Genomic DNA, 72,089 nt, shown 5'->3' with positions numbered 1-72,089 from the left:
GTGTGTGCCTCACTGTGTGCATTTAAGCTCACAGGCAGATGGATAGGCAGGGACATCGCAGTATGGGGCCCCTGTGTGCATATGCATGCTAGGGAGCCATGGCGTGTGCATGCATACCATTCCTATGCCTCCATGCATGCATTCTCTTGGTCCAATTGGGGAATTGTATGCAGATCTTGGACTCTTTGTGACTACCTCTAACTGCACTGCCCGGAACATGGTTTCCTGGGTGACCGTTTCACTCTCCACACTTAAAGACCTCCGTCCCAGAGGTTGTCCTGGTTTTGCAGGGTGTAGAGGGTGAAGCTGTTTTGAGTTTGGGCGCATGAATATGACTAACCGGTTCCCAGGACGTTTCCACTTGCCCAAAACCTTTCCAGTTTACCAGATTATAAACGGTTCTTTGCACAATTTTGGAATCCAACAGCTGCTTGTCCTTATACTCTAATTCTCCATCCACCTCAATGGGAACTCAGGTGTGTTCCAAATGCACCTCTGGATGGCAGGGCTTGAGTAATGAGACATGGAACACCAGGTGTATCCATAAGTGGGGCGGTAGTTCCAAGGCTACTGCTACTGGGTTGATTACTTTAGTTATTGGGTAGGTTCCAATATATTTTGGGTTTAACTTTCGGTTTCATTTGAATGATAAGTACTTTGTGGACAATCAGACTCAGTTGCCTATGTGATAGGGGGTTTCTTGTGATCTCTTTTGGTCTTCATAGTACTTGGATTTTGCTTTGGCCATTTCTGGTTGTTTCGTAACTTGCTGGAGAATCATTCATAGGTTATGATGGTGTTCTTGTACTGACAGGTTTGAAGACAATACCAGCCATTCTAATGGCAGTATATTTGGGTGGTAACAATACGTGACAAAGAATCAGGAATGTCTTAAAATGGAGTGTTCTGAGTTGCTGCAAAGAAACTCTGCCATCCAGAGGTGTGTGCTCCACTCATCCTTCTGTTGAACAGCCAGACATCTCAAATATTGCTCTACGGTTTGATTGAGACGCTCCATTATGCCATCTGTTTCTGGATGATAGCTGGTGGACATGCGGGCGTCTGTCTTCAGTGCTTTACATAGCTGCTGCCAAAAGTGTGCAGTGAATTGTGTGCTTTGGTCTGTGATCAGGATGCTTGGAGTTGGTCTCGAAGCCAGACAGGAATTCTTTGTCTGTAGAAACGAAATCTATGTGAGGTTCATGTTTCATCTGTGATCCGGTGGGTAAGATGAGTGGAATTTCTTCAGTGTGTGCTAAGACCTCCTCCAGTTGCCCGTGTGATCATGATAAGGCATCCACCTCACCATTCTATGGCCCTGGATGGTACCTGATTATAAAGTCAAAATCAGAGAAGAAAAGATACCATCGAAGTTGTTGTGGTGTGAGATCATTTGCTGATTTTAAAAATTTCAAGTTTTTAGTGATCATTGTATATTTCTACTGTATGACCGACTCCTATGAAAGAATGGTGCCGTACCTCGAATGCCCCTTTAATTGCAAGTAATTCCTCGTCTGTGATTTTATAATTCAGTTCTCAAGGATAGTGTTTTTTCGAATAGAAGGCCACCGGGTGCAACTGCCCTGTGTCTCTGTGCCTTTGGAAGAGTACTCCGCCCACTGCATAGTGAGCTCTAGACTGGTGCCATGTAATCTGATAATATCCTTTGTATAATGGCTGTCCATGGCTACAAAATCTTCTCAGAAACTCTGCTGGCTTTACCAGCATCCTGGATGGCATGGGCCTACACTTATTAGGCCACTTGTGCCTTCTTACTTGTCCTTATGGAACACAGAGGGGCCTTTGTTATCACCACATGGGCTACATGGGAATAGCCGCCTTGCCTCCAGGCCTTCAAAGACATCCAGCACACTTAAACAATATGGCAGATCGACTCACTGATAGTGCTTGCATTGAGGCCTCCAGGTGGCAGGACAAAATGAATGGGAGTGCTGTTGAACCGTCATTAGTGATTTCTGCTTGGACACTGCAGCAGGCCTTGCCACTATGAGGTGAGGAGTGGGAGGCTGTGCCATGGATAGATGTGACACGTATGCTCCTGCATCCAATTTGTCGTGGACCTACCACACCTCTGTGTGCTTGAAGCATGACAGGATCCTTGGTAGCTGGACTAGCAAGGGGGCGACAGACTGAGGATTTTTTTTATAGTTGGCTCGCTGGACTGTGGGTGTTGGGGCTGTCTATTGAGTGGCTCTATGAAGTACAGGGTAAGGCTGAAGGAATCCTAGGCCTGTGGAACTTGATATGCAGACACCCACATTTCACAGTGAAGGATGAGTATGGGACGTTAGTGGAGCGGTGCCCCCTGTATAGGAGAGTCAGACTGGAGATTCTGCCCAGCCTTTACCCCACTCTTAAACACTGGCCTTCAAAGGATATTTGGGCCCCCTCCCTGCCCCCAACTCTCTGAACTATGACGAGGCAAGAAGATACGGACATAGATACCTGGGAGTTGGCAATAGCCTGTATCGACTAGGTTATGACTACTGTCGCAGTTGGTGTGGCTGGCGGTTATAGGAACTTCATGGTGGGTAAGCACTGGCAAATGTCAATGGAATGTACAACATACTTATGGTCAAAGAAAAGGGCAGTTGGACCTCACACAGGGAAATATAGATAAATATGCTATTCCTGCACCTGAATATCCACACAACTGCCCCTCGCATGTCATGAATGCTGGATGAGTGACAGATGACGTGTCTGCAGCATTTATCCTTTAGCTAATCCAAGACAAGCACACCTCATTGAAAGGCAAGCTGAATGAAGCGAGTCTTGATGTTTCCTCCTCCACAAGAACTTGAGATCAGTGGTCACTTGACAGCAGCCAAGGACAAAATCTCGGGACTGAAGATACAATCCAATCTATTCATTTTTTTAAAATTTGTTATTATTTATTTTTTATTTTTTATTTTATGCTTTGCCAAAAAGTTACAAAGTCGAATAATTCATCATCAAACATCGTCCCCCCCGGCCCCCACCCCGGGTCCAAAGAGATTATGTTTACAAGCAGTGAGGCACAATCATTAAATATTGGTAAAGATTTCAGCATTATTTAAACAACAGTGAAAAGAGGAAAAAAAAGATAAAAGATACCTTATTTTTAACAGAAGAACGGAAGCATAGGAGCATCAAGGAGGAGAGGGGGAAGGAGTGGGCGAGGGGGAGCCAGAGGCAGGGAGGGGGGGCGGGTGGGAGGCGGGTTTTGAGGAGGGAGACCGGGTAAGGGAGTCACACAACAGAGAACAACATAGTACGTTCATTGTACTTGCTGAGTATTTAAGGTATTAGCCGTCTGGTCAGAGGATCCCAGACCTCCAAGCCCGTTTTTTTTGCTTGTCTGCTCTTTTTAGCATCGATTGCCTTCTCTAATCTGTAAGTAGCAAGCAATCTAGCTTGCCATTGACCAAAAGAGGGGGGATTCGGATCTTTCCAATACGTAGTGATACATATCCGCAGTATGGTCATTGCAACAAACAGTAGTGCGCCCCCTTCCTTGAGGTCAATCTGATTATATAGCCCTAGCATAATAGTAGTTGGCGTAAGTTGGATATCTAAAAAAAGAACTCTACTTAAAAAACGTTGTGTCCCTTTCAATAATGGCTCCAGCCTTGGGCATGTAGCAAACATATGCACGGAGTCTGCACTATATTCTGTGCAGCGCGGACATGTAGTTCCATGTCCAGTAACCCATTTAGCAATCCTATTAGGAGTTATATACATAAAATAGCCCGTCTTGTAGAATTGCGCTTGCAATTTAGGTGATAACAAATATGTTTGCGCCAGGCCCAGAGCCGAATAGAAGGCATTAGGTGGGGTGTTTAGTTTCAACTACCATTTCAAGTCTATTTTATTTAAATCATCAGGTAGTTGTTCATTCATTAAGTAATATACTTTTCCTATCCTGGGTAAATCAGAACCGAGCAAGTTATCTATGAGATCAACCCTTACAAACCCTGCTGATCCCCCATTTTTCTTTGTTAGAAATCTTGTGACAGCGTGGTACTGAAATATCTGATTATTGTTCAATTTATAACAGGTTTTTAGATCTTCAAATGGCCGAATTCGGCCAGAGCTAATTAGATTTCCTACTCTACAAATACCTACCAGATGCCACTGTTGGAGATATGTGCTTTTAAATATTAATCGCAGATTGTCATTGTTCCTGATAGGGATATAATAATTCAGTTTAGCTAATCCAAATGTTTTACAAATATAGCGGAAGACCCGATAAACCCTGATCATCGTTTTAAATCTGACTCGCTTGTAATAACTGAATTCCCATTGGGAATTCAGTTATTACAAGCGAGCCAATCTATTCAAAATAGTCATCCACCTGCAGAAAGTCATCAAGTATGTGGAGGACAGGGCCGAGGACACTGAGGGACAGTCCTTGTACAATAACATCAGAATAGTGGGAATTGTCAAGGGCACAAAGGGACCTTGCTCACAGCAGTTTGCACTCTCCTGGCTCTGTATTTGGTGCTCAGAGGTGGGTACCCAACAACAGAGAGAAATAACACTTCCAGTGTCGATGTATTATGCCTTAATCATGCAGCTTCTTTTGTCTACACTCCCTAAAACTGTTCCCACTATGGCTCCCTATGGCTGTTCCTGCTAGTTGGCTGCCTTTCTCCTATATAACACATGACTCGAAAACGTTCTGATATTTGCTAATGGAGTTATGACATCTCACATATTAACACCTTTAAATTGTCTTTTGTTTTTTATTCATGCTTACCCAATAGGCTAAGATATAAATATTTATCCCCTCCTTGACGGCCAAGTAGCTGTACAGATTTAAGTTATAGTCTGTTGTTTCAATATGGGTTTTAGTACGGGTGGCAGTCACTTCCAGGGTAGAGGTGTAGGGAGAGGGGGCATGGCAATTTAATTGTAAAATGTGTTCCGATGTTTTGTTATAGTAGTGGGTGTGCTTCAGGGTACTTTTTGTTCCTTCTCCTGGCATGGCCATGAATTCCATAATGCCACTACCACTTACAAAGTTCTTCCATGGCATATCAGTTGCTTGAATAATAAGATTCAGTGAAGGGTTGTCCTACAGTTGGCGAGGTACCAAAGCCCCGGCATTCTCTTCCTACAAGAAGCATGCCTTTGGGCCCCCATATGCAGGTTTGTGGGTCAATATGGGTACTCCAATCTTCATTCCTCAAAAGGGTAGCAATACTCTTGCACAAATATTTCCCCTATACAGTCACAACAGTCGAAACAGACCACATGGAATTATATGTCCTAACATCAGGGTTTCTACAGTCAGAACTGGTTATTCCTCACTGTCTTTATTTTCTCCCCACTTGAGTACAAAATACCCTACAGGTCCTTATAATCCTCTTGACAGATACCCACCTGTGAAAACTCACAATGGGGTGACTTCAATGACACCATGAACAAAACAATCGGACATATGAAGAACAAATATATCCAGCATGTATTGGGTGACTGAACTCTTGACATGGGCAAAATCCCATAGCCTAATCTGTGGATCATTTGGCACTAAGCAGAATGGGCCTTTGCCTTCTACTCCAGTACCTCAGATGTCTTTTTACCACCTTAACAGCTTCTTTCTCCCAGCGGTAGGTGTCTCAGTGGTGGGAGGTGTATGTTTTCTCTCACTGGGCTTATCTTAACATACACTAGTCAAACTGTGACAACTCCAGTAGCTGCGGGCCAGACTAAGTGACATGTGACACCTGAATGCCTCCTAGCTCACCAACAACCACTTTGTAGCATTCTTCTAGGAAGAACTCATCGCATATTTGCATTTAAATGTGGGATTAGTCTCACCCGCAGCTTCACTTTGGGAGGTGCTCAGCGCGGTCATTTGTAGATGAGCCATGGCCTATGTCAGTCAGTAAGAAATAGAATGAGAATTGGAAACTGCTAACCTCGAACCTGAGGTACTTGGACTAGAACCACAACGGTAGTGGTTGCCGGCTCACCAGTTCCCTATAAAGCGGAAAGCCACCAAGTCAAACCTGAAGGTGAGGTCTTTCTACAGAGCCAGATTGGCTTTGATGACTTTGCAATGCAAGCAATATGAAGCAGAATACAAAGTGGGTAAGTTGCTTTTTTGGTTGGCTACTCATAACGCAGCCACCAATACAAGTCACGAAAGGGCGATCTGTCTCTGACTCATTATTTGCAGACTATTACTGATCAGTGTGTGCAGCTCATTCTCAGCTGAGGTAGAGGATACCACCTGGGTGTGCACATGTTGCAGGACCCCAACTAGTGCTGGAACCTTAATATGAGGACTTTTAATCTCCTGAGGCGGAAGCCGGGAGAAACGCTTGCTAGCTTTTAAACATTTGGGTGTAATATTGTGTGTTTTAACTTACCATTCATTCTCCCTGGGCATCCCCGCGCAGCGGACTCTAGCGCTGCCGCGGGTTACTATTTTGCTTGCCGCCATTTCCCCGGAGCACACAGGCCACGCCCACTACCGTCAGGCCACGCCCCCCGTACTAAGGTACTTAAGGCGCGCTGAGTACGAGCGCGATCAGAGGACTTTTAATCCCCTGAGGCGGAAGCCGGGAGAAACGCTTGCTAGCTTTTAAACATTTGGGTGTAATATTGTGTGTTTTAACTTACCATTCATTCTCCCTGGGCATCCCCACGCAGCGGACTCTAGCGCTGCCGCGTGTTACTATTTTGCTTGCCGCCATTTCCCCGGAGCACACAGGCCACACCCACTACCGTCAGGCCCCTCCCCCGCACCAAGGAACTTAAGGCGCACTGAGTACGAGCGCGATCAGAGGACTTTTAATCTCCTGAGGCGGAAGCCGGGAGAAACGCTTGCTAGCTTTTAAACATTTGGGTGTAATATTGTGTGTTTTAACTTACCATTCATTCTCCCTGGGCATCCCCGCACAGCGGACTCTAGCGCTGCCGCGGGTTACTATTTTGCTTGCCGCTATTTCCCCGGAGCACACAGGCCACGCCCACTACCATCAGGCCACGCCCCCCCGCACTAAGGTACTTAAGGCGCGCTGAGTACGAGCGCGCTCAGAGGACTTTTAATCTCCTGAGGCGGAAGCCGGGAGAAACGCTTGCTAGCTTTTAAACATTTGGGTGTAATATTGTGTGTTTTAACTTACCATTCATTCTCCCTGGGCATCCCCGCGCAGCGGACTCTAGCGCTGCCGCGGGTTACTATTTTGCTTGCCGCCATTTCCCCGGAGCACACAGGCCACGCCCACTACCGTCAGGCCACGCCCCCCGCTTATTATAAAGTATGTGCATTTCCCGGACGCGCAGCGGATGAGCGCAGCGGGCGCGCCGTCTGCACGCCAAAGGCGCGCCTAAGGCAAGCCCGTCTGCGCCCGTCCGCGCCTGGACAGGGCCGAGGGCCATGCCCCCTACATCTCAGCCACAATATGTCAGGCATTATAGCGCGGAAGCTCTGCTTTGTATGAGGTCTTTGGGAACTGATTGTTGCTCGCACCTCTATCATGCTACGTAGCTTCCAGTGATCTGTCCGAGGTGCAAACAAATCCTCAAACCTACTCAGGTTCGGGATGTGAAACAGGATTACTGTATGTTTTTGCTAAATTGCAGGTCCCTGCCAAAACATAGGGTGGAAATTGCCCTTTCGTTAGAGGAACGCATGCCAGATGCAGTTTTTCTCACTGAAACGTGGCTTGCGTCGGACTCTGATCCTGTCTTAGTGACAGTCCTCCCTCCAGGCTTCCAAATTACTCGGCTAGATCGTCCTGAAGGGAGAGGAGGAGGCCTAGCCATTATATATAAAGAGCAATTCCACTGTCGAGTAATTTCTGAAGTAATTCCAGAATGCGAGAGCTTAGCATTCAGTCTGGAATTCTCCCCTAACAACTGCTTCTCAGGTACGGTCATATATCGCCCCCCAGGACCCCCCAAACAGTTTCACAATCTTCTTCCGTCGATTGTTCCTGAACGGGTTAGCACTGCCTCTAATTATACTCTGCTAGGGGACCTTAATTTTCATTTTGATACTACTCTGGACCGCACTGCTATGACACTTGTAGATGATCTAGCTGCACTACAATTAGTTCAACGAGTGAAAGCACGTACTCACCTTAAGGGCCACTTACTGGACCCTGTGTTCAGTAACTGTACAGACCTTGTGGCCGGGCTGCCTATTTCCCTCCCTTGGACTGACCATCTACTTGTGCCTTTCACCTGGACCACACTCAAGCCACTCCCCCCTAGACCCACTGTAAGGAATGCCAGATCTTGGGCGCGGCTACCTGTCGATGCCTGGGCAAGTAGACTAGCGATTGACCAGCCCTCCTGCAATGAGGACCCATGTTTGGCCAATCAGGAATATGAAGACTGGATCGCACAATACCTTGAAGCCACTCTCCCCTTGGGTAAAATCATGTTGAAACGTTCTCATAAAACGGCCCCCTGGTATTCAGAGGCGCTTAGGGAAAAGAAACGCCACTGCAGGAAAATAGAAAGACGGTGGCGTTTAGACTACTCTTTGGAGGAAAAAGCCCGATATAGAGAGGCAATTAAAATCTATAAAACCGAGGTTAAATTTGCCCAATCTGTATACTTTTCTGATAAAATCATACAAGCCAAGTCCAAGCCTAAGGAAATTTTTCAAATATTGAAAAATCTTACTAAACTTCCCTATTCTAGCATGCATCAGGACATAACAACAGCCCACTGCAATGACTTGGCAGAATTTTTCCACCAGAAAGTTAATAAAATCTATTCATCTTTCCCCTCTATAGCAATGGTTCCCATAGCTCAGGGTCAGACAAATTTGGGGGATACTCCATCTCAATCCTTGATAACATTGAATCACTTTCCTCCACTAGACCCTGAATCTTTGGATTCTATAGCCCGCAAGGTAAAATCTGGGTCTCCGTGTGATCCAGCACCTCCAGAAGTCATGATGTTGGCATCTCAGGTTATCCTACCGACCATCATGGGCCCACTGATACTGTTCCTCCTGCCTGGAAGCGGGCCATGGTTCGGGCTCTGCTAAAAAAAACTAATCTGGACCCCACTGATTTCAGTAACTACCGGCCGATTTCTCTACTTCCATGGGTGAGCAAAATTCTCGAGAGATACATCAACCTCCATCTGGTGAATTTTCTCGAGAACAACCAGCTGTTAGACGCCACCCAGACGGGTTTCAGACCCAGACATGGAACAGAGACTGCCCTACTGGCAGTCACTGAGGAAACCAGAAAAATCTTAGATCAAGGGGGATCAGTGGCAGTGATCCTCCTTGATCTAAATGCGGCATTCGATACGGTCAGCCACGACACCCTGCTGAGCCGCCTCTCGAGTGTCGGACTAGTTGATGGAGCATGGCTATGGCTCAAATCCTTTTTGAGTGACAGATCCTTCCAAGTTTTTGATGGAGATACAGTATCCACGAGCAGACCTTTGAGGTGTGGAGTCCCACAGGGCTCCTCCTTAAGCCCCGCGCTTTTTAACCTCTATATGAGACCACTGGCTGAGGTTGTCAGCCCGTTTGAGGCAAAGCAGTTGGCCATTCAAGGCTTGATTCAGTCCCGTTTAGACTTCAACAATGTCCTTTATCTCGGTGCCCCGGAATACACCTTGCGCAAACTACAGATAGTTCAGAATTGTGCGGCTCGCACACTGCTCCAGCTGCCGCGCAGACAGTCAGCCAAACCTGAACTGAGCAGGCTGCATTGGCTACCAGTGCGACAAAGAATCACCTTTAAGGCCATGTGTATTTCTCACCAGGCCTTTTGGGACACAGGACCGATGATTGTCCGGGACCTAGTAAAACAGTACCAACCCAGCAGAAACCTCCGCTCTAGCCAGGCATGTATGGCCATAGTCCCCAGAATAAAAAAGGTAAGAGCTGGCGGCAGGACGTTCGCCTACAATGCCGCCAAGACATGGAATTCACTTCCTCTTCATCTTCGGTCCAACTCCAACCTCCCCTCTTTTCGAAAACAGCTGTAGACTTTTTTGTTTAATGCCCCTCATTAACTTCCCGCTATTTTTTCCTCTGGCAAGCAACTCACTCTGGCCTCTAGCGCTTGGACGCCTCTGGGCAGCAACCGCGCTATATAAATTTACTTTTCATTTCATTTCATTTCAATATGCGCCCCCTGCTACAGAGGCTATGAAGTGACCCTTTGCTTGTCAATCTTGAGCATAAGAGCACTAGTTAAGATGATACCCAGGATGCTTTACACACTTTGCACACTGGTTCAAATTTATTAAGGCAGGCAAACAGCTATGGGTATCCTCCGCATTGTGCATGCAGCAAATGGTCAATAAAGGTGGGCTTGACGCCCCCCACAGAAAGGGGAGGATATCCCAGACTTACCGCTTCTTAATAATTAACATTAACGGCACTCCACTACGGGTGAGAGAGTGCCATTAGAATTACAGACACCACTGACTGGAGAGAGACAAGAATGAACTGAATGCACCTCATACAATCCAAATATCTCCATACAACAAATGACAGCCCAGACAGACTGTGCAGAATAGACCCATATTAGAGGTATATCTCTAAACTGAACTGGTGCCATGCTGTCACTGCCACATTTATGCATATGGCAAAGCATAGGAACATCTGATAATCCTTCAGTTACCCTTATTCCCAAGGTAGGACTGTTAGGCATATGGGAGGAGGTGGGTGGTCCAAGATACACCCATACTTTGATTAGTATGGGATGCCTAGTAGACAAACTAGATAGCAAAATACTGAGAGGCAGGTGCTGCCCTAGAGAACATAGGAAAATATGGGGCCCTGGTGGGAAATGTTGGTGATATCACACCCCAGGTCATCTCTCCCATGTTTCCCCATCCAAACAGCCACCAGGCACTCGATAAAGCAAACAGTCCAAGTGACCTTCATCCCAGATGTCCAGGCAGCTACGTGATTGGGCAATTATGCTTAGTTATGGAATATGTCACGTTAGTTTGCATGCGTTTACAACGCATGCCATTACAACGCAAGTCAGAACAACGACTTGCTGTAGGAGGGGCACTGGATTTTGGAATAGTATAATTTACTATTCCAACTCCAGTCTGTGCAACAGTAGGGAAGGTGTTGGATTTTAAATCCAACACCTTCTGCCCTCTACAGCAAGTTGTTGTTCCGACTTGCGTTGTAATGGTATGCGATGTAACAACGCGGTCATTGTAACGTCCGTGTTGTAATGGCATGCGTTGTTCGCATGTGTAGTAAACGATTTTTACCGTAGTTATGCATTAATACATTGTCTACGAACTACGGGAAGGCATTCTTTATGCTTAACTTGGATTCAGTGAGAGTCAGTTAGCGTAGTAGGGCATACCACCCTGTTTTTTTTCATCATGTGGCCATATTATATGATCTGTCTAATTATTGCTGTACTGTTATTCACATTCTGAGCTTTCAATGTAAAAACTCAATGAAAAGATTTTTGTTTTTGAAAAAGGGTCTGTTTGTCAACTTCTCTTTTTAGCCATTGGTTATATTTAAGATAAAGGAAAGAGTCGAGAAGCTAAAAAAACTCTATTTTAGCATTTTTTGCAAGATTCTTTTTATTAGGTTTTAGATGCCTTTTTCATCAAACCCATTATTATTATTAAAAATAAAAAAAAGCTACGGAAAAACCTCAATATTTCTTGGGCTTTTCACAATATCGATTAAACTAATAGAATATGACTTTCAAAATAAGTATACATGATGAGATTAAGAAAGCCCTGATCATTAAAACTACTTATATAGCTATCATACTATTACAAAGAAGTTATCATCAAAATTAGTTTCTTAATTAATAATCAATATTTAAATTTTTCTTACAATCACTAACAAGCTAAAAATAACTTGCTAACATATCATTAGGTTCCCGTGTTTCCGCAGTGAACGGGAGCTGTGCAGAGCTCGTTAGCTTTCAAATATGGGACCTGATGTTTAAACTTCTCTGAATTGCAAATCAGTCTTAAACTGCAGGCAGCAATGTACGATACGCTGCGATCCATGAAACGACCAAAATTGCAAAGCTTAATGAATTAATAAGAAAATCTCAAAATGTGAAGGGGAATTGCGGTCACCAAATAATAATTCTCAGTTTGCTGGAATCAATTTCAAATAGTGAACATTGTCACAAAACCAGCACATAGAACACACAAAATCCAGTTGAGGGGAAGCAGGTGGTATCCAGTTGCATACTATAAAAGAAGAAACAAAATGGAGTACAGATTTAAAACATGGCAGCTTGCTATGTCATGATGAGACACATGCAAATTCTGGGAGCCCGGCAGAGAAGGATGAGGTGAGAGAGAATTTTCAGCAGTGACACACTGTTTGGCCATCTGGAAGAGAAATGTAATGACAGGTACAGGCTTAGAAGGCAAATCATCTTCGATTAAATAGAAGAACAGCCTTTGATAGATGGTGTGTACACTTGTTAGCCCATCACCACTCATGTACAGGTAAAGTGTGCACTACACCTGCTTGCGTCAGAAAGCAACATTGCTCTGACTTGTGGCATCTTCCACAGGGTCCTAATATATTTGATAGAGCGCCACGTTATTCTGGAATTTGTAGGGGTGCATCATGTTTACTGTTAGTCCACACCCACATATTTCTCGAATTAATTTAGGTGTGATATAGAAATTGTATTACTAGAATCGTTTAACATAGAGGTGATTAGAAATGTAACCATGATTATTCATAAAGAATAATGTCGTAGATCATTGCAAATGTATTTTAGTAAATGCATAATGTTTGATTTTATGTAATGCAACGTGTTAGGTTAAATGCGTGTCATGCTGACGTTGCACGTGTAGTCTGCTTACTCACGTTTAAAGGAGTAATGAACTAATGCTCAAAGTGTGATTTAGGAGTGTGTTTAACAGTGTAAAGGCCTGATCGCATATAAGTTTAAAGAGAAAGGCCTGTTCATTTCTTATGTTAGGTAACGTTGTAGGCCGAAAATGATTTCCCTTGGTAAAGGCTTTGGGTTTAAGGAGAATGGAAAATCTTAGAGAAGTGAAAAGTTTTTTCGTTCCCATGTTTCTCTTGCAGGTGCAAGGACATTTAGCTCGTTAGAGAGACTAGGTCTTTGTTTTAGGAGTTAGGATGGTACGAGAAGCCAACTTCAGCGGAGAAGGTGCCTAGGATCCAAGGTCAAGCTAACCGTCGTTGGATGGAGTACAAGTTTCACTGGAAAAGTACTGGGAGAAGACCTGACTGAAGAGGTGTACCGAAGGGCGTGTTCTACATTTTTGGGATTTTGTATTAGGGACAGTGCCCCGAGGATTGAGGAGTTGAGGTTTAGATGGGAAGCTAGAAGGAGCATCTTAGAACGAGCTCTGACTAAGTGAAGGTACTTCTAAGGAAATCTTCACTTCTGACACCTTTTTACTCTCTTGCCTGGGAGGGAAATGCTAAGTAGGGACGTCACCTTAGAGCTAGAGTAGGGATAGACTAACTGTTTTTCCTTTTAGCTTAATGATTCCTAATGTAGATATTGGACTAACCATTGCATTTCTTATGCTCCTGAAACTTGTTATTCTTTTTGTTCTGAGTCATATGAGACTCTTACGTAGACATGCATTTGTTCTAGTGCCCATTTATCTTCTTCACCTTGTGCTAAGGTGTCTGTATGTGCAGTTAGTTTTGGTTGTAATAAAATCCTACACATTTTAGATTCGGGGTCAGTGGTCCTTTTGAAATGAGATTTGATTCTGGTGATTATGTATTAAGAATTCGTTTTTCTCCCCTCTACACTATTTAGCAGATAAAAAGATCCTGGCGACCTGAGAGGATTCTTGGAGAGAACCAGGTAGGCAAGAATCCGGTCCTATCATATTTAAGAAATACTTTGATATTATGTTGTCCAAAGTCTTCATGCACATAACATGTCTAAGTAGCCCATGAAAATTGCCGGACACCAAGTTGCCATCTTAAAGGATCGTACACTTGCAAAACGTCATAGCATGTGTGGATAGCAAGAATATCTTGGTTTGTCGCCTCTGAGAGAGGGAGCATATCTGGAAAAAAGAAAAATCCTAGCACTTCCTTAAAATAAATGGTGTACAGTTACGAGTACCTCATTACTGACATTGTGGTGCATTACTCATGGAGATCATGTAAATATTATGTAACTGTGCCCTACTGGCTTGTGAGAAAAGAGCTCAGCTATGGTTGGTTGGTAGGTAAGTTATTACAACTGTACAGCTCAATCCATAGGCACAAAGGGAACTGAGTACATGCAGACCAGATCTATTGTGGAGCGTGTAAGAAAGTGCCCTCTTTTTGCATGGTTGCCCCCACTTTTTGCCAAACTGTTGGTGTACTTTGACTGAGAGTGCCCTGGGTTCCTGCCAACCAGGTTCCCCAGGGCCTATGTTCTTTCCCTAAACTGCATTGAGACAAAAACCAATTGGCACTCTTTGGCCACATGTCAGTCCCTTGTAAATGGTACCACAGGTACCAAGGGCACTATGGCCAGGGAGGCCAGGGATAGCCTCTAAGGGCTGCAGCACTTATTGTGCCACCCTTAGAGGCCCTGTACCTTTATAAACACACACACAGCCATTTCAGGTTGCGTGTTTTGGTGCAAAACAAAGTGAAGAGTCGACATGGCACACATCTCTGTGTGCCATGCCTACAATCCACTGCCGTGGCATAGGTCAGCCACCCCTCTAGCTGGGTGCACTATACCAGTAGTGAGGGTACAGGTTCATGAGCCTTGTACCCCTACATTGTCTAATCCAATTCTTAGACATTGAAAGTGTAGTAATGCGATTAAGAGTATATGGTGCTGGGAGTTTGTCATTACGAACTCCACAGCACCATAATAGCATTACTGAAAACTGTGAATCAAACTTCACAGCACATTAAACCCACACTGATGCCAGTGTGGGAGTTAATGAAAAATGCACTCAGAGTGCATCTTAGAGATGCCCCCTGAAAAACGACCTACGTCTAGTGTCCTGGCTGAGTAGCTGCTCGCCAGCTGCCACCACAAAACATGTTTCTGGACCCCTGGGTCGAGAGCCTGCTGCTCTTGGGGGTCTGAAACACTGCAGATCCTGGGATGAAGTGCCAAGCCTCCTCCCTCAGGAGGGGCAGGGTCCATGAAGGGGGAGCTACCCCAGCCCTTTGCTGCTTCCAGCAACTGGCTCCACCGATTCTAACCCCCACTTTAGATAGGAGAATATGTGGGAAAACCAAACCAAGTGAGGAAGAGAGTTGTGCCCACCATTGCCAACCCCACCTCTCAGGTGGGGGCGGTGAGGTGAAGCACAACTCTCAGTCTCCCCCATCTTGCAGATGGGGAGTACCCAGCCAATCAGAGAGAGGCATATGCCCCACTCCCACTGGAGAGTGGCATACTAGATGGTGTACCCACCCCAAGGAAGGGACCCATTGGTTTCAACCTTTACTTACCTGTAACGCCCCTAAATCTAGCATTTAGGGGCAACCCTGAACCTTTCCTCCTCAGACAAGAACCGACCAGAAGAATAGAAGAAGAAGGACCGAACAAGCTGTGCTGAACTAAGGAGAGGCGGATGCCCACTGATTTGACCCCAGCCCTACCGGCCTGTCCCCACCTCGAACCTGCTCCAGCAAAATCCCAGTGTGTCCTGCAGCCAGCAGCCTCAAGAACCTGAAGGACCTGCCCTGCCCTGCCTTCCAAAACTAAGACTTTGTCTCCCGTGAGCACTGGATTTGCTCACCCACAGATTCTGGCTCTGACCAAATCCGCAAGTCTGCACCACTCTGCACCCGACGCCCACGGCCCAACACCACGAGTAGGTCTCCCTGGCAATCCTGACCTAAGATCTGGTGATCTCTGACCTGCCTCGAATCTCCAAACGACACCTGCAGCCCCTTTTTGGAGGATCCCCCCGACCGCAACCGAAGCTGGTAAGGAAAATCTGATGCCTAAAGACACCCTTGCACCCGACGTCCCACGGCCTTGGGTGACCCAACTGACAGTGTCTCTGCATCCCCAGGCATCCCAACTTACCTCTCATACCGGTGGTCACACTCCAGAAGCTTTTCATCCCTGAGCCTGCAGTCTTTGTTGCAACTGGAGAATCCCTATTGAAATCAACAGGGCAACCAATGCCAAAACAGCACCAGTGACTGCTTTTCTTGAAAATTGTTCTAAGTGTGGAGTTGGTTTGTATGAAACACTGAAAAACAGCTTATGTACAAAAAGTGAATTACTTTACTTGTGTCTAGGAGATGTCTCAGTGTGATATCTAGGCATAGCACACTAATTAGCAAAAGTAATCTGAAAAGTAATCCAAAAAGTAACGTACATAGTAATCTGTAAAGTAACTGAAAAGTAATTCTGAACTTTTGACTTACCTGTAATTCAACCTACTGCATTTGAACCTGCATTTAACTGTAAAACACTGCATACGATTTTGCAAAGTATTATTCCACTTACCTGCATTAGGCTTGGCTTGGTTTTAGAAATAAAATAACTAAATAATATTTTTTTATACAAACAAATTGGTCTGAGTTCATTCTTTGAGTGTGTGACATCATTTATTGCCTGAGTGTGTGCAACAAATGCTTAACACTACCCTCTGATAAAGCCTTACTGCTCACCCACACTACCACAAATAGAGAGTAAGGTGCTATTTACTTTTAACTCTGCCTACCTTTGGGGTTCCACTGGACTCTGTGCACACTATACCTCATTTTGGTATAGTGTATACAGAGCAAGCTTCCTACAGAGCGTGCTTTTGGTATAATGAAATCGTGTCAGGGAAAAAAGGTGAGGCTGAAGAGGATAACGGGTGGGGGCTGACGGGGAACAATGGAGAAAAAAAAATACCTGCCGCCCTCCAGCATTGCGCTCTTCTGCTCCACTGCAGGCATGCACAAGCTCCCAAACTGCCCTGTGGCTAATCCTGAAGCTGCTCTCATGCATTAGAGCAGCTTCACGATTGGCCTGAGCGCCGTGAATTTGCGCTCCCAGACAGACTGGAAGCCTGTGCCTTCTCTCTCCAATCCAGCAATGCAGCTCAGGTTGGAGAGAGCTTCACTACGCATGATAGTTTGACCGGCCTGAGACAACTGGCCAGACCGTCATGTGCACTGAAAATAGTGCCCACACACTCCCTCCAGCATGGTCACCCCCTGGGCCCACCCTCAAGACTCAGAACACTGTCATGTAGAAGAAAAATAAAATGATAATAAAACAGGTTTTAAAACCGTTTTATTATTGTTTGATTTTTCACTTTTTTAAGGGTGCTGGTGGGGTGAGGGGTACGATGCTCCTCTGCCGTAGTGGCGGAATCTCCGCTGTTCCCTATAACACATATAACACAGCAATGAGGCGGAACTAGCGTAAAGGTACGCCCTTCTTTAATCAGCCCAGTGCCTGACAAGATTCCGATTCAGTGAACATTGCTTGCGCTAATCTGGCATGAGGCTAATCAACAAAGAAGAATTACAGATACAGGGACAGTACAAAACATCTCCCTTCTGAAGTAAGAAACCATAAAGAAAAGAGTGATTCGACATTAATAAAATAAAAGAATACAAGAAAAAACATCCATCTTGAAGAAAACAAAACAGAAAAATAATTGTCTTGAAATTCAAATGCAACAATATGGTCAATACCAACTGAGTGATATAGAAGACATTTTTACCCGGCCGTGCTTAACTCTGCTGGCAATAGTATCCTCATCTGGAAGAAGAATGTTCCTTTGAGTACTGGTATATTCATTACAGAAACTGGTTCAATTGCAGAAGCACAATTTAAGCTCCACCCTTACACATCACAGAAGTGCTATTTTAGGCATACTTGACCATATACACTGTGTGCCTAACTTTAGTAATGTGAAGTAAAGCGGTTTACATACTGTTAGACCTGTCAGCCCTTTGGGTGGCCCCTCCTCATCATTATTTATTTTGTCCCACTTCTGCCTCAAACCCTGTTATAATTTTTCCTTTTTGGGAACCACCAGACTTTTTAGTGTTGATGCAGGGTCAGGGAGCCATTTTCCCTACCCCTGGAACTTCTGTCTGAGGGCCTGAGACACAAAATGGTGGCCACCCATTGTCACCTGTGACATAACTAGAACCTCCTGGAACATTCTAGAATCCTGTGATAGTGGGAGGCAGTTTAGAATGTTGGGAGGCCATCTCAGAGTGGCAGTTGGCAACTGACTGGAGAGGAGAGAGGACAGAGATAGAAGGAGGTTGGAGTAAGGCAGCAGAGGTGGAAACCAGTACTTGGAGTGGGGTCCAGAAACCCACCCTTGATGCTAGTCCCTACTGACCAAGCCCAGCCTAAAGCCCTGTGTGGGACCAAGACCAGAAGAACCATCTTAAGGAACTGAACATTTGGAACAGGCCTTAAAGAGGAAGAACAGCAAGCTCCTGACCTGTTCAGCAGTGTCCTCCTGGAGTCCTGACGTCGAGAAGCCTGGAGACCTGGGGCCTGAGGTAGAGAAGCGGCGCAGACAGAAAGCAGACGTCGTACCCGGAGCCGCCAGAGGTCGAGGGAGGGCGCCGACGGAGGTCGTGGAGAGGCACCGGAGGTCGAGTAAGGAGTCACCCGAGGTCGAGGGAGGGCGCCGACGGAGGTCGTGGAGAGGCGCCGGAGGTCGAGTCGGGAGTCACCTGAGGTCGAGGTGAGGCGTCGACGGGGGAGTGAAGTCCGCCCACCGGAGACGCCGGAAACGAAGGTGAAGCGCGCCGGAGGTCGGGAGTGGAGATCGCACTCCGGAGACACCCAGAAGCGGGGAGACCGAGTCCCTGCGACGCCGGAAGGCGACATCGAGTCGAGGCCGCCCAGCGACATCGAGCCGAGACCGCCCAGCGACATCGAGTCGAGGCCGCCCAGTGACATCGAGTCGAGACCGCCCAGCGACATCGAGTTGAGACCGCCCAGCGACATCGAGTTGAGGCCGCCCAACGACATCGATCCGGAGCCGCCTCACGGCGTCGACACGGCGCCGAGCGGAGCCGATCATCGTGAAAAGGACAGTAAGTGGTAGAGGGGGCGTCTGAGGCCCCGTGGAGCCCTAAAAGACCATCCTAGGGGTTAAAGGGGTGTTAGGACCAACCTGGGAGTGCCAGGGGTGAACTGAGACTGGTACAGTGACCTCTGTAAAGAGCTGTGTAGTTTGGAGGGCCAGATCTTTAGGTTACCCTTGTTCTGCCTCAGCTTAGGCCCCAGCCTTGACCAATCTAGGTGGGACACCCCCCATGCCATCCAACTGACCATAAGCTGTGTATGGGCAAAGTAAGACCAGGTGACCTCATGAAAATGATCTGAACTGTAATTGTCATTGATTGCCTTACCTTATTTATTGAAGGTGCTTTATTTATTGTCTTCCACTAATTTATTCTTGCACTGTATCTATTGTCTGACAGTATTTATTTGCCGTCTGTATTTATTGCACATCTATTTATTCTTTGCTTAATGATGACCTGAACCTATTTGTTGAAATTCCGAAGTAGCATTGTTTATTTGACCTGCTCTTTTGAAGGAAAATCCTATTGTATTGTATTTATGATGTGAGGCCTGCAACTAAGAGAAAATAAGATAAAGACATATATATTTTCATCTTGACTTCCATAATTTTTACGGTGTAGTGTCGTTTTTGGAACGGATGAACGCATGGTTATTGTGAGGGTGTGACGTACGCTTAACACGGTGCCTGACCCCCAACCGCTCGAGCCAAGCTACCACTGTGCTGGAAACCTGGTGACTGCTAACCCGGTTGCCCGGTTTCCAACATAAAATTGGTGTTCAGTGGTGGGATAGAGCTGTGCTTGCGTCTACTCGACAATAACTTTGGGTAGTCCATAGGCCTACACCGGGAGTTTTCTCCAAGCGGACTTCCTAATTTCGAGTTTTGTTTTTTCCAAATTTACTTCTGGTGGTGGGAGGAGGTATTACAAAAGGTACCCCCCTGCATAGCTTCTGTAAGCAACTGTCTTCTATCCTGAGTGGGCAAAATGGAGTTTGTGTTGGAGGATGTGGAAACTTACACTGTGACCCAACTCAGAGAGTTTTGTCAGCGAGAGGGGGTGTTTTGTCCCCAAGGTGCAAAGAAGGGTGAGCTCCAGACCAGCTTGAGGGCTTGGGGGGAGGCACGACGAGAAAGTAAGGTTGAGAAGGAGGATAGGGATGGAGAGCCTGACAGCGAGGGGGCTGGGTTGTACCAACCTGAGGTGGGGAACCTAGTAGCGGGGCCCAGAACACTTTCAAGGAAGGGCAGCAGTGTCTCTAGCAACGGCTTATCAGAAGCAGAATTAACTGACCGGAGGGAGAAAAGACAGCCTACATGGGAATTGGCGAAGCTGGAGAAAGAAAAGGAGGAACGGAGGATGGCTCACGAGTTGAGGCTCAGGGAGATAGATCTCCAGATCCTACGGGTCGGGGCACACACTGTTCCTAATGGTGGCAGCGAAGAAAGAGAAATCACCAGGGAACCCAAACCCTATCTGCCAAAAGACATAGTAGCCAGCTATAGTGCGGGGGGTGATATCGCCAAGTGGCTAGCAGCCTATGAGGTCTCTTTAAGAGCCCATGGGGTTCCAGAGAAATATTGGGGAGGGGGATTGTATAAATACATGCCTCCAGCTGGCAGGGATACATTATTGGCCCTGGAGCAGGATGAGCAGACCCACTACCCCACCATGAAAGTGGCGCTCGTGAGGAAGTTTGGACTAACACCCGAGAAGTACAGACAGAAGTTCCGGGGTAGCCACAAACTGGGCACACAGAATTGGGTGGATTTCCTGGACTATGCAAAGAAGGCATTAGAGGGTTGGATACAGGGCAGCGAGGTGAGGGACTACGAAGGGTTGTTTGATTTGATGTTGAAGGAACACCTGCTCGAAAAATGTTTCCCCGAACTGCGTCAACACCTGGTGGATAGCAAGCTGACCAATCCCCGGAAGCTTGCTGAGAAGGCGGACATTTGGGCTAGTACCCGGGTGTCCACAAGGGGGACTGGAGGGCACTCTCAAAAGACCGGACAGGGCGCCCCCCAGAAGAAAGAGGGAGGGGAGAAGAAAACGGAGTTCTCTAAAGGCCCCCAAAATAGTTTCCAAGGAAAGGGAATGGGATTCACCCCTAGGGCTAACCCACCCAGAAACCCTAATCCTGGCCAGAGTCAGCAGCCAAGGGTTGTCCATTGCTTCGAGTGCGGTGGTGTCGGACACTATAAGGGAGATGTGAAGTGCCCGAAAAGACTACCCCCTCCCATCGGAGGAAAGGCCCCCGGAGTAGCTAGTGTAGTGCTCGGGGAGGAGATGCCTTTAGATAAGGGAAGGGAGTGGGTGGGTGTCACTTTAGTGTCCCTGGGAGAACGGGAGATGGTTCCTAAGATCCAGGTGCCCGCAAATACCACAAAGTATGGGCAGTGGATCACCATCAACGGCCAAAGAGGGGAGGCTCTGAGAGACACAGGAGCCAGTATGACTATGGTACGTAGCCAACTGGTGTCTCCAGAGCAGGTGATTCCCCATGTACTCCACCCTGCCGCGATGGCTGACGGCAGAATGGGCCACTATCCGGTGGCCGAGGTTCCATTTGAATGGGAAGGGGTTGCAGGGTTGCTTCGAGTTGCCGTAAGCCCTGCCGTGCCAGTCGATTGTCTGCTGGGGAATGACATGGAGCATAATGCTTGGAAGGAGGTGGAATACCGGACTCATGCTGAGATGCTGGGTACACCTGACTGGGCCTGTGTCAGCACAGGGTCTGCGACTACCCGGAGGGGGAGTTCGTTTAGGCGGGAGCCTGGAACAAAGGCACAGTCGGCTGCCGACCAAGGGAAGAACCGAGGGCAGGAGGAGCCTGCCTCGGCATCCGCGCCCCGTGTGACGGATAGGCCACCGGAGGTGGTGGACCAGGAGTCCGCAGAGGGGGATGTTACCGAACTGGAGAACCTACCCATCCCGGCCGAGTGGCACGTGGAGGGAGGGCCGACCAGGGAGGAATTCTGCAAGGGCCAGAAGGAGTGTCCTACCCTTGAGGGACTGAGGCGACAGGCCGAAGCCCAGGCAGCAGGGAACGTTGAGGGGAACTACAACATTTACTGGGAGGATGGCCTCCTCTACAGTGAACCCAAGGCACCCATGCACGGAACGTCACGGGCCTTGGTTGTCCCTCAACGTTATCAAGCCTTTCTCCTGGAATTGGCTCATGAGATCCCCTTGGCAGGACACCTGGGGCAAGACAAGACCTTTGCCCGGCTTGTCCCGCACTTTTATTGGCCTCAAATGAAAGTGTCGTCCGACACCTACTGCCGGACGTGTGTGTCTTGTCAAGCCAGTGGGAAAACAGGGGTGAAGCTGAAAGCTCCCCTGGAACCACTTCCTGTCGTTAGCACCCCCTTTGAAAGGGTGGGCATCGACATTGTGGGTCTGTTAGATCCGCCTACTACAGCTGGTCACAGGTTTATCCTGGTTCTGGTGGATCATGCCACACGGTACCCAGAGGCTATACCTCTGAGGACCATTACTACACCTGTTGTGGCTAGGGCCCTGATGGGAATCTTTACCCGAGTGGGTTTTCCCAAGGAAGTTGTGTCTGACAGGGGGACCAACTTCATGTCAGCATACATGCGGGCCATGTGGAAGGAGTGTGGAGTGACCTACCGGTTCACCACTCCTTACCACCCCCAGACCAATGGTCTGGTGGAAAGGTTCAATAAAACCTTGAAAGGCATGATCAGAAGTCTGCCTGAAAGCCTGCGGAGGAAATGGGACGTCCTCCTACCCTGTCTATTGTTTTCTTACAGGGAAGTGCCACAGAAGGGAGTGGGCTTCAGCCCCTTCGAGCTTTTGTATGGGCACCCTGTGCGTGGACCTCTCGGCCTGGTGAGAGACGGATGGGAAAGAACTCCCAGAAAGCTTCCCCAGGACGTGGTGAGCTACATGCTGGCCTTCCGGAGCCAAATGGCTAAGTTGTGGAAGCAAGCTTCTGACAACTTGGAAGCCAGCCAAGCAGTGATGAAGGCGTGGTATGACCCCAATGCTCACCCGGTGGAATTGGAGCCTGGCCAGAAGGTGTGGGTGATCGAACCAGGAGAGCTTAGCGCCCTCCAGGATCGCTGGTCAGGACCCTTTGAGGTATTGGAGAAGAAGGGTAAGGCTACCTACTTGGTGGATCTGAAGACCCCTCGCCAGCCCCTACGGGTGCTGCATGCCAACCGCCTCAAACCCCACCACGAGAGGCCCGAAGTCATATTGCTGATGGTGACTGACGGAGCAGAGGACGTGGAAAGCGAGCCTCTCCCCGACTTATTTGCGTCTCAAGAGAAGGATGGGTTGGTGGAGGGAGTGATTCTCTCTCCGTCCCTAACTCCTGAACAGCGGGAGGACTGCCGCCAGGTCCTGGGGCAGTATTCTTCGTTGTTCTCCCTTGTTCCGGGTAGGACTCACCTGTGCGTCCATGATGTGGACACAGGACACAGCCCACCTGTGAAGTCAAAGATCTACCGGATGACAGACAAGGTGAAGGCCAGCATCCACAGTGAAGTCACTAAGATGCTGGAGCTCGGAGTGATTGAACCTTCCAGCAGCCCCTGGTCCAGTCCGGTGGTACTAGTACCAAAAGCTGCACCACCGGGGGCCCAACCGGAACTGAGGTTCTGTGTGGAATACCGGGGACTGAACTCAGTAACCAAGACTGATGCTCATCCGATTCCGAGGGCGGATGAACTGATTGACCGGCTGGGAGCTGCCCAATATCTGAGTACCTTTGACCTTACTTCCGGGTACTGGCAGATCTCTCTGACTGATGGAGCTAAGGAAAGGTCAGCCTTCTCCACGCCCAAGGGCCACTACCAGTTCTGCGTGATGCCCTTTGGGCTCAAGAACGCACCTGCCACGTTTCAGCGTCTGGTGAACCAGATCCTCACTGGAATGGAGAGTTTCTCTGCTGCTTATCTGGACGACATTGCCGTCTTCAGTAACAGCTGGGAGGATCACTTGTGTCACCTGCAAGCTGTTCTCCAGGCCCTGAAGCAAGCTGGTTTAACGATCAAGGCCAGTAAATGCCAGATCGGGCAGGGGTCGGTAGTGTACCTTGGACACTTGATGGGTAGGGGAGCGGTGCAACCCCTCCAGGCGAAAATCAAGGCCATCATGGCCTGGGAACCCCCCAAGACTCAGACTGAGGTCCGAGCTTTTCTGGGCCTCACCGGATATTACCGCCGCTTCGTGAAGGGGTATGGTACCATTGTGGCCCCCCTCACGGAGCTTACGTCCAAGAAGCAACCTCGACGGGTAGTCTGGATGGAGGCTTGTCAGCAGGCCTTTGTGAAACTGAAGCAAGCCATGTGCGAGGCCCCGGTCTTAAGGGCCCCAGACTTTTCCAAGGAGTTCATTGTCCAGACGGATGCATCGGAACATGGCATTGGGGCAGTGTTATCGCAACTCAATGAAGAGGGTCTGGATCAACCCGTGGTCTTCCTATCCCGGAGACTACTTCCCAGGGAACAGAAGTGGAGTGCAATAGAGCGTGAAGCCTTTGCCGTGGTATGGGCTCTGAAGAAGTTGCGGCCATACCTGTTTGGCTCGCACTTCCTAGTTCAGACCGACCACAGACCCCTTCGGTGGCTGATGCAGATGAAGGGGGAGAATCCCAAGTTGCTAAGGTGGTCTATCTCCCTACAGGGAATGGACTTCCAGGTGGAACATCGGCCTGGAGTGGACCACGCCAATGCAGACGGTCTCTCAAGGTATTTCCGCCTTAGTGATGAGAACTCCCAAGGGGTTGGGTAGCTCTCCCCACTTTCAGCTGGGGGGGACGCGTGTTAGACCTGTCAGCCCTTTGGGTGGCCCCTCCTCATCATTATTTATTTTGTCCCACTTCTGCCTCAAACCCTGTTATAATTTTTCCTTTTTGGGAACCACCAGACTTTTTAGTGTTGATGCAGGGTCAGGGAGCCATTTTCCCTACCCCTGGAACTTCTGTCTGAGGGCCTGAGACACAAAATGGTGGCCACCCATTGTCACCTGTGACATAACTAGAACCTCCTGGAACATTCTAGAATCCTGTGATAGTGGGAGGCAGTTTAGAATGTTGGGAGGCCATCTCAGAGTGGCAGTTGGCAACTGACTGGAGAGGAGAGAGGACAGAGATAGAAGGAGGTCGGAGTAAGGCAGCAGAGGTGGAAACCAGTGCTTGGAGTGGGGTCCAGAAACCCACCCTTGATGCTAGTCCCTACTGACCAAGCCCAGCCTAAAGCCCTGTGTGGGACCAAGACCAGAAGAACCATCTTAAGGAACTGAACATTTGGAACAGGCCTTAAAGAGGAAGAACAGCAAGCTCCTGACCTGTTCAGCAGTGTCCTCCTGGAGTCCTGACGTAGAGAAGCCTGGAGACCTGGGGCCTGAGGTAGAGAAGCGGCGCTGACAGAAAGCAGACGTCGTACCCGGAGCCGCCAGAGGTCGAGGGAGGGTGCCGACGGAGGTCGTGGAGAGGCACCGGAGGTCGAGTAAGGAGTCACCCGAGGTCGAGGGAGGGCGCCGACGGAGGTCGTGGAGAGGCGCCGGAGGTCGAGTCGGGAGTCACCTGAGGTCGAGGTGAGGCGTCGACGGGGGAGTGAAGTCCGCCCACCGGAGACGCCGGAAACAAAGGTGAAGCGTGCCGGAGGTCGGGAGTGGAGATCGCACTCCGGAGACACCCAGAAGCGGGGAGACCGAGTCATTGCGACGCCGGAAGGAGACATCGAGCCGAGACCGCCCAGCGACATCGAGTCGAGGGCGCCCAGCGACATCGAGCCAAGGCCGCCCAGCGACATCGAGCCGAGGCCGCCCAGCGACATCGAGTCGAGACCACCCAGCGACATCGAGTCGAGACCGCCCAGCGACATCGAGTCGAGGCCGCCCAGCGACATCGATCCGGAGCCGCCTCACGGCGTCGACATGGCGCCGAGCGGAGCCGATCATCGTGAAAAGGACAATAAGTGGTAGAGGGGGCGTCTGAGGCCCCGTGGAGCCCTAAAAGACCATCCTAGGGGTTAAAGGGGTGTTAGGACCAACCTGGGAGTGCCAGGGGTGAACTGAGACTGGTACAGTGACCTCCGTAAAGAGCTGTGTAGTTTGGAGGGCCAGATCTTTAGGTTACCCTTGTTCTGCCTCAGCTTAGGCCCCAGCCTTGACCAATCTAGGTGGGACACCCCCCATGCCATCCAACTGACCATAAGCTGTGTATGGGCAAAGTAAGACCAGGTGACCTCATGAAAATGATCTGAACTGTAATTGTCATTGATTGCCTTACCATATTTATTGAAGGTGCTTTATTTATTGTCTTCCACTAATTTATTCTTGCACTGTATTTATTGTCTGACAGTATTTATTTGCCGTCTGTATTTATTGCACATCTATTTATTCTTTGCTTAATGATGACCTGAACCTATTTGTTGAAATTCCGAAGTAGCATTGTTTATTTGACCTGCTCTTTTGAAGGAAAATCCTATTGTATTGTATTTATGATGTGAGGCCTGCAACTAAGAGAAAATAAGATAAAGACATATATATTTTCATCTTGACTTCCATAATTTTTACGGTGTAGTGTCGTTTTTGAAACGGATGAACGCATGTTTATTGTGAGGGTGTGACGTACGCTTAACACGGTGCCTGACCCCCAACCGCTCGAGCCAAGCTACCACTGTGCTGGGAACCTGGTGACTGCTAACCCGGTTGCCCGGTTTCCAACACATACTATTGAAGTTAATTCTCTGTTTAAAACTAAAGACCCATAAACGTGTGCACATTAATGTTTAGCTTATCCATGAAGACACATAGGGGCATATATACAAAGAGTTTGCGCCGCTGCTGTATAATTTTTTGGATGCAGAGGCGGCGCTTTCTTTGCTCCATATTTACAAGGTGTCGCATCTAGGCAGATGTGTCAATTTACTTCGGCCTACGATGGTTTTCCCCGTCGTCAGAATTGGCTGCCTAACGTTAGTTTTAATATGCTCGAGGTAGGTGTTTCTCACCTAAAATCTCCCTGACGCAGTGGTCTTAATGACATTTTGCAAAAGTGATGCTTCTTCGGGAAGCGGCACGCTGAGCTTGAGATGCGTCACAATTCCTACACCTCTAAAACCCAAGCATAGGAATGACGCATTGCCTGTAGCATAGGTATGTGACCAGCTGAAGTGACTTGAAACAGTGTAATCTGCAATCAAATAACACCCCCTCAACAGGTATCTGCACACATAAGGTAGGTAACACAGCAAATTATCACATCATACTCCATCCCAGACTTGTATGCACTCACATTGCCCTTTCACATAATATATCACACATACGTAGGAATAGTGGGACACATAAGTACACAATGCCCACTTGTATGCATGACATCCAGGACCAATGTAATAGAGTGCCAGGTGAGTTGTTCACCTTTTCACACTTTATTACATTGGTCCCCACATATGAGGCTATTTGTGTCAGTCAAAACTGAAGCATCTCCTCTGATTTCTGACATATTGCTGTAGATGCGTCAGTCTTCTGACCAACTAGAGCAATGCACAACTTGTGGGCCAGATGCCTTGCCGAATCATACCCACGGATGAGTCAGAATTTCTGACGCATGATTGGGACCTTGCGCCATGGAGCTCTATACTGTAAATCCTGCCATCAATGTTGTCATAAGGTTTTTTAAAGCAGGTAAAAGAAATTATGACACATGGGTCATTTCTTGTAAATAAGGCCTGCAGTTTTCAATTATATGTTCACTTATGTCTAAAGTCATATTGCATTTTTTTGAAAGCACATTACCTATGTAACCATAAACTCATTTTTTCACATTTGAAGTTATGTATTCGAAGTCCACATTGAAATGCTTGACTAAAGTTAGCGTGACCAGGGTACTTTTATTTTGAAATGCATTTTCCTTACTCTGTGTGTTTCTTCTTTCCCAGGTGAGTTCCCATGATTCCATAGCTAGAGAAAGGAGTATTGTTGTTTTATTGACAGTGAGGCCTGAGAGGGAACATCTTGGCAAGAGTGTGATGAGCTAAGAACTGAAGAAGCCTCCTATTCATTGCATATCATGAAGTAAGAGATGCTCAAGGTTACAGTGACTGTGCAAGTTCTGTGAGATGGAAAAGTCTGGTGATGTTGCCATTGCACAATGTGGAGTTTAACACCATTTGTCCCTGGAGGGGTGGGGAGAGATACGGCTGATGTTGGAGTATCTGTGTGTTTTAATTAATGTATACACTGTAAGAGTTTAGAGCAGATCCCTTTGGATTTCCAGCGAAGCAGACCATGTTGCTTCTGCTTCGGCTTTATGCTAAACACATGTTCCCTTTCTATGGTAATCTTCACTATGCTCATACCTTCCCACTCTCCTGAATTTCTTTGAGACCTTTCCTGATGATCTGATCACAATTTAGATTTAGAAATCCATTCATGTTTAGAAAGTTGGAGCGTTGTTTCTAGAAGGAACACCCATTCCTATTTCTTATTATCTGTATTGTTCTGAATGCATTTATTGTATGCTTCATGTTATTGAGTCAGAATCTGCTTCAACACCTTAATAATGCGTAATTCTTGGCTTTTATAATATGGTCCTGATTTGTGTATTTACTGGAATTATTATTAACTTGTAATAAACCCACTTAACTTTAGTTATCGATTCCTGGTCCTTCTTGTGTGACCAAATTGGCTACATGAACTTTAAATTGTTCTATTAATTGTGGACTCCCTTCTGCCTCTCAGTAAACCAAAAAGATTCATCAGAAAATAAATGGTAACTACTTTACAGTGCACTCCCAGATGGTTGTACATCAGAAGGTAGGTTAATGAAGCAAAGGGAGTTATTGCATTTTATTCTAGACCCGTCCAAACCATAGCCAGAGTTCTTGTTTACGTTGAAGAATCAGTTGAGTTACAGCAGTTCAGGAGACACTTATTACAGCAGAGGAGTGAGTATCAATAGGATTGAGTGCTGCAATTGCTTATGTTTAGATTGTGCTATTTTGCAGGGATTGCGTGGTGTGATGCGGTAATGTGTTAAGTTGTTGTTTGAGTGTGGCGCTTAATGTAAAGAAGTTGAAGTTGTTATCGGATTTAACGCAGCCTAAGACCACGGAATGTTATGAGTTAATAGTTTAGAAAACACTGTGTTGTAATTGTCTGCTGAGTTTTGTGGTGCTAGGCGTGAGATACCATCAACTGCACCAGGACCGGTTTCTCCAGGGGAGCGGATGAATGTCGCCCCCACACTGCTGGACAGAAACCATCAAAAATGAAATGATAATAAAATAATGTTATTACCATTTTATTTTTGACACTTTCTGCCAGCAAATGGAGTGCAATGGCATGGCCGGGCCAGCGTGTCACTGAAGCCAATGATTGGCAGCAGTGAGGAGTGGACACTTAAGTTTGCTTTGCGCATGTTGGTTTGGCTGGCTACCTTGCTTCGGCCAAACCAACATGCGCAATACAAACATCTCCAACCCAGCTGTCTTAGACAGCTGGGTTGGAGTCAGAGCAGGCACAGGTCTACAGTGCCTTTTGGAGCATGGAGCCAGCCTGCTCCAGCCAATCAAAATGCTTTACAACAGCGTCTTGACTGGATGAGAGGGTTGGCTGTGCGCTTTGCGCTTTGAGGACATGCTGCAGAACAACAAGGATGTACTCTAGAACATCAGGCGGCAGAATATGGTAAGAGATTTTTTTAATGTGTATATTTATGTTAATGTGTATATTATTGTGCATTTGTTGTGTGTGTTATGTGTATGTGTTATGTGTATATGTATATATGTGTATGTGTATATATATGTATATGTATGTGTATATGTTATGTGTATTATGTGTATTATTGTATGTGTTTAGTTTTTGCGCCTCCCCCAATATGATTTGCCACCAACCACCACTACTCTGCACAATTGAGATAGGGACATATACTTTGTGTGGGAGTAAGGTGTGGTTAGTGTAGTGGATCCTGTTGTGCAAGGGAGGAGCTGCACTAATCTTGCTGATTCCCACTCGTCGAGGTTTCACTCGAGCATGAATCAAAGTAGGTCGGAAAAGGTTGCTCCAAACCATTTCTTGTGTGATTGAATACTTTGATTTCTATAGTGAAGTTGTTTTAGGTGCTAGGTGTTGATAGACGAGTGCCTTTGTGAAATTTGTAAAAGAGGGTCAGCTGCTGCGAGGAATGAGAACTACGTCACAGTGTGTCACGCTGAGATTAGTCGGTTGGTGTTGAATCACACTGTTATTGGTTGACCATATCATAGAGTGCTGCGCTATTATTGGTTGTTGACACTGAACGAGAATTCTGGGTAGAGAATTATTTCCTGATTTGAATCGAAAAGTCTTTGTGTGATTGTCGACATTATCATTGAAAAATGACTTTCTGTAAGGCTATACGAGATCTTATTGGGGAAGATGTGAAAATACCTGTTCTGTAGGGAAAAGAGGCACCACCTGAAGATATGCCAAGTCATTATATGACCATAAACATGGGCCTTCACACATGTATTTGGCTGAATCAATGGCATACGATCACAGAGAAAGAAGGTGCATTGATGTTTCCACATTATGGCACATTTAATTTGAGAATAAATGAGAATTTGAGAAGAGTACTGCACGTAATGAAGCCACCTCCTAGACCCACACAGTATGGGAGCATGCAGCTCCTGTTAGGCAAAAGGAAAAGTATCAGGGAAGAGCCCGAAAGGCAGTGCATGCTTGTGCCGATGCTAGGTGAGATGCAGAACAAAAGAAGCGGATAACTGATATGATAGAGGGAGTTTGACTGTACTCTGCATTGGCAAGTAAAGAAACATAGAATGGATAGGAAGAGAAGAAGAAGAAAAAGGGAGAAAAGATATAAACACAAAGAGTGAAGGTGAAGTCAGTGATAGTGATTCTAGTGAAGGTTTTTGGATGTGTTGTTGTCAGCGTGTCCATCGATGTACAATGAGGCCCAATTGGAGAGAATAAGTGGTAAAGGAGCCAGTGGAAACTCTGGAGTAGCTACTACAGTAGTGAATGCAAATTCTAACCTCATGGGAGAGAGTATAGGGATTAGTTCCCTTATTAACCCTACTATTTTCAATCCCCCACATGCACTCACTGTCCCAGTCACTATTGGTCTTGTAGTTCCTTTGTATAACCCTGAATCAACAGAAAACTCAGCACATACTTTGGCAGTCAATACTGTGTGTATGGGTATGGGTGCATGTATGACAACTAATGTCCCTGTGAGTCGAAGATTAGGAAGAGCTCCTCAGGTCCCAACTCAAGTGCATGCCCCTTGTGTTGCAAGTGCAGATCCAACTATGAATCCAACGGGGTTTACCCCCACAGGAGGGTTTGTCCAAAGATGACCCAACTTTGACTGTCTATTTGGAACACACCTTTGAGTGTTAGTCGCAGCACTCCCAGAGAAGGGATAGTGTCTAATGCCAGAGGACCAAGTCTCTGCAGAAAAGTTACCATGTATGCTTTGATGAAAACAACATAACTAGCATGAAGACATCAGGGATGAAATTGCAAATTAAATAATTAACTTGTAACATCTGGAAATTAAGTGAGCTAGATAAATGGGAAGGCAGATGGGCAAACAAGAAAGAACAATGGAAACCTAGAGGAGAGCCGCCTCCATCCACAGTGGAGGGAGAGGGCACCACAATTTTTCCATTAAGGGGAGTGTCTGGGTGACTTTATATTCATGTGCCTTGGAGTACAAGTGATCATGCGTTAGTCACAAATGAGTTCTATGAATTGAGAGAATAACCACTGGAATGGTATATAGAGTGTGAGCGGTTTGTGAAGATTTCACAGGTCTTGTGAGTGGATTTGAATACTTTGTTCAATATTGTGGTTCCATCGGATTTGTGGCTATTGAATGGCCAGATAAGGAGCCCCAAAGAAATCCAGTATCAAATGTCTCTCACTGTTGGTGATGAAATGTATCGGCAGATGATGACCTTTTTAAAATGGCGGATTCCAGATAAAATATGATTGGGTAAAGACTGACAGGATGACTCAAGAGCCCAAAGAGTCAGTGCATGTTTATTACGAGAAGGTGTTTAAACAGCATACTTGAATGGAGACTATTGAACCTTGAGACATGGGAAATGATGTGTCCCATTTTGTGGTGAGACAGGTACATGAAATTAGCTTGATGAATCAACAGCATTTGATTTGTTGGCAGAATAAGTCGGAAGGTGAAATTTTGAGATATGCGAACTATTGAAGTGATGAACTGGAGATAAAGCAGAAGGGATTAAATGAAAAATTGATGGTGGCATAGATGAGAGCCGCAACAAAGGGAAATCAGAGTTAACCTTTTGTAGGGAATTTTGGGTCTATGCAAGGAGCATATCTGCAGGGAACCCCTGTAATGCAAGGTGGAAATGGGTTCCCACAATAAGGTAGAGGTTGGGGTGTTCCGATTGACCCAAGCACTGGGATTGATGAGACAAGTGTGAAGAGAACGAATCCTTGTCATTATTGCAATAAGTTGGAGCATTGGAAGTGGGAATGTTGACTTAATCCCAACTGAATGGTGAATGAGAATCATATCCCTGTCATGTCCCTGAGTCCTTTAATGGCTGCCACAACATATCAGGATTAACTATTCCCCTTTAAAATGGCCAATCAGAGCACACCTGTATACCAATAGTCCAACTATCACTATCATTTTCACCTCTTCATGCCCAACCTAAGCACATCTATAAACACAAATTTCTTGAAATGGCTGAACGGATTTACACAAAATAACAAAAAAGAAGTATCGGAATTAACATTGGAAATGAATGTTTTGGGCCCCTCATTTTTCTTGGCCCATGCTTCACGAATCACACCAAAACTTATATGGAAGGAGCTGAAGTAGATTAACTTGTTTCAGAACGTTTTGTGCATATTCATCAAATGGTTTTGGCTGTGGCCATTGACCATTTTCACAAAACTTGGAATCATCTATATTAAATCTTACAGGTTTATAACATGGATATCCAAGAAAAGGATAGTGCAAGAACTTTAGGTGTGATAGCCAATCAACAAATGCTGATGAAGGCCCAAAGTAAATAACACCATCAGATCATTGAATTATCATTTAAAGACACTTTAATAGCCCGGCATTTTATGTCTCTGAAAGATAGATCCACCGTTGCTAGAGTTGTGGTACGATTTACACTTGATTATGGCAATGCCCTTGATCCAGTGTAAGCAGTATAAATATTTCAAGTTTAACTTTCAAGTCACTATGTACTCCTCTATTCCTCTAACTGTACTTCCCCCAGCAGTGAGCCTGATTACAATATTTCCTTCACCACAGATGCGAATGGTCCTCTGATCGATCTTTCTCTGCTGATAGTGGGGAGGGGGTGGGAATTAGGATGTCTAAAACACGACTTTTGCCACCCAATTAGGACCATTTATTGATGACTAACTCACAAGTTTGAAGTAAGGTTTAAATATACTACTCTCAGGACCATACTGTACAAATAAGGTCTCACAATGGGGAGACCCAATCTCCTAAAGAAATTAAGTCTAACCAGAATGATACAAACTAGAAGCTCTGATACTGTGACACCGGGATTTTTGTTTAATAGATTTTTTATTTTTGTTTTTAGACTATTGTTTAGAATATTTTGGATTTTGTAAATATTAAATAAAAAAATAGTTTTAGTTGTGATTTGTGTAAATAATTTGTATTTCTTTAAAATAATATTTGTGTTGGTTTTACAGAAAAAAACTTCAATAGATTGCAAAAACACTTAAGCACATATATGGTCCCATCTCATTTTTCCCCACCACCCTCTCTCGCCCCACACAGTGGACAGCACCAGATTGGACATGCTTGGTGTCTCTCTTGACATAGTCCAAGTTATTGCCCTCATCGTGAGTGATGATGCTATGATGGGGTCTGTCCTCCTGAAGGATCATTTGCATCATCCATCAGTCCATGATAGGCCCTCCCCCAGATTTATTCATTTTTCCGGGGGCTGCCTGGCTTTCATAGAACACACTCTCTGCCTCCATACATCGATTTATTCCTTCTTGCCACATGTCTCTCGTGGGTGTACCTACCCCTCCCCTCATTATGGCCAGGTCTTTTTGGGCTGAGACAAAGTCTAGCACACAAAACATTAATTGCTTTCTCTGGATATCCACATTGTTGGGTATGCCCAGAATAATCAACTGGGGTGCCTTGGGAATGGTTATCAGTACAGTGACAACCAATGTCCAATATTCACCCGTCCTCAGGCAGCTCCAAATCATGTGAAGGAAGGTGCCCTCGTCTCTGCCACAACGGAAGAACATCAGCCTCTCTGCTCTCCCTCTTTTATGGAGATGGGATCTATGATATTAGGACCTATGAAGGTTGTTGAACTGGGGGAAACGTAGACTGGCTTTTCTGGCCACTTCCCTAGGATGCATCAAGGCCCCTTTCCAGCCAACATCTTCGTGGTTTCCCCCATCAGCCTCTCACTTCTCCTGTAATTTACCTAGATTATCCGGTGTGTTATTTAGTATGGTATGGTATAGCTGGGACATTGCCTAGTGACTAATCGCATCTGCAAGGAACCAGCTCTCTAACGGTGTGTGCTTTGGGAGATCCAGTTCCAAGATCCAGTTTCTCCTCAGGACATGTGTTGGTTGCAAGTATTGAAACCACTGAGTCTCGGTCAGGGAGTATTCATGTTGTCGTATCTCAAACGATTTAAAATCTCCTCCCTCGACTGCATCCCCCAATGTTTTAATCACAATTTGCTCCCATCTATGAAAGCCTTAAGCTTTCCCGTTTTGGTCAGTGTGGTACCCTTCCATGATAGGGTGGCCAGGGTGAGCTCTCTCTTCCAACCCTTGGCGCCCAAGGCATCATCCCAGGCCTTCAATGTGGTAGAAGTTGGTTCAGGCAATCACTTCCTATCCTTTTTCCTGTAAGTATAGTGCACATGGGTTGCAGCCCTCATAGGTGCTCTCTCTATCTTATATGTTTGTTCATTATATGGGCTGTGTCCCCAATCATTTCATTAATAATGTGAATCTGTGTAGCTCTGTGACATGCTCTGATATCAGGGAGTGCATGGCCACCATTGTAGATAGACATGTATAAGGTCTTTCAGGCTTTTCTTGGTTTGCCCCTGTCCCAGAGTAGTGTATGGAGTGTCTTGTCTAATTTTATCGAAGTATGTATCGGGGATAATGTACAGGGTGTTCAGCAATATGTAGAGCAGGTCGGGCAGAGTGATAATTATTTACAGCACTGCCCTGACCATAATCATCAGGGGTAATTTGCGTTACAGCTATGAGTATGTGCAGATTTCATCCAGCACTCTATCTGGGTTCAATTGCGGAAACCGATTGCAGTCCATTGTGATGTTGATGCTTAAATATTTTAAAATTCAGCTGGAGGTCCCCTGCCACACTCCCCAGGCCCTCCGAATGTCCCAATTGGAACACTGTGGGTTTTTCCCAGCTAATTTGATATCCTTAGTAGGTCTTGAAGACATGGACTACCGACAATGCCAACATGACCGATAGTTCTGGGTCCGTTAGGGACACCAATGTTTCATCAGCATATAGCTAAATGTTTTCTTGGTCGTTTGAGATCTGTGGAAAGCCCAAAATGTCATCCCTACAGAACATCCAACAGGCCAGCAGTTCTAGGCACAATGCAAACAGAAGGGGTGGTAGTGGACATCCCTATCTCATTCCACTCCACAAGGCAAATGAATTGGCGACAGTCCCATTGACCCTCACTACCAAGGTGGATGCTTTTCATAGGAGGGCTACACGGCTACAGAACTTGGACCCTAATCCAAACAGCTTCAATGTCTCAAATAGGTAGGGCCAATCTATGGAGCTGAATACTTTGTCAGCGTCTAGCGAAAATATCTCCCTGGGTTCCTCATCTATCTTAAATCTATTCAGCCATAAATGCAAACACCTACGGTTCAGCTTCCTAGCCCGTCTCAGCATTAAAGGAGTTTGGTCGGCATGCAGCAGCTTGGATATCACCTCTTTCAGCCTATTAACAAGGATTCAGTATTCAGCAGGCATATTGATCTTTATGAGGAAGAAAGGTTGGGTGGCTTTCCTTTCTTAGGGATAAGTACAATTATGTAATGGTTGACGTCCGGAGGCAAGCTCCCTTCCTCCGTCACTGCCTTGAACAATTTCAGCAAATGAGAGTGGAGGAGCATAGCAAATCACTTTAATAGCTCTATCAGGAAGCCATTGGCACCCGGTGTCTTCCCTGATTGCATAGTTTTGACTATTTCTGCTATCTCTTCAGTCATCAAGTCAGTTTCGAGGGCTTCTCTTTCCACTATGTCCAGCACAGGGACAGGGACCTCCACCAGAAATTCTGTTATATCATGACATAGTCCAGCCTCTACAAGGTCCCGTTGGCCCCAGAGAAGAACAAGTATTGCCTCTTGTGCCGGTGATGGCACTACTTGGTATCACAAAGCCCCATCACATGGGTGAAGTGCACAAGATCTGTGGATGGTTTGGCTTGAGTCGGTCGGGATATGTGTCTATCTAACTCCCAGTCTAGAACCTCACAGAAGTTCCCTCCCAATTTCTGAGGGTCCCTTGGCGGTTCTGTAAGGCTAAGGCACTAGCCTTTCAGCGTTCTCCTCTGGAGCCACTGGGGGCGCGTACTCGTTGAAACCCTGCCACGTAACAGCCCTTCGGGTCCACCCATGTTTTCACCACATGAAAAAGAGAGCTCTTCTTGGCAAAAATTTTAACTCCTTACTAATTTGCATTCATAATTATATTTTTAGTAATTTCTGTTGTAATTAATATTTTTCAAATGTGATTTTTTTAGTTTTTTATATGTAATGTGTTTGTAGGTATTTGAATTTTATGTTTCTAATTTTAAGTAGTTGGGTTAGTGTTTACTGCAAATATTAATTTTTTTAATTCAAATCTTTCTTTTGATAGAATGTGGTTAAGTCTGGAATGTAAATGTTAAATGTATCTCCTCCAATAGTGCAGAACGTTCCCCAATGTGGCTAGTTTTGTAGTGGGAATAGCATTTGTAACCCCCTGAAAGTCTAACATTTTCTCCAATTTGTTTATGTTTGGAGTGGGTCTTGTACATCTGACCATCCCCAAAGTCTAACAGTTTTCCCGATGTGGTTAAATTGGATGTGGGAGAGGTACATTCAGTCCCCTCCCCCTAACACTTTCCCTGGCATAGTTAGGTTTGTAGTGGAAATAGTATATCCGTCCCCACAAAGTCCAAAACTTTCCCCAGTGTGATAAAGTTTGTAATGGAAACAGTAAATGTAATCACCTCAAAATTCCACACTTTTACTAATGTGGTTAAGTTTTGAGGGAGAACAGTAAATCTGCATCCGTAAAGTGAAACATTTTTCCCAATGTTGTTAGGTTTTGAGTTGGAATAGTACACCTATACCCCACCAAATGTCCAGCCTTTTGTACAATGTGGTTACGTTTGGACTAAGAATATTTTAACCTGACCGTCCCCACCCCACAATGTTCAACACCCTAATGTGGTCAAGTTTGGAATGGGAATATTAAATCAGCCCCCTCCAAAGTCCATCACTTTCTTCAATGTGATTACATTTTGGCTGATAATATTAAATATGGCCCTAACCACCTCGCTCCCAGGTACAACACTTTCTACAATGTGGTTAAATTTAGAGTGGGAATGATTAATCTAACGTCCCCTCCTCGCCCAAACCAACAATTTCCTCAATGTGGTTAAGTTTGGAGTGGGAATAGTAAAGCTGGCCCCTCCGAAGCCCAACACTTTCTCCAAGGTGGTTAAGATTGGAGTGTGAATAGTAAAGCTAAGCAACCTACTAAGTCCAACACTAGCACAAATGTGGTTAGGTTTTGCGTGGTAATAGTAAAATCCACGTACCAAATCCAACACTTTCCCAAATGTGGTTAAGTTGTGACAGGGAATAGTAAATATGACTCTTCCCCCAAAAACCCAACACTTTGGAATGGGGATAGTGAATTTAATTCCATCAAAGTCTAGCACTTTCCCAAATGTTGTTAAGTTTGGAGTGGAAATAGTAAATCTAGCCCTTCTAAAGTCCAACACTTTCTACAATGTGGTTAAGTTTGAAGTGAGAGCAGAAAATTCTGCCTCCAAAAGTAGAACACCTTCACCAGTATTGTTTTCTTTGGAGTGTGAACAGTACATCTGATCCCACAAACATCCAACACTGCCCCCAGAGTGGTTAGATGCTGAGTGGGAATAGTAAAACTGCCCTCTCCCTCTTAATGCCCAACACGTTCCCCATTGTGGTTAAGTTTGGAATGGGAATACTGAATCTGTCCCCCTGTCCTCAATGTTCAATACCCTCATGTAGTGAGAATAGTAAATCTGACCCTCTCCAACGTCCAACACTTTCTCCAATGTGATTAAGTATTGAGTGTAAATAGTAAATGTGACTTCCTCAAGTCCAGCACTTTCACCAGTGTAGGTAAGTTTGGAGCTGGAATAGTAAGCCCCTCCAAAGTCCAACTTTTCTCCCAATATTGTTCATTTTGGAGTGTGAATAGTAAATATAAACTTCCCCATCTCCAAAGTCCAACACTTTCTCCAATGTGTTTAAGCTTGGAGTGCAAATAGTATATTCTGCCCCAAAGTCCAACACTGTCCCCAATGTGGTTAGGTTTGGAGTAGGAGTAGTAAATCTAGCACCCCAAAGTACAGTATACAAAAAATCGATGGATGGAATGCTTGAATTAATTTCAGCCAATGTAATTACTCAAGGCCACATCCCATTCCGTCATTATATTGCACACTATGCCACCTCACTTTGGACTTAGCCATATGAAAATCTGTCTAGACCCTGCTCCAGTGAAAACAGTCCAGCCCGAACTGCCAGGACAGGTCCTCCCTGAACCGGAACACAAACAACCTAGTACCAGTTTCTCCCTAGCATGGGCTCATCAGCTAGGTACAGCTTGGTTCCAGTGAGAGTGTGCACTGGACCCATGCCTGGACACACTTGTCCACCTAGGACCCCAATGTGGTTAGGTTTGGAGTAGGAGTAGTAAATCTAGCCCACACCAAAGTACAGTATACAAAAAACTGATGAACGTGGTGCTTAAATTAACCTCAGCCACTGGCTATTACTAATAATAGGAAATATCATAAAGACTCGGATACACAAAATACAAATAATTTGGCAGCCGAAATAATAATCATAGTAAGTAGCTGTTCCCTATGTTTAAGTGTCATAGTCATAAAGAGTTCTGTCAGCAGTTCATGTAAGGACAATCTCAATAAAATCGGGCAGAGTTTCAGGAGTAAAATGAGAAGTCGCCCCTTGATCCCTAAAACCAAGGTTTATTATGCACATTCTATGTAAAAGAAATTAGCAGAACTGCAAATTTGGCATGGCATGATCATGGTTAAATCACTTTGTGAAAATCAGAATCAAAAGCATTACAAAATATAATTTTAGCACTAACCCATTTCTTAAGGTAAGATAAATCTTCCCCTTGCTCCCTCAGCAATGGTGGTGCGGAGATGCAGTAATACAATGCAAACATTTCAAGACACGTGTCCATTCAAAATGTTGCCTTTAGCAGGCCTACATCAGAGCTTCCAGTGCAATTCCTTCAGAATGATACATTGGGAACATGGGGAAAATGTATTTCATGCCACAAACTTTCCAACCAGTGGTTAAATTAACGTGCCACCTTGCCATGTTCGCCGACAACTGTGAAGAAAAAACGTTTGCAGTGGGTCTCTGATTGGGGGGAAGAATAAGCAGGAGAAGAGTAAACAAGAAAACAGCTTCCATTTCTAATAAAATGGAGTCTCACTCGAAAATATGCAACAACAACCAGGTGATGGATAGAGTGCTTGAATTAATCTCAGCCACTGGCAGTCGCTTAGGGCCTCATCCCAATCCACCGATTTTTGCCCACCATGCCACCTCAGTTTGGACCCACCCTCATACAAATCAGTCTTGACACTGCCCCAATGGGTACAGTCCAGCCCAAACTGCCAAGCCAGGTCCTCCCTGAACTGCAATCTAACTGTCACACCAGTTAGCAATGTAATCTTAAGCACTAACCTGGCTTGACTTGCTGGCAGGGGGATGGAGTAAAAATAGTCCTACAACTCCCGTTGCTGTTTGATCAGAGACCAGATAGGCACTGACCCCCTAAACCGCGCACCCAAGGGAATGGGGGAATAAATAAAACAATAAACAACAGACTGGTAGCCTTCTGCCTCAGGATGGAACCTCCCTTTCTGATTTGTCAGGGTTCTGTCCTAGGGACAAAGTCTGCTCTGAGCCTCCACCATACATGTGAGACCTGTAATGAACAGAGGGCAGACTGACTGAGTGTTTGCCATAGCCACTCACATTACAGTCACTTATGTGTAAGTAATCACTCACATGCACTGTAAGGACTTGGAGTCAAGAATGCCGAGACATGATAGGAGTTAAATACATGTCACTCCAATATCATAGCCTTTAACAATAGCAATTCATCCTTCTCAAGTCTTTGTACCGATGGCTATGATTCTTATCTTTCTGTAAATCTTGCCATAAAGGTTCACATGGTAACAGGAAATGTTAGACACGAGGTAAACATAAATAATAATGAGGCATGACACGTCTGGGCTCACTACGCCACTGGAGTCAAGCTATCCTGGCTGATGACGGCTGATAGCCAGAAACCGGTCCTAGGATGCTTGATTCCGGTCCAGGGAAGACATGGCTTGGCAGTTCGGGCTGGACTGTTCCCATGAGGCACAGGGTCAAGACTGATTTGCATATGGCCATGTCTAAACTGGGGTGGTGTAGTGGGCAAAAGAACGATGGATTTAGCCCAGATCTCTTGACTGGGGGAGAATGTCTGCATTGTCAGCATTCCGTCCATCATTTGTTTGTTGTAACGCTTTTCGCCCTAAGTGGGATGGGTATTCCCAGACGTGGGACCCGTGCTCACTACGCCACTGGAGTCAAGCTATCCTGGCTGATGACGGCTGATAGCCAGAAACCGGTCCTAGGATGCTTGATTCCGGTCCAGGGAAGACATGGCTTGGCAGTTCGGGCTGGACTGTTCCCATGAGGCACAGGGTCAAGACTGATTTGCATATGGCCATGTCTAAACTGGGGTGGTGTAGTGGGCAAAAGAACGATGGATTTAACCCAGATCTCTTGACTGGGGGAGAATGTCTGCATTGTCAGCATTCCGTCCATCATTTGTTTGTTGTAACGCTTTTCGTCCTAAGTGGGATGGGTATTCCCAGACGTGGGACCCGTGCTCACTACGCCACTGGAGTCAAGCTATCCTGGCTGATGACAGCTGATAGCCAGAAACCGGTCCTAGGATGCTTGATTCCGGTCCAGGGAAGACATGGGTTGGCAGTTCGGGCTGGACTGTTCCCATGAGGCACAGGGTCAAGACTGATTTGCATATGGCCATGTCTTAACTGGGGTGGTGTAGTGGGCAAAAGAACGATGGATTTAGCCCAGATCTCTTGACTGGGGGAGAATGTCTGCATTGTCAGCATTCCGTCCATCATTTGTTTGTTGTAACGCTTTTCGCCCTAAGTGGGATGGGTATTCCCAGACGTGGGACCCGTGCTCACTACGCCACTGGAGTCAAGCTATCCTGGCTGATGACGGCTGATAGCCAGAAACCGGTCCTAGGATGCTTGATTCCGGTCCAGGGAAGACATGGCTTGGCAGTTCGGGCTGGACTGTTCCCATGAGGCACAGGGTCAAGACTGATTTGCATATGGCCATGTCTAAACTGGGGTGGTGTAGTGGGCAAAAGAACGATGGATTTAACCCAGATCTCTTGACTGGGGGAGAATGTCTGCATTGTCAGCATTCCGTCCATCATTTGTTTGTTGTAACGATTTTCGTCCTAAGTGGGATGGGTATTCCCAGACGTGGGACCCGTGCTCACTACGCCACTGGAGTCAAGCTATCCTGGCTGATGACAGCTGATAGCCAGAAACCGGTCCTAGGATGCTTGATTCCGGTCCAGGGAAGACATGGGTTGGCAGTTCGGGCTGGACTGTTCCCATGAGGCACAGGGTCAAGACTGATCTGCATATGGCCATGTCTTAACTGGGGTGGTGTAGTGGGCAAAAGAACGATGGATTTAACCCAGATCTCTTGACTGGGGGAGAATGTCTGCATTGTCAGCATTCCGTCCATCATTTGTTTGTTGTAACGCTTTTCGCCCTAAGTCGGATGGGTATTCCCAGACGTGGGACCCGTGCTCACTACGCCACTGGAGTCAAGCTATCCTGGCTGATGACGGCTGATAGCCAGAAACCGGTCCTAGGATGCTTGATTCCGGTCCAGGGAAGACATGGCTTGGCAGTTCGGGCTGGACTGTTCCCATGAGGCACAGGGTCAAGACTGATTTGCATATGGCCATGTCTAAACTGGGGTGGTGTAGTGGGCAAAAGAACGATGGATTTAACCCAGATCTCTTGACTGGGGGAGAATGTCTGCATTGTCAGCATTCCGTCCATCATTTGTTTGTTGTAACGCTTTCCGCCCTAAGTGGGATGGGTATTCCCAGACGTGGGACCCGTGCTCACTACGCCACTGGAGTCAAGCTATCCTGGCTGATGACGGCTGATAGCCAGAAACCGGTCCTAGGATGCTTGATTCCGGTCCAGGGAAGACATGGCTTGGCAGTTCGGGCTGGACTGTTCCCATGAGGCAGAGGGTCAAGACTGATTTGCATATGGCCATGTCTAAACTGGGGTGGTGTAGTGGGCAAAAGAACGATGGTTTTAACCCAGATCTCTTGACTGGGGGAGAATGTCTGCATTGTCAGCATTCCGTCCATCATTTGTTTGTTGTAACGCTTTTCGCCCTAAGTGGGATGGGTATTCCCAGACGTGGGACCCGTGCTCACTACGCCACTGAAATCAAGCTATCCTGGCTGATGACGGCTGATAGCCAGAAACCGGTCCTAGGATGCTTGATTCCGGTCCAGGGAAGACATGGCTTGGCAGTTCGGGCTGGACTGTTCCCATGAGGCACAGGGTCAAGACTGATTTGCATATGGCCATGTCTAAACTGGGGTGGTGTAGTGGGCAAAAGAACAATGGATTTAACCCAGATCTCTTGACTGGGGGAGAATGTCTGCATTGTCAGCATTCCGTCCATCATTTGTTTGTTGTAACGCTTTTCGCCCTAAGTGGGATGGGTATTCTCAGACGTGGGACCCGTGCTCACTACGCCACTGGAGTCAAGCTATCCTGGCTGATGACGGCTGATAGCCAGAAACCGGTCCTAGGATGCTTGATTCCGGTCCAGGGAAGACATGGCTTGGCAGTTCGGGCTGGACTGTTCCCATGAGGCACAGGGTCAAGACTGATTTGCATATGGCCATGTCTAAACTGGGGTGGTGTAGTGGGCAAAAGAACGATGGATTTAACCCAGATCTCTTGACTGGGGGAGAATATCTGCATTGTCAGCATTCCGTCCATCATTTGTTTGTTGTAACGCTTTTCGCCCTAAGTGGGATGGGTATTCCCAGACGTGGGACCCGTGCTCACTACGCCACTGGAGTCAAGCTATCCTGGCTGATGACGGCTGATAGCCAGAAACCGGTCCTAGGATGCTTGATTCCGGTCCAGGGAAGACATGGCTTGGCAGTTCGGGCTGGACTGTTCCCATGAGGCACAGGGTCAAGACTGATTTGCATATGGCCATGTCTAAACTGGGGTGGTGTAGTGGGCAAAAGAACGATGGATTTAACCCAGATCTCTTGACTGGGGGAGAATGTCTGCATTGTCAGCATTCCGTCCATCATTTGTTTGTTGTAACGCTTTCCGCCCTAAGTGGGATGGGTATTCCCAGACGTGGGACCCGTGCTCACTACGCCACTGGAGTCAAGCTATCCTGGCTGATGACGGCTGATAGCCAGAAACCGGTCCTAGGATGCTTGATTCCGGTCCAGGGAAGACATGGCTTGGCAGTTCGGGCTGGACTGTTCCCATGAGGCAGAGGGTCAAGACTGATTTGCATATGGCCATGTCTAAACTGGGGTGGTGTAGTGGGCAAAAGAACGATGGTTTTAACCCAGATCTCTTGACTGGGGGAGAATGTCTGCATTGTCAGCATTCCGTCCATCATTTGTTTGTTGTAACGCTTTTCGCCCTAAGTGGGATGGGTATTCCCAGACGTGGGACCCGTGCTCACTACGCCACTGAAATCAAGCTATCCTGGCTGATGACGGCTGATAGCCAGAAACCGGTCCTAGGATGCTTGATTCCGGTCCAGGGAAGACATGGCTTGGCAGTTCGGGCTGGACTGTTCCCATGAGGCACAGGGTCAAGACTGATTTGCATATGGCCATGTCTAAACTGGGGTGGTGTAGTGGGCAAAAGAACAATGGATTTAACCCAGATCTCTTGACTGGGGGAGAATGTCTGCATTGTCAGCATTCCGTCCATCATTTGTTTGTTGTAACGCTTTTCGCCCTAAGTGGGATGGGTATTCTCAGACGTGGGACCCGTGCTCACTACGCCACTGGAGTCAAGCTATCCTGGCTGATGACGGCTGATAGCCAGAAACCGGTCCTAGGATGCTTGATTCCGGTCCAGGGAAGACATGGCTTGGCAGTTCGGGCTGGACTGTTCCCATGAGGCACAGGGTCAAGACTGATTTGCATATGGCCATGTCTAAACTGGGGTGGTGTAGTGGGCAAAAGAACGATGGATTTAACCCAGATCTCTTGACTGGGGGAGAATGTCTGCATTGTCAGCATTCCGTCCATCATTTGTTTGTTGTAACGCTTTTCGCCCTAAGTGGGATGGGTATTCCCAGACGTGGGACCCGTGCTCACTACGCCACTGGAGTCAAGCTATCCTGGCTGATGACGGCTGATAGCCAGAAACCGGTCCTAGGATGCTTGATTCCGGTCCAGGGAAGACATGGCTTGGCAGTTCGGGCTGGACTGTTCCCATGAGGCACAGGGTCAAGACTGATTTGCATATGGCCATGTCTAAACTGGGGTGGTGTAGTGGGCAAAAGAACGATAGATTTAACCCAGATCTCTTGACTGGGGGAGAATGTCTGCATTGTCAGCATTCCGTCCATCATTTGTTTGTTGTAACGCTTTTCGCCCTAAGTGGTATGGGTATTCCCAGACGTGGGACCCGTGCTCACTACGCCACTGGAGTCAAGCTATCCTGGCTGATGACGGCTGATAGCCAGAAACCGGTCCTAGGATACTTGATTCCGGTCCTGGGAAGACATGGCTTGGCAGTTCGGGCTGGACTGTTCCCATGAGGCACAGGGTCAAGACTGATTTGCATATGGCCATGTCTAAACTGGGGTGGTGTAGTGGGCAAAAGAACGATGGATTTAACCCAGATCTCTTGACTGGGGGAGAATGTCTGCATTGTCAGCATTCCGTCCATCATTTGTTTGTTGTAACGCTTTTCGCCCTAAGTGGGATGGGTATTCTCAGACGTGGGACCCGTGCTCACTACGCCACTGGAGTCAAGCTATCCTGGCTGATGACGGCTGATAGCCAGAAACCGGTCCTAGGATGCTTGATTCCGGTCCAGGGAAGACATGGCTTGGCAGTTCGGGCTGGACTGTTCCCATGAGGCACAGGGTCAAGACTGATTTGCATATGGCCATGTCTAAACTGGGGTGGTGTAGTGGGCAAAAGAACGATGGATTTAACCCAGATCTCTTGACTGGGGGAGAATGTCTGCATTGTCAGCATTCCGTCCATCATTTGTTTGTTGTAACGCTTTTCGCCCTAAGTGGGATGGGTATTCCCAGACGTGGGACCCGTGCTCACTACGCCACTGGAGTCAAGCTATCCTGGCTGATGACGGCTGATAGCCAGAAACCGGTCCTAGGATGCTTGATTCCGGTCCAGGGAAGACATGGCTTGGCAGTTCGGGCTGGACTGTTCCCATGAGGCACAGGGTCAAGACTGATTTGCATATGGCCATGTCTAAACTGGGGTGGTATAGTGGGCAAAAGAACGATAGATTTAACCCAGAGCTCTTGACTGGGGGAGAATGTCTGCATTGTCAGCATTCCGTCCATCATTTGTTTGTTGTAACGCTTTTCGCCCTAAGTGGGATGGGTATTCCCAGACGTGGGACCCGTGCTCACTACGCCACTGGAGTCAAGCTATCCTGGCTGATGACGGCTGATAGCCAGAAACCGGTCCTAGGATGCTTGATTCCGGTCCAGGGAAGACATGGCTTGGCAGTTCGGGCTGGACTGTTCCCATGAGGCACAGGGTCAAGACTGATTTGCATATGGCCATGTCTAAACTGGGGTGGTGTAGTGGGCAAAAGAACGATGGATTTAACCCAGATCTCTTGACTGGGGGAGAATGTCTGCATTGTCAGCATTCCGTCCATCATTTGTTTGTTGTAACGCTTTTCGCCCTAAGTGGGATGGGTATTCCCAGACGTGGGACCGGTGCTCACTACGCCACTGGAGTCAAGCTATCCTGGCTGATGACGGCTGATAGCCAGAAACCGGTCCTAGGATGCTTGATTCCGGTCCAGGGAAGACATGGCTTGGCAGTTCGGGCTGGACTGTTCCCATGAGGCAGAGGGTCAAGACTGATTTGCATATGGCCATGTCTAAACTGGGGTGGTGTAGTGGGCAAAAGAACGATGGTTTTAACCCAGATCTCTTGACTGGGGGAGAATGTCTGCATTGTCAGCATTCCGTCCATCATTTGTTTGTTGTAACGCTTTTCGCCCTAAGTGGGATGGGTATTCCCAGACGTGGGACCCGTGCTCACTACGCCACTGAAATCAAGCTATCCTGGCTGATGACGGCTGATAGCCAGAAACCGGTCCTAGGATGCTTGATTCCGGTCCAGGGAAGACATGGCTTGGCAGTTCGGGCTGGACTGTTCCCATGAGGCACAGGGTCAAGACTGATTTGCATATGGCCATGTCTAAACTGGGGTGGTGTAGTGGGCAAAAGAACAATGGATTTAACCCAGATCTCTTGACTGGGGGAGAATGTCTGCATTGTCAGCATTCCGTCCATCATTTGTTTGTTGTAACGCTTTTCGCCCTAAGTGGGATGGGTATTCTCAGACGTGGGACCCGTGCTCACTACGCCACTGGAGTCAAGCTATCCTGGCTGATGACGGCTGATAGCCAGAAACCGGTCCTAGGATGCTTGATTCCGGTCCAGGGAAGACATGGCTTGGCAGTTCGGGCTGGACTGTTCCCATGAGGCACAGGGTCAAGACTGATTTGCATATGGCCATGTCTAAACTGGGGTGGTGTAGTGGGCAAAAGAACGATGGATTTAACGCAGATCTCTTGACTGGGGGAGAATGTCTGCATTGTCAGCATTCCGTCCATCATTTGTTTGTTGTAACGCTTTTCGCCCTAAGTGGGATGGGTATTCCCAGACGTGGGACCCGTGCTCACTACGCCACTGGAGTCAAGCTATCCTGGCTGATGACGGCTGATAGCCAGAAACCGGTCCTAGGATGCTTGATTCCGGTCCAGGGAAGACATGGCTTGGCAGTTCGGGCTGGACTGTTCCCATGAGGCACAGGGTCAAGACTGATTTGCATATGGCCATGTCTAAACTGGGGTGGTGTAGTGGGCAAAAGAACGATAGATTTAACCCAGATCTCTTGACTGGGGGAGAATGTCTGCATTGTCAGCATTCCGTCCATCATTTGTTTGTTGTAACGCTTTTCGCCCTAAGTGGTATGGGTATTCCCAGACGTGGGACCCGTGCTCACTACGCCACTGGAGTCAAGCTATCCTGGCTGATGACGGCTGATAGCCAGAAACCGGTCCTAGGATACTTGATTCCGGTCCTGGGAAGACATGGCTTGGCAGTTCGGGCTGGACTGTTCCCATGAGGCACAGGGTCAAGACTGATTTGCATATGGCCATGTCTAAACTGGGGTGGTGTAGTGGGCAAAAGAACGATGGATTTAACCCAGATCTCTTGACTGGGGGAGAATGTCTGCATTGTCAGCATTCCGTCCATCATTTGTTTGTTGTAACGCTTTTCGCCCTAAGTGGGATGGGTATTCTCAGACGTGGGACCCGTGCTCACTACGCCACTGGAGTCAAGCTATCCTGGCTGATGACGGCTGATAGCCAGAAACCGGTCCTAGGATGCTTGATTCCGGTCCAGGGAAGACATGGCTTGGCAGTTCGGGCTGGACTGTTCCCATGAGGCACAGGGTCAAGACTGATTTGCATATGGCCATGTCTAAACTGGGGTGGTGTAGTGGGCAAAAGAACGATGGATTTAACCCAGATCTCTTGACTGGGGGAGAATGTCTGCATTGTCAGCATTCCGTCCATCATTTGTTTGTTGTAACGCTTTTCGCCCTAAGTGGGATGGGTATTCCCAGACGTGGGACCCGTGCTCACTACGCCACTGGAGTCAAGCTATCCTGGCTGATGACGGCTGATAGCCAGAAACCGGTCCTAGGATGCTTGATTCCGGTCCAGGGAAGACATGGCTTGGCAGTTCGGGCTGGACTGTTCCCATGAGGCACAGGGTCAAGACTGATTTGCATATGGCCATGTCTAAACTGGGGTGGTATAGTGGGCAAAAGAACGATAGATTTAACCCAGAGCTCTTGACTGGGGGAGAATGTCTGCATTGTCAGCATTCCGTCCATCATTTGTTTGTTGTAACGCTTTTCGCCCTAAGTGGGATGGGTATTCCCAGACGTGGGACCCGTGCTCACTACGCCACTGGAGTCAAGCTATCCTGGCTGATGACGGCTGATAGCCAGAAACCGGTCCTAGGATGCTTGATTCCGGTCCAGGGAAGACATGGCTTGGCAGTTCGGGCTGGACTGTTCCCATGAGGCACAGGGTCAAGACTGATTTGCATATGGCCATGTCTAAACTGGGGTGGTGTAGTGGGCAAAAGAACGATGGATTTAACCCAGATCTCTTGACTGGGGGAGAATGTCTGCATTGTCAGCATTCCGTCCATCATTTGTTTGTTGTAACGCTTTTCGCCCTAAGTGGGATGGGTATTCCCAGACGTGGGACCGGTGCTCACTACGCCACTGGAGTCAAGCTATCCTGGCTGATGACGGCTGATAGCCAGAAAACGGTCCTAGGATGCTTGATTCCGGTCCAGGGAAGACATGGCTTGGCAGTTCAGGCTGGACTGTTCCCATGAGGCACAGTGTCAAGACTGATTTGCATATGGCCATGTCTAAACTGGGGTGGTGTAGTGGGCAAAAGAACGATGGATTTAACCCAGATCTCTTGACTGGGGGAGAATGTCTGCATTGTCAGCATTCCGTCCATCATTTGTTTGTTGTAACGCTTTTCGCCCTAAGTGGGATGGGTATTCCCAGACGTGGGACCCGTGCTCACTACGCCACTGGAGTCAAGCTATCCTGGCTGATGACGGCTGATAGCCAGAAACCGGTCCTAGGATGCTTGATTCCGGTCCAGGGAACACATGGCTTGGCAGTTCGGGCTGGACTGTTCCCATGAGGCACAGGGTCAAGACTGATTTGCATATGGCCATGTCTAAACTGGGGTGGTGTAGTGGGCAAAAGAACGATGGATTTAACCCAGATCTCTTGACTGGGGGAGAATGTCTGCATTGTCAGCATTCCGTCCATCATTTGTTTGTTGTAACGCTTTTCGCCCTAAGTGGGATGGGTATTCCCAGACGTGGGACCCGTGCTCACTACGCCACTGGAGTCAAGCTATCCTGGCTGATGACGGCTGATAGCCAGAAACCGGTCCTAGGATGCTTAATTCCGGTCCAGGGAAGACATGGCTTGGCAGTTCGGGCTGGACTGTTCCCATGAGGCACAGGGTCAAGACTGATTTGCATATGGCCATGTCTAAACTGGGGTGGTGTAGTGGGCAAAAGAACGATGGATTTAACCCAGATCTCTTGACTGGGGGAGAATGTCTGCATTGTCAGCATTCCGTCCATCATTTGTTTGTTGTAACGCTTTCCGCCCTAAGTGGGATGGGTATTCCCAGACGTGGGACCCGTGCTCACTACGCCACTGGAGTCAAGCTATCCTGGCTGATGACGGCTGATAGCCAGAAACCGGTCCTAGGATGCTTGATTCCGGTCCATGGAAGACATGGCTTGGCAGTTCGGGCTGGACTGTTCCCATGAGGCAGAGGGTCAAGACTGATTTGCATATGGCCATGTCTAAACTGGGGTGGTGTAGTGGGCAAAAGAACGATGGTTTTAACCCAGATCTCTTGACTGGGGGAGAATGTCTGCATTGTCAGCATTCCGTCCATCATTTGTTTGTTGTAACGCTTTTCGCCCTAAGTGGGATGGGTATTCCCAGACGTGGGACCCGTGCTCACTACGCCACTGGAGTCAAGCTATCCTGGCTGATGACGGCTGATAGCCAGAAACCGGTCCTAGGATGCTTGATTCCGGTCTAGGGAAGACATGGCTTGGCAGTTCGGGCTGGACTGTTCCCATGAGGCACAGGGTCAAGACTGATTTGCATATGGCCATGTCTAAACTGGGGTGGTGTAGTGGGCAAAAGAACAATGGATTTAACCCAGATCTCTTGACTGGGGGAGAATGTCTGCATTGTCAGCATTCCGTCCATCATTTGTTTGTTGTAACGCTTTTCGCCCTAAGTGGGATGGGTATTCTCAGACGTGGGACCCGTGCTCACTACGCCACTGGAGTCAAGCTATCCTGGCTGATGACGGCTGATAGCCAGAAACCGGTCCTAGGATGCTTGATTCCGGTCCAGGGAAGACATGGCTTGGCAGTTCGGGCTGGACTGTTCCCATGAGGCACAGGGTTAAGACTGATTTGCATATGGCCATGTCTAAACTGGGGTGGTGTAGTGGGCAAAAGAACGATGGATTTAACCCAGATCTCTTGACTGGGGGAGAATGTCTGCATTGTCAGCATTCCGTCCATCATTTGTTTGTTGTAACGCTTTTCGCCCTAAGTGGGATGAGTATTCCCAGACGTGGGACCCGTGCTCACTACGCCACTGGAGTCAAGCTATCCTGGCTGATGACGGCTGATAGCCAGAAACCGGTCCTAGGATGCTTGATTCCGGTCCAGGGAAGACATGGCTTGGCAGTTCGGGCTGGACTGTTCCCATGAGGCACAGGGTCAAGACTGATTTGCATATGGCCATGTCTAAACTGGGGTGGTGTAGTGGGCAAAAGAACGATAGATTTAACCCAGATCTCTTGACTGGGGGAGAATGTCTGCATTGTCAGCATTCCGTCCATCATTTGTTTGTTGTAACGCTTTTCGCCCTAAGTGGGATGGGTATTCCCAGACGTGGGACCCGTGCTCACTACGCCACTGGAGTCAAGCTATCCTGGCTGATGACGGCTGATAGCCAGAAACCGGTCCTAGGATGCTTGATTCCGGTCCAGGGAAGACATGGCTTGGCAGTTCGTGCTGGACTGTTCCCATGAGGCACAGGGTCAAGACTGATTTGCATATGGCCATGTCTAAACTGGGGTGGTGTAGTGGGCAAAAGAACGATGGATTTAACCCAGATCTCTTGACTGGGGGAGAATGTCTGCATTGTCAGCATTCCGTCCATCATTTGTTTGTTGTAACGCTTTTCGCCCTAAGTGGGATGGGTATTCCCAGACGTGGGACCCGTGCTCACTACGCCACTGGAGTCAAGCTATCCTGGCTGATGACGGCTGATAGCCAGAAACCGGTCCTAGGATGCTTGATTCCGGTCCAGGGAAGACATGGCTTGGCAGTTCGGGCTGGACTGTTCCCATGAGGCACAGGGTCAAGACTGATTTGCATATGGCCATGTCTAAACTGGGGTGGTGTAGTGGGCAAAAGAACGATGGATTTAACCCAGATCTCTTGACTGGGGGAGAATGTCTGCATTGTCAGCATTCCGTCCATCATTTGTTTGTTGTAACGCTTTTCGCCCTAAGTGGGATGGGTATTCCCAGACGTGGGACCCGTGCTCACTACGCCACTGGAGTCAAGCTATCCTGGCTGATGACGGCTGATAGCCAGAAACCGGTCCTAGGATGCTTGATTCCGGTCCAGGGAAGACATGGCTTGGCAGTTCGGGCTGGACTGTTCCCATGAGGCAGAGGGTCAAGACTGATTTGCATATGGCCATGTCTAAACTGGGGTGGTGTAGTGGGCAAAAGAACGATGGTTTTAACCCAGATCTCTTGACTGGGGGAGAATGTCTGCATTGTCAGCATTCCGTCCATCATTTGTTTGTTGTAACGCTTTTCGCCCTAAGTGGGATGGGTATTCCCAGACATGGGACCCATGCTCACTACGCCACTGGAGTCAAGCTATCCTGGCTGATGACGGCTGATAGCCAGAAACTGGTCCTAGGATGCTTGATTCCGGTCCAGGGAAGATATGGCTTGGCAGTTTGGGCTGGACTGCTCCCATGAGGCACAGGGTCAAGACTGATTTGCATATGGCCATGTCTAAACTGGGGTGGTGTAGTGGGCAAAAGAACGATGGATTTAACCCAGATCTCTTGACTGGGGGAGAATGTCTGCATTGTCAGCATTCCGTCCATCATTTGTTTGTTGTAACGCTTTTCGCCCTAAGTGGGATGGGTATTCCCAGACGTGGGACCCGTCCTCACTACGCCACTGGAGTCAAGCTATCCTGGCTGATGACGGCTGATAGCCAGAAACCGGTCCTAGGATGCTTGATTCCGGTCCAGGGAAGACATGGCTTGGCAGTTCGGGCTGGACTGTTCCCATGAGGCACAGGGTCAAGACTGATTTGCATATGGCCATGTCTAAACTGGGGTGGTGTAGTGGGCAAAAGAACGATGGATTTAACCCAGATCTCTTGACTGGGGGAGAATGTCTGCATTGTCAGCATTCCGTCCATCATTTGTTTGTTGTAACGCTTTTCGCCCTAAGTGGGATGGGTATTCCCAGACGTGGGACCCGTGCTCACTACGCCACTGGAGTCAAGCTATCCTGGCTGATGACGGCTGATAGCCAGAAACCGGTCCTAGGATGCTTGATTCCGGTCCAGGGAAGACATGGCTTGGCAGTTCGGGCTGGACTGTTCCAATGAGGCACAGGGTCAAGACTGATTTGCATATGGCCATGTCTAAACTGGGGTGGTGTAGTGGGCAAAAGAACGATGGATTTAACCCAGATCTCTTGACTGGGGGAGAATGTCTGCATTGTCAGCATTCCGTCCATCATTTGTTTGTTGTAACGCTTTTCGCCCTAAGTGGGATGGGTATTCCCAGACGTGGGACCCGTGCTCACTACGCCACTGGAGTCAAGCTATCCTGGCTGATGACGGCTGATAGCCAGAAACCGGTCCTAGGATGCTTGATTCCGGTCCAGGGAAGACATGGCTTGGCAGTTCGGGCTGGACTGTTCCCATGAGGCAGAGGGTCAAGACTGATTTGCATATGGCCATGTCTAAACTGGGGTGGTGTAGTGGGCAAAAGAACAATGGTTTTAACCCAGATCTCTTGACTGGGGGAGAATGTCTGCATTGTCAGCATTCCGTCCATCATTTGTTTGTTGTAACGCTTTTCGCACTAAGTGGGATGGGTATTCCCAGACGTGGGACCCGTGCTCACTACGCCTCTGGAGTCAAGCTATCCTGGCTGATGGCGGCTGATAGCCAGAAACCGGTCCTAGGATAGTTGATTCCGGTCCAGGGAAGACATGGCTTGGCAGTTTGGGCTGGACTGTTCCCATGAGGCACAGGGTCAAGACTGATTTGCATATGGCCATGTCTAAACTGGGGTGGTGTAGTGGGCAAAAGAACGATGGATTTAACCCAGATCTCTTGACTGGGGGAGAATGTCTGCATTGTCAGCATTCCGTCCATCATTTGTTTGTTGTAACGCTTTTCGCCCTAAGTGGGATGGGTATTCCCAGACGTGGGACCCGTGCTCACTACGCCACTGGAGTCAAGCTATCCTGGCTGATGACGGCTGATAGCCAGAAACCGGTCCTAGGATGTTTGATTCCGGTCCAGGGAAGACATGGCTTGGCAGTTCGGGCTGGACTGTTCCCATGAGGCACAGGGTCAAGACTGATTTGCATATGGCCATGTCTAAACTGGGGTGGTGTAGTGGGCAAAAGAACGATGGATTTAACCCAGATCTCTTGACTGGGGGAGAATGTCTACATTGTCAGCATTCCGTCCATCATTTGTTTGTTGTAACGCTTTTCGCCCTAAGTGGGATGGGTATTCCCAGACGTGGGACCCGTGCTCACTACACCACTGGAGTCAAGCTATCCTGGCTGATGACGGCTGATAGCCAGAAAAGGGTCCTAGGATGCTTGATTCCAGTCCAGGGAAGACATGGCTTGGCAGTTCGGGCTGGACTGTTCCCATGAGGCACAGGGTCAAGACTGATTTGCATATGGCCATGTCTAAACTGGGGTGGTGTAGTGGGCAAAAGAACGATGGATTTAACCCAGATCTCTTGACTGGGGGAGAATGTCTGCATTGTCAGCATTCCGTCCATCATTTGTTTGTTGTAACGATGTTCAACTAATTGAGCATGTTTTCACATGAAAGCACCTCCAAACTGAAGCATTCTGATCAGGCCTATGTTTTCATCTTGCTTGCGCCACAATCTGCGTGCAATTTTAGTACTCATGTCTATAGCTTTTTGTCATATAATAATGCATACATTTTATAGGTAAAATCTAAGCTCCATCATGATGGAAAATGGAAACAGGCTATTCGGCACTGGGAAGTGTTCTCTTGATTGTCTGGAGGTCATATCGGCACACTGGTCTCCGTTGCCACAGCAGCACACAATAAGTTGGCACTAATTCTTTACAGCCAATACGCACCAGTAATTTGATTTTACAGTATATAAAATATGATCCTTAACCATATATCTTCGGGGAAGTATACTGTGCGGAAAGTCCCAACGCAATCACCTAAGAACGACAACATTAAAGCCCTGACTGCAAAACCCAGATGGTTTAATTGGTATGTTGACCACCTTATCGCATGGACCAGATTAAAATGCGGAACATGCCAAATAAACGTGTACATCCGCATTTTAGGAAAACGTGGGCATTCCCCTTTGCTGCTAAGGAAAAAAGTATAATAAATAGTGCCCCCAAATAACTGCGTGTCAGGGCAGAGTAATAGAAAACATTAACTCAGAAAAATGCAATGCGTAACTGCAAAGTGACTCGTTTGCGCTTCCTCTAAAAACGCAACCAACTTCGATGATAAAAGTAAAAAGTAACTAAAGAGAACATAGCTCAAAGTAGGTGTCCTGAACAAAAAAAAGAAACTTAACATCAAGATTCTTTGTGATGTTGAGGTTAAAAAAATGTCCTGAAGGTTACGGAAATTAAGTAGATGTACAAAAAAGAAAATTTCCAAATAGCAGGAAAACTTGTACACTTGGATATAAAATGTACATAATCTATTAATTCAATTTCAGCTACGAATATTCTTTAGTTGATTTATAATCAGAGGCTTTGATTGATGTTATCTTGCCCGTTCTAAAATGGGGCTAGAGGGCAAGTTAACTGAGCAATGACGCATCACGAGTTATCTAGCCATAGACACACTAACTACACTAACATCCCATGTGGCGCCCAAACAATTGTATTCCTCTCCCGCCCCCAATGTTCAGCTTTCTACCAAGATTGCCAGATAGATCAGAAACTAAAACAGTACGAATTATGAAAGGTATCCTGAATTCTAGGAGGTGACACCATGACATCCAGATAGTCTCCATTCAAAAGCTTCTAGTTAGGTACCTCCTTCCCCCACCCATCTCCCCGCAGAAACTAAAGTTGGGCTAGTGTAGCCAGGTAAAAAAACAAATCATTTTGTACACCCTGGAATAGAGAACATTCAACATTTTCTGATGTAAAAGTTACTTTACAAACGAAAACTAGAATTACAACAGTGGAAATACTTTGTGCCATACGCAATTTGAAAACCAGCCCCACACACTGTGCATCATAGTAAATAAAAAAAGACAAACACGCAGTTGATAGGCTTTATTAACAGATTAAATACCAGTCACATTTTAAAACCATTTATTCATGAGATACACTAGGAACAGATAAGCATGTGCATACAATACGGGTAAGGGATAGCAGCAACCCCGGAACCCCGAGTTTAGGACTGAATGAAACCCAATAAGAGGCAGCAGTGGTTAGGGGATAGCGGGTGAAAGATACTGGGTAGTGATACCTTTAAGGAAAGGAGAGGCTCTCTGGCCTGAGTGCTTAGCAAAAAGGTACAACCCCAGTTACCGTGCCTCTCGAAGAGTCCCACGATTTAGAAGATAACTTGTTGACAGCTGCCAGGCATGTATAAAAAAGTACTACATAGATAAGTGTCTCACGCCAGTGGGCGCTGAGGTCCTACTACAGTGGGAAGGATCTTACCATGTTGTAAGAGAATAGATTGTCAACAGGTGGTGGCTAACCGCGTGGACAAGAACACCATGGCCTTTTAAAAATGGAAGGCGATACGGAACTGCCCGTAAGGGAAAGACAACATATGCATATGGGAACATCATGTAAAACAAAACTAAATAGTTGCTTATACGAGAGCCCACATTCTTTCCATGGACCAAAATAAAATAAGTACACAGGCCACGGACAGCGGTGTCAATCACACTTTGCTGGCCTCAAACCCTTTGCTAACTCCAGCCCACCTTCCAAATAGCCACCACATATCAACAGTGTATAGCCCGGAGTTTACATGCCCACGACATCGTCCAGCAGTGCGCTCCCGAGCCCACAGCACAAATGGTTCCCAAATGTCACGAGGACGGTAGGTCGGAGGCACCAGTTCCCAGAACGTGGTTAACTGTGAGTGTCCATAGACCACATCCGCCAACCAACCCTGTACCGACGGTACCCTACTCCTACCCCAGCACATCGCCACCTGTCTTTTAGCAAAAAGGAAAAGCAGAGCATGCAATTTACGCAATTTAGGCGGGGTATCCTTAACATACCCCAGGATACCCAGCTCCGGGGATGGGGTGTCAGATCTTCCCACAATTTGATTAATCAATGAAAAAAATCCGAGACCAGAAGTCTCCAAGTTTCGGGCAGGCCCATGCCACATGCAAAAAAGAAGCGGGTGAGTGCCTACATCGCCAACAGCCAGCATCCTCTCTAAGACCCATCTTATGGAGTCTAATCGGTGTCCTATAAAGTCTGTGCAAATATTTAAAATGTATTAGTCTCAATCTATAATTTGGAGAGAGGTCCGTCAGCTGCCACAACAAAAAATCCACTGTTCCTCCGTCAACGGGGGATGAAGCTCCTCATTCCAGCGCTGAAGCGACTGGGGTTGAACCACCGGCGCTGTATTCTGCATTTGTCTACATATCCTGGTGACTAACTTTCGCGGGGATGAGGAGCCTACAACGCTCTCCAGTGCTGGAAAGGTCGGAGGAGCCAGCGGAAATGCCCCGCTAAGCGCACGGCAAGTCGCCTGTAATTTATGATACAAAAACAATTCTGAAAAGGATACTTTCTGCCCCTCTTCAGCCACCGGAGGGGGCATAAATCGGTTGTCCGGAAACAAGTCAGCGAACGTGTGGAGGCGCATCCTCCGCTCCAGAGACCCACCCACCCCTCCCGCAATACAGGGCAGCATCGGATTCTGTGTCAGCGACATAGATGGAGCGAACAGAATCGGTACTCCCGCCCTCTTGCGCAATTCCTCCCAGACCCATCGCAGCATCTCAGCAGAATCTTCGTCTCCCCTCGGACGTCGCGCCCTTCCACAAATGGCCACATTCAATGGGACTGGCGCCATACTATCCTGCTCTACAGCCACATGAGGCTGAAAGGGAGTGGGGTGGATCCAAAAGTGTAGAAATTGAGCGTGTGCACATAGTGCATATAGACGCATATCCGGAGCACCCAATCCGCCCTGCCTCTGTGGCAAAGTCAGCATGTCCCAGGATGCCCGTGCTTGGCCGCCGGCCCACGCCAACTCAACCAACCGAGAGCGCAGCGTTGCGAAGAAATGTGACGTGAGTGGGACTGGAATGTTTGTGAATAAATATAAAAATTTTGGCAGTACGACCATTTTAATCAAAGCGATCCTGCCCGTAAGCGACAGAGGCAGTCTCGCCCAGATCTTCACCTTCTCCTCCAGCCACACGACCGCTCGTCCATAGTTCAAATTCCAAATCTCCTGAGGGTGACGGCACAACCAAATACCCAGGTACTTAACCGCCTCCGCCTCCCACCTCAGGGGGTACTCAGAGTGGACCCTCGGGGTGCTGTCCGTCAAAGGAAATATCACCGATTTTGACCAGTTGACGGAGATCCCCGCCAACCCCTCAAATCGTATAAATTCGTGCAGCACTGGGTCTAGATTTTCCTCCAGGTTCAGGAGATAGAGCGTCACATCGTCCGCATATAGAGATATTAACAAGCTTCTGGAACTGAATCCTATACCCCGCGCTGTATGATGCTGCCTAACACGAGCAGCCAGTGGCTCCATAGCTATTGCGAATAGCAACGGGGAGAGGGGGCATCCCTGTCGCGTGCCACGCGAGATAGGAAATGGCTCGGAAATCATTCCATTTACCCTGACCCGTGCTCTCGGCATAGTGTATAACAGACGGATTTTTTTAATAAGAAGCGGGCTAAATCCTATACGGCCCAGTATAGTAAATAAGTATGGCCATTCAAGAGTGTCAAAGGCCTTAGTGGCGTCAAGAAATACTACCGCTGCGTGTACTTCTGGGTGCAAATAATGCAAGGTGGAGAAGATCGTGCGCAGATTGTGCGACGTTGATCGCCCCGGAATAAACCCCGATTGATCAGGAAGTGCTATTAGGGGTAGCATGGGCTGTACTCTATTGGCTTTTAGTTTGGCCAACATTTTCACATCAACATTTATTAGTGAGAGAGGTCTATACGAGTCCATTTCGGTCGCTGGTTTGTCAGGCTTCAATAATGTAATTATCAATGCCTCACGCATTGTTGCAGGCAACCTTCCCACCTCTTCGGCCTCCTCATAGACCGCCAGCAGTTTGGGAGCCAGTTCCTCAGCATACGTCTTGTAGAAGGCTGTGGTCAGACCATCTGGGCCAGGGGCTTTATCCAGTGGTAGACTCTTGATGACTTGGGCAACATCCCCCGCATCTATCGGAAGGTCCATATACTCCCTATGGGAGTTATTAAACCAAACCAGCGCGACGGAGTCCAGAAAATCCTCCATCCCTTCCGGGCATTTATCTTGAGTGGCCGTATATAGGTCGGACTAGAAATCCGAAAAGGCACAGAGAGTTTCACTTTGGCCTCTGACTGTTTCGCCCGACTTAGTGTGCAGTTCATGAATGTACGTCTCTGATCTAGGCGGTCGTATCATAGTAGCCAGCGTGCGACCCGGCCTATCTCCCTCCCCATACCGTCGAGCCTCCACATATTTGCCCAAAAATTTCACCTCTCGGTGCGCTTCTTCGGCATAATCCAATAGCTTAGCTTTCAACAAGCCAGCAGTGTCTGAGTTGCCTGTCTCACAGAATTGATTTTCAAGTGCTTTTATGCTAGCTTCTAGTGTTTTGAGTGTACCCCGTATAGCCTTTAGCACTCCCGCTTGGCGGGCTATGCATTGGCCCCTAATGACCACTTTAAACGCCTCCCAAAGGGAGGATTCAGTAGTCACCGACCCAGTATTCAACGCAAAATAGTTGATAATATCATTCCTGATCTCCTCTTTAAAAACCTCATCTAAGAGGGCGTGGGGTGGGAGACGCCGCGAAAAGGTGCGTCTAGGCAGATCCGGGATCGACAAAAGTAACATGCTAGGGGCATGATCTGACAGGGACCGGGGCATATGCCTTACGTCCCTAGTCCACATGGCAACATCCCGGGATACCATCCAATAGTCCAAACGGGACCACGCACTTCGGTGCTCGGAAATACAAGTCCCCTCCCTCACCGCAGCATGCCTGCTTCGCCATATATCAACCAATCCTCCATCTGACATAATTGTTTTTAGGGCCGTACCGGCCATTGGATGCAAGGCTCTAGCCGCCCCGCGCCTGTCGTCAAGGACAGCATTGAAGTCGCCCCCCCAAACTATGGTATTGCAGCCAGTCGCCCTAGTCATTGCCCAGACTTTGTGGAAGAACTCCGGAGAGTCATCATTCGGGCCGTATATAGCCACGAGGACCACAGATATTCCACACAGGATCCCTTGACCCAAAACAAACCGTCCCTCCGGGTCCCTCTGTATCAACCCCTCCTTCCAGTCCAACCCTCGTCTAATCAACACAGCCACTCCCCTGGCATAATTGGAGTATATGGCAGAGTATACATGACACCATCTATTGTGTCTATGGCGTGGCGAGGGGGTGGTGTTCAAATGTGTTTCCTGCAGGAGGCATATATCAATCTTGTGACGAGATAAGTAAGCATGCACCAGTCTGGACTTTCTACCATCATTCAGTCCCCGAACATTCCAAGTTAAACAGTTTAGGACATTGGCAGAGCTACGTGTGTCACCTGCATTTAACATCTACCTAGTAATAGAACCAACAAAGCCCACATGACACAAAGTTGACATCATCCACATATCTATCAAATCTTGTACTGGCTAGAACCAACAAAACACATTCCCCCCGCCACCCACCACCCACTCCAACCCCCCAATCAGGTTGTAGATTACCCACCCCTAAATGGATCATACACAGCAAGAAAAAGAGGGAACCTTCCCGCGGGGGCGTAACTGTGCTGGCGACTACCACATATAAAACAGGGTGGCCAGTAAATCTGCAGAGGGCTCAACCCGCCCAAGACCACATTAATAAAGAGAAAACATTCATCACAACGTGGTGGTAACACATGGGGGAGCTTCAGTGTAAAGCACCATGCCATAGCTAGAGGACAGTCTATACAATATCCCCAGTCAATCGTTGTCACTTAGCTGGCCGCCGGCTGCCTCCGCACCTTCAGCATGCTTCTTGGGTTTTCTGCCTCCGACATGCTTGGCAAATTTTAACCCTGATTTGGCGTCCGCGAAGAAATGAGTGGTGCCATCGAAAGACACCTTGAGTTTAGCCGGGTATAACAAAGAGTATGGGATCTGTGCCTGCAGAAGCATTCGCTTAGCCGGAAGGAACTCTCTTCTCGCCGCCTGCACCGCCGGGGTGAAATTCAGATAAAAAGAAATGTTGTTGCCCTTGTGCGTGATGGTACCCTTCTCTCTTGCCAACCGCAGAATCAGATCCCTGTCCTGGTAGCACAGAATTCTGGCAATAATAGGCCTGGGTGGCGCTCCTACCGGTGGTTTCTGGCCCAGCGATCTGTGAGCTCTCTCCACCGCAAAGACTTTGGACAGGTGCGGGTCAAAGAGCTCATGTAATAGTTCCGTGACGTAGGTTTCCATTCTGGATATGGCAGTCGTCTCCGGAATTCCCGTTACGCGGATGTTGTTGCGTCGCGATCTTGCCTCCAAATCGTCATTTTTAGCTCGTATGACTCCCAGGAGTTTATCCATATGTAATAATTGTTCCTTGGTTTCCACCTGGAAGTCATGGAACTCTGTTGAGCGATTGTCCAGTGCGTCTAGGCGTGTCTCATGAGTGGCCACCTGCGATTTGACAGAGTCCAGCTGCGACGTGAGGGTATCCAATTTAGTATCAATGTTGCGGAGGCTAGATCTCATCTCCAGCATAAGGGTCCGCAAATCTTCCCCCCTGTCCTCTGCATTGGATTCACGTTGACTTTCGGCAAGGGTCTCGGGTTCTGAATCAGTATGCCGCGTGGCACGTTTGTGGTCGAAAGTCAGTTTTGATTGCTTGGCGTCATGTTTCCCCATTGCGGCGACGATGTCAATCGCGACACACAAAAGGCAGGAGGGCCTCTAGCTTACCACCTTCCAGTAGGCACGGGGGGCGAAACACGATCCAGCTACCCCCGCCACACGGTCATAACTTCTCACCTCCTCCTCCACGCGCGTGGCCGCAGCCCACCTCCAGCACTCCGTGAGGTATATAGATCAGGGCTCTCGTGAGGAATGCCAACCACCGCAGCTACACCTCCAGCGCACAGCCGTGCGCCAGAGGGAGGGGCGCGAGGGATCCGGATCATACACAGATCAACTCAAGGTATCCAGGTCACACCACCTCCACCCTTTCCCAAGGTGAGTCCTCCGTAGCGAGCCTGGTCAGTTTACAGCTGAGGTAGCCACCGATAGCTTCTCTCCAAATGTACTCAGGTATCTTCTCAAAACGTTCCGCACGAGGACCCTCCACTGCGCCACAGCAACAGCCGTTTCGGTCCTCAGCCTCCCCTAGGCGCCGCACATCCAGCTACGCTTCCAGCGAATGAAACAGCACCGGTCAGTCACAGCTCATCCATCTACAGTCTCGGGGGGGGGGATGAAATCAAGCTGCCAGGGCATGGAGGGTGATCTTCCTCAGCTTTCTTCCCCCCATATCCAGGGTGAGTCAAGGGGGCACAGGGGACCATCCAGGCCCCAACAGTCTCAGGCGCACCCCCAGCTCCACACAAGAGACTTCAAATCCTCGCCCCCTGGAGTTGTGCCCTGCAACCCTCTCACTGCAGCCGGAGCAGCCTGTCGTTCCTCCACCTCCTCCACACAAGAGGACGATCTCTTCCACACCAGCCACGAGCGCCGATCAACCGGGGCCCCACATTGCGGCAGTCCTAGCCCGGCCCCGGAAGCGCCTACAGCCCCTCACGCAGCATCACCAACAGACCTGGGCCGGCGATTGTTACTCAGCGTCCGCGCTGCCTATGGAGGGCACAGCGTGTCTTCGAGCGTCCCAGCAGCGTCTGCCCCGCAGAGGCTGGAAACGGCGATCTTCTCCGCATAGGCTTCCCCCCAGGTCCCCGATTCGGATCTCCGCAGCCAGTCTCAGCACAGCCTCTCGCCCGGCTCGGTCACAGCAGAGGCAGAAACTCCTCCTCCTCGATCCGAGGCCCTGTGCAACGCGGCATCCATGGGCTTGAGTTGGGCTGCCCGCCCCAGCTCCACAAGGCCGTCCGCGGCCGCCTCCCGGCACTGGAGTGAACCGGAGTATAGCGCGGCCCCCCGGGTCCGTAGCTCTGCGGATTTTCACCCGCTAGCCCACCACGTCCTCCGACATCCGAGCCTCAGGTCTGGGCGAGTCTCAGCCACCCCAAAGTGCAGGATAACTGTAGAATATTATTCCGGCCGGCAGAGCACACTTAGAAAGCGGCCATTCCGCTGCTCAGCAGGCCACGCCCCCAGAGTACCCAATATTTTATCCAGTCTCTGAATTCTTCTGCAATAAGCTTACTGGTTGTCAGGACAAGGGGAAATTGACCTGTCCAAATCATTGTCTGATTCACAGTTGAAGTCACTCCCCATAATATATTGACATCTGTTTTTCCCAGTAACCATCTGATTATCCCACTTAGAAAGCTAGCTGGAAGAGCATTTGAAACATAAACAAAAACAGTGAGATATGCTTTTCCTCCAATTGTCCCCCCACCGTCACCTTTATTGCCTATTAGGGAACCAGTTTTTTCCAAAGATTTTGATAAGCCAGTGTGAAACTAACAAAGAATTGCTTAGTACAATCCCAGAAACAAATTCAGTATACAATAAATCAAGCAAACATCTCACCCCTGAACAAACAAAATTACTATTGAAAAGACACTTGTTTGTCCCTACCAAAATCTCGGATGCAATCAATAGTAATCTTGACATATTTGAAGTTTTCTGCAAGATACATTTTTAAATCTTCTTTCTCAAACAAGAAGACGTTTCTAGCCTGGATGCTACAGGATTACACAACAGATCAACTTTCCATTCACCGATGCATACAATGCAACCAGAAATATCAGTGTTTAAATAAAACTGCCCTACGGAAAATAGAAATAAATATCAACCAAAAAATATATCAAGTTAACTTATGGTGAACAAACAGCAGTAAGTGAGCTTAAATGTAATCATATTAATGCAAAATATGAAGCAGAAGAATCCCTGAGAAATATATAAAGTAACCCCACTAAAGAAATCTAGCAACTCATCAAATTATTTTTGAAGGATTACATGATTAATTATATTGAAAAAACACCCCAGAACACAGTTCTTCAACGGCCTACCAAAGATACACAAAGAACTAGAAAACCCACTAAGAACAAATTTGGAGGACTTTACTTCAATGAGGAAAAACACCTCCTTATCACCAAGGACATCCACGCACTATACACTAGTATACCCCAAGAACTAATAATGGAGGTAATGGAGATGGACCTGGAGCAATAAGAAAGACCACACTGAGCACCTTCATACTTTATCCCTAAATTGGTCAAAACAAATTACTCAACAAACATGTCCTCAATTTCAAAGAAGCATTTTCATAGAATAAAAGGAGTAACCAAAGGAGCCGCTTTGCCTAAGAAACAGACATTTTGATAATAGCAGAGTTTAAAAATGAATGGATATGGGAAAAACATCCCTTCACAAATCACATACTGCAGTAGAAACATTACAGTGATTATGTGGTAATGATTTGGAGATAAGAACTAGCTCACTTCCAACAATGGATTAACACTGGTCTATCAGATATCCAATTTACCATCAACCATTGTAAAGATAAAATTAATTTCTTGGATGTGTGGATTCACCACGAGGATGAACAAATTTACGTGAAACGTTTTCAACAGCCAACAGATGAAAATACCATCTTACACAAGGAGGTAAGAGTAATTATTAGGGTTTATCTGTAGGTAGTGGTAAAGGGAATTAAAGGTAATTTTAGGGTTTAGAGGTGGACAGTGGTAAAGGGAGGTAAGGGTACATTTGGGTTAATTTAGGCTTTAGTATTGGGTGGCTGTAAAAGGAGGTAAGGGTAATTTTTATGTTTTTGTGGTAGGCAGTGGTAAATGGAGGCAAGGGTAATTTTAGGGTTTAGGGGTTGGTAGTGGTAAAGAAAGGTAAAGATCAATTTAGGGTTTAGGGTTGACTAGTGGTAAAGGAAGTTAAAGGTAAATTTAGAGTTTAGGGGTGGGTAATGGTAAAGGGAATTAATGTTAATTATGGGGTTTATAGGGTGGTAAAGGGATGTAAGTGTTATTCTAGTGTTTGAAGTAGATAGTGGTAAAGGGAGGTAAAGTTAATTTTAGGGCTTAGGGGTGGGGAGTGGTAAAGGAAGGTATGGGTAATTTCAGGGTTTAGCGGTGGGTAGTGGTAACGTCACAATAAATATGAATTTTAGGGTTTAGGAATGGGTGGTGGATAAAGTAGGTATGGGTCATTTTAGGGTTTAAGTGTGGGCTGTGGAAAAGGGAGGTTAGGTGCAAATTAAAGCAAATGGGAAGTTTGGGAGGTTTAACACCCAAAAAAGAAAAATATTAAATTAAATATTTTTTAAAATTATAGAGATAGGGGGGTTACTTACATTAAATATATACATACCATGCATGGTAAAGGCATGTGTGGTAAAGGCATCTGCATGGTAAAGGCTGCATGGAAAAGATATGCGTGATAAAAGGCACGCGTTGTAACGTCATACTACCTGATCAACGGCTTCAGAAATCATGGGCCATAATTAGCTACAGTAATTCACAATTTTCCACTCATTGACAAGGTTTCCTCTAGCTCAGCAGCCCTCACGCTGAAACCAGAGTTGCAGCTGTCATTTTGCCAGAGTTGTAGGACATTGCTGCATGGCTGTTTCCCACATCGCATCGGGCAATTGAAAGTTGAGAGCTGCACCACTGGGCTCAGAGGCGCTTGCCCTGCTGAATGGTGCCAGTCATCTAGCCCATGATGGGGGTGCTTTAATGGCTAGATTGCATAAGGAATCAAAAGCCGAGCTCAGAAAAAAAAAACTTATTGTATCAGCTGCATGCCACCCAGTGTGGTTCTTAAAGTTAAGGTGCCATGGTGATTACGCTGTTATTGAGGTGTTTTGAGCTACCTGGGTTGTGTTTTTGCCATTGATGTGGCGCTTTGTGCACGAAAAGAAGCAGCCAGGGAGCAGAACACCAGCTCCTTTTACAAAAAGTCTGGGGGTTGTCGTTCTCCGTGATAGGTTGGGGACACAGCTGTAGATGACGAGAAAGACATAGAGCAAGAAAGTAGGGGCATATTATCAAGAAACAGCGTTAAAATTATCGTCGCTTTAGCGGCAGAAAACTGCCGCCAAAGCGGCGATAATGGGCTTGATAATATGCCCTTGAGAATTCCCATAGAAGCCCATGTTCTGGTGTCAACGTGGGCTTCTATGGGAATTCTCTGCGGCATATTATCAAGCCCATTATCGCCGCTTTAGCGGCAGAAAACTGCAGCTAAAGCGGCGATAATTTTAAGGCCGTGCTTGATACAATGCCCCGTAAAGTTGTTAATCTTCATATATGGCTAAACATAGATAACAAATATGTCCCTAAAAAAAGGTGCATGCCACTGTCAATCCAGTCCCCACTAGCTCGCTCCATCCGGGGAGCACCGAACGTGTAGTCTCCTTGGCAGGTCAGTAGAGGAGCTAGATGCCTGGTTCTGACTCAGTTCAAGGACCTTTTAGATCCTAAAGTTCAACACAAGCCGAGCCTGCGCCTCCTCCACGTTAAACAAACGAAAAAGCAGCAACCCTTTCTCCCCACAAGTCTCAACCGCGCCTTCACAGTGCAGCGACGTGCGGTGGGTTGTTGTATTGCTCCACCAGCACAATGGTAATGATTATCAACATTTCGATTGGAGACAGTTAATTTTACCGGGATAGAATGAGTTTAATTAAGAATAGCAGGCCGATAACACCAATAATGCCCATTTGTACAATGCCAATCAGACACTGCCTTCGATGGCTGTAAATGCAACGCCCATACTGCGTATTTCCGCCATTGGGATTCAGATGTAATCGACTTGAGAATGAAGAATGCCTGAAACGTGTACGCCTTGGCTTATTTGTACAGCTATTTAGCACAACATACGCATTTTTTGTGATTTACAATATATAACTCACAAGTCTCATGCTTATTTTTTTGCTATTTTGCCTCGTGTTGGGGCTCGTAGAACCAAGCTGGCCCCCTGGCTCGGTTCTCCCCATGAATTCTCTGACTCGCCCACCTCTATGGGTCAGCTGTTTGCTGTGCGAAAATCCGTGAATTTGGGACTTCCAATATTGTACAGTTTGGGGTAACAAATTAATGATATTGTTGTTTGGAATCTAAACTGCCCTGCAAGTGATTGTTACGGATAACAAACCGAGTGCATCTGGCATGCAAGCAACGGTAGTTCAAAAACCAGCGACAGCCATGCATTATTACACCTGTGCTGAAAACAAAACACCTGCGGAGCGGGAAGAGCCATGCGCGAGGTTTGCTGATCTGCAGTGATGAAAATCCGTCCTTGAAATGCCCGGCAGATCGCTCGGGGCTCTGACTTTGATGAAATGCTCGAGCAGGAGTAAAGGTGGAGCTCTGAGAGAATTAAAATAAGGCTTTTGGCCGGAACATTTGAAATGAATGGAGAACACGGTGATGTTTTGTGACACTGATTGTCCCTTGCGGGAAATATTTTAGTGTGTTGACAACTGTAATGTAAAAGGAATGCCGCAGCTTTGAAGCCTCGTCCTGTGGCATAGCATGATTTTAGGCCTTGGTGAGGGTGAGGCATTAAACAGTTAGCCGGAGAGCAGGGTGACTGAAATGCATTGTGAATAATACAGTGGTGTCTCTTGAGGATACTTTGATTATTAATGTGAATTCTCGGAATGCTGGGAGGGATGAAACAGGTGCTCACCAAACCTCTAGGGGCTCGAAGGAAAGCCACCGAACCTGCCCGATGCCGCAAACAAACAGCATAACAGATTTGTTATGCAGCGCGGATGAGGTCGTTTACTGCGAGAACGCTGAGTGAAAATGAACAATTTTCATATGCCAGCCATTCCGTGATATCACACCAGTGTACCCCAAGCTCAGGTAATGCGGGTCCCACAAGCCCCAATTCCACCCAAAAAATTAAATATTGAAAGATTTAATTTGAATCAGGTTCTCAATGTAAACATCATTCCTTTTGTGAATCAGGGTATGCCTCAACAGTACTCAATGACACAGACAGAAGAGGATTACAGCTCAGACCCGTTGCAATGAAGTGGTCCTGTAGTTCCTTTGCATAACCCTTGAGTGGTAGGAAATACTGCGCATACTTTAGCTGTTTCTACTGGAATGGGTACCTCAGGTAGCAATCCTGTGGGCTCGACAAGGAGACCAATTCCTCAAACTCCTTTGGTTCCGACACAAGGGACTACCCCATGTGCTGTGAGTGCAGACCATACATTAAATCGGACAGGCTTGATCCGACTGGAAGGTTTTCCTAAAGATTGTCACCCTTTTTTATGCCTAACACAAATGTGCCTTCAAACATTAATAACAGTAGCTCAGGACAGGAATGACTATGGGTTTGCCAAATTCTGGCATGTCTCTTTTGAATACCCCACCTGATGTAAATCATGGTTCCTTTAGCGGAGAGATAACTCTTAATACTCTAGAACAACAAGGTCATACTGCCTGAGAACTCGATGATTGGTTAATAGGAATAGACACCTCAACAGGTAGTGGAAACCCTGGACCAAATGGAAGGGATACTCAGGTCCCAGAGAGGGAAAAAACACTAGATATGGCTAACCTGAAGATAGAATTGCAAGAAATGCTACTGGGAACTCTTGACATGTCCCAATAAAAGGTCTATCGGTACGATGAGCTGTTGTTCATGTGTAAAGACATTAATAGATGTGCTGGACAAGCTCATTAAAGATTGTCTGAATAGGCTCACAGATACGAAATTGACTTTCAGAATTCAAAAACCCTACAGAGAAGCTACTGTTTAGGCTTTAATGACAGGGATCTTGCTAATATGAGGCCGTCAGGAATGAAGTTACAGATGAAATAATTAATTGCTTATGTCTGAAAATGGAGTAAATAGGATAGTTGGGAAGCCAGATGGTCAACGAAAAAGGAACCAAAGAAAGTTAGATTCGACCTACCTCCGTCTGGAACCAAGAGGATGAGGATATACACATGCTTCTAATGAGAGAAGTCCCTGGTGGATGTTATGTTCATATACCTTGGAGCAGGACTAACCTTGCATCATTCAAAAATAATTTTCTGAAATTGATAGAGAACCCAGTGGAATGGTACAGACAGGTTGATCGGTTTGTAGAGATATCAAAGGTTCAGTCGAGTGATTTGAATATCCTATATGAAATTGTGGTTCCAGGTGATTTGTGGGTCGAATGTGAAGTTGCTGTGGCTTGGCCCTAGACAGAGCCAATGAGGTATCCTATATCGCATGCTTCACCACCAGCGGTGATGAAAAAGTATCATCAGGTGATTACATTTTTGAAATCGAAAATATCTTCTAAAGACATTAATTGGGTCAAAATCAACAGAACAACCCAAGAGTCCAAAGAAACAATACATGCTTATTATGAGAGACTGTTGCAGGCATTTAAGCAGTACGGTGGGACAGAGACGATTGAGTCTAAAGACATGGGAAATTTTGTGTACAGGTTTGTGCATGGATTGAAGCCTGAGATTAGTTTGATGATTCAGCAGCATTTGATTTGTTGGCAGATTAAGCCCATTGACGAGATATTGCAATATGCCAAATATTGCAGCAATGAATTCGAAATGAAACAATATATTGAAGGAAAAGGTAATGATGGCACAATGAAAGCTGTCTGAATCAAGAGTCTGTTTGGAATACATACATACTCCCATACAGGGAGTGTATCAGCAGGGAGCTCCTCTGATGCACGGTGGTAATAGGTTTAAACTGCAAGGTAGAGCTCATGCTGTTCCAATTGATCTGAGTACAGTGATTGATGTGGCGACTTGGAAAAAATCAAATCCTTGTCACATAAATGGCAAGTTAATTGGGGCAGCAGGAATGTTGATTCAATGCTGGTAACATGGCAAAAGGGAATCAATTTCAGAACAGTGGATTTGTATAATCTCAAGGTAATAATATGGTTCAGACACAGCAAGTATAGAGACCGGGAGTACAAAACTATAGTGTACCCCAAGCTCAGGGAATGCAGGTCCCACAAGCTCCAATGACAACAAAATGTAAATGTTCAAAGATTTAATTTGAATCAGGTTCCCAATGTAAACACCAATCCTTTTGTGAATCAGGGTACATCTCAGCAGTACTCTATGATACAGACAGATGATGATTACAGCTCAGACCTGTGGCAATGACATGGCCTGAGAGGGGAGGAGGATTGTGTGCTTGGCGCAACCTTAGAGGTAGACCAGAGTGGTTCATTCGTGGACGGCGAGGTGAATGGTTATCCCATATCATTCTTGATCGACACTGGTGCTACCCGTTCTACTGCAAGAACAGCAGAAGTACCCAACTTACCTCTTGCGGGAAAAAGATTCCAAGTTGTAGGAGTTACAAATAAACAAATGACTAGCCCTGTTTTAGAAGCAGTCCCTGTCAAAATAGGGTCTTTCAAGGAGAATCATCTATTTGTGGTGTGTGATTTGAGTCCTGTAAATCTACTTGGATGAGACCTTTTGTGCAAACTAAATTGTTTCACATACTGTACCCCAAACGCCATAGAATTCCAGACTCATAATGAAGGCATTGTTTTCAAACTTTTCAATCAGAGGACAGGGTTCGGCTTTTACCCCATGTTGACAACAGATGATCTGCACCAAGGGCTTAGAGACACAGTATTACCTGATGTCTGTGACTTTTTAGAGAAAGATATAGGTCTCATAAAGGGTGTTGGAACCAGTCTGCATAACAGTGAAACCTAATGCTGAGTATCCGAGAATCCCATAATACAATCAGACCCCTGAAACTGTTGCTGAGATTACTCCGTTGATTGACTCAAATCTTGAGCAAGGCATTCTGAAAGAGATTATGGGGAGTCCATGTAGCTCACCCAACATGAGTTTACAGAAAAACCAAAGGCAAGTACTGCATGTTTCAAGACCTGTGAAAGGTCAGCTCCATTTTTATTTCTTGTTGTCCTGTGGTACCAAATCTAGCTGTGCTTTGTTTTCAGATTCCATGTGAGGCCGAGTGGTCTCTGCCATTGATTTGTGACAAGCCTTCTCCTCCATACTGTTGCATGAAGAAAGCTAATCGCTCTTGACATTTTGGATCAGTAGTCATATTTTGGCATGGTGCCAAGTTCCACAGAGAGTCTGTAAATTTTAACCAGATCCAGTACCATGGGATGACAGCTGCGTGTATACCTTCTCAGACCTAAGAGAATGTTTCTGCTGTGCCGCGGGACCAGGAATGCCTGATTATAATAAATGTTTTGCTTTGTTTTACAGTTAGAGAGAGGGCAGTCATTTTGATTGACCATGTGCTCGCCATGTGCTTTGACCGTCTTTGCTGTTGCCTACCCTTGTGCTCTGCTGAAGAGACTGTTTATATTTAGCTCCTGCAGCACCGAGCATGCTCAGAAAAGCCTGTGACTGCTCATGCACTTGTCCTAGTTTGTAAATGTCAGGCTGTTTCAACTAGTGTCAGTAACTCATTACTCCTCCTACTTTGTTGACTGAGCATTTTCTGTATGTCTATGTATGAGAATAGCTATTCTTGTGTGTGCTTGTACCACCCCCTTTTCAGCTCCTGAGTGGGTATAAAAGACCCACAGTCTCAGTACTTCTTGTACTACCTCATACACTGCCTAAGGGTTTTGTATAGATGTAGTTCCGCTCATGAGGTTTAATAAAATTGTTTCTTGATATTACAGCTTCCATGCCAATCTCTATTTATTGGTCTGAGGACTAGCGCGCAAAGAAGGGGGAACCCCTAGCACCAGTGGGCTTTGGTGAGGTCCACTTCTACAAATTGGCGCCTCAACATGGGGTTCACTGGCGACTCGAATGCCCGAAGGAGTGGTCTCAATGGAGGATTGGAATCTCGCGGCGGATGTACACTGTGTGAGGTGACCCTTGTCTTGGCAGACCAAAGCGTTTTTTCGTTCTTCCCGATTTGACCCTCCAGGTGGTGCCGGTCCCCGACTGAGATCCCTTTTGGCATTCGTCTGGCAGAGACCATTTGGTCGATTCAGAGCTTGGCAGCTGGAGGTTGGAGACTTTTGTTTGGTAAGGTCGCTAGATGCAACACTTTTAGTTTTGATTGGCCGACATATTAGTGTTGTTTGGGTATATATAAATTGCAATTTATATAGACGGGTAATGCAGAGATTTTCTCTACATTTTGAATTCTTG

Source organism: Triturus cristatus, chromosome 6 (genome assembly GCF_964204655.1).
Source record: "Triturus cristatus chromosome 6, aTriCri1.1, whole genome shotgun sequence".
NCBI classification, from domain to species: domain Eukaryota; kingdom Metazoa; phylum Chordata; class Amphibia; order Caudata; family Salamandridae; genus Triturus; species Triturus cristatus.
Note: the sequence above shows the minus strand (reverse complement) of the source record.